This window comes from Phodopus roborovskii, unplaced genomic scaffold (assembly GCF_943737965.1).
Source record: "Phodopus roborovskii unplaced genomic scaffold, PHOROB, whole genome shotgun sequence".
Taxonomy (NCBI): Eukaryota; Metazoa; Chordata; class Mammalia; order Rodentia; family Cricetidae; genus Phodopus; species Phodopus roborovskii.
In genome coordinates, this window is record NW_026125287.1 from 2 (window position 1) to 71,652 (window position 71,651).

The 71,651-nt window shown below is 40.0% G+C and overlaps 1 protein-coding gene and 1 pseudogene across 1 annotated transcript; one reads left to right on the forward strand and one right to left on the reverse strand.

Moving 5' to 3' along the window:
• Positions 1-4,885: 4,885 nt before the first annotated feature.
• On the reverse strand, positions 4,886-34,021 carry LOC127234040 (mammalian ependymin-related protein 1-like; annotated as a pseudogene).
• Positions 34,022-37,514: 3,493 nt separating this feature from the next.
• LOC127234024 (secreted frizzled-related protein 4-like) lies at positions 37,515-49,717 on the forward strand. The gene is given in 7 exon segments (XM_051200729.1): positions 37,515-37,985; positions 39,123-39,203; positions 39,287-39,352; positions 41,141-41,339; positions 45,007-45,070; positions 49,369-49,447; positions 49,450-49,717. Coding segments are annotated over 7 exon segments (1,047 nt in total). The 5' UTR covers positions 37,515-37,540; the 3' UTR covers positions 49,563-49,717.
• Positions 49,718-71,651: the final 21,934 nt, after the last annotated feature.

A 71,651-nucleotide genomic window follows, 5' to 3' on the forward strand; every position in this document is an offset into this window, starting at 1 on the left:
CTGGAAACAACCAACCTAGATGCCCTCAACTGAAGAATGGATAAAGATGTGACTTTGTTTACACAATGGAATACTACATAGAAAACAAAACAAAACAAAACAATAGCAATCTTGGAAATTTCCAGGCAAATGGATGGAACTTGAACAAACCATCCTAAATGAAGTAACCCAGTCACAAAGAAGACATGGTATGTACTCACTCATGGATTTAGACAGAGCAAAGGATGCACCAGACATAATTCCTACACAGAGATACAAGAAGAATCTAAGAGGTTCTACAAGGTCCCTCACAGAGGAAAAGAACAAGATCTCCTGAGCATATTGGGAGTGGAGGGGCAGTGAGTGGAGAGAGACATAGGAGAAGAAAGGGAGAGGAAGATGTTGGACTCGGAGATTAGCTGTCAGAATAGATGAGAGAAGAGAGAGAAAGGAGGGAGGCACAAAAGAGGAGCCAAACAGGTTTGAAAACGACTCTGAGAGAAATGTCCAGAGACATACAAGGCTGACCCTACTAACAATTTATGACAATAGTGGAAGGCTACCGTAAATGCCACTTTCCTAATAATGAGATGATGACTAACTTATCCACCATCATAGAGCCTTCATCTAGTAGCTGAGTGAAACAGAAGCAGACACCCATAGCTAGACACACACAGACTGGAATCCAGATGCGAGAAGGAGGACAAGACCAGGCTATAGAAACCCACAGAGACAGCTGACCTGAACAAGAGGAGCTAATGGGGCCCCAGACTGATAGCTGGGAAACCAGCACAGAACTGACTCAGACCTCTGAACATGGGTCTCACTTGAGAAGGCCTTGGCAGTCTTGGGGACCTCTGACAGTGGAATCAGGATGCATCCCTGGTGCACAAAGACTTTCAGAGCACATTCCCCATGGAGGATATCTCCAATCTAGAGGCGAGGAGGGCTGGTCCCTACTGCAAGTAACCCCGGAGAGATTTTGTTGATCCCTCCTGGAAGGCATCACCCTACCTGTCTGGGTGGTAGTGGGGTGATGGTGGGGGGCATTGGATGCTATGGTGTGGGAGGAGGCGCATGGAAAGGCAGGAGACAGAGAGAGAGAAGAGTGACTGGGATTGATATATAAAAAATGAAAAATATATAAAAATAAAAAAAAAAACTAAAATGATGATTATAACTAGATATGAAAAAGAGAGAGAGAAAGAAAGGAAGAAGAAAAAAGTCATCTTCTTAAAGTAGTTAGAACAGAATCCCAGCAACTTTGACTCTATAGCCTGGTGCAGAGGTATAGTGGCTCTATTGGTTAGCACTTTATCACTAGGCAGATGGAAGCACTGGGGTTAGAACACTCCCTTATTTTAGATTCCCAGCAATTTAGAAGCTGCAAAGTGACTTGTGAGGGTAGATAAACTGTTCCAGTGAATAATAAAGAATCAGAAGGCCAGGGTGTCCACCAAGTTGGCCCCAATTCTATCTGGCTCTCATTGTTGGTATAAATAATGCCACGTTTCAGAAGTGAATGGCCTATGTCTACTCCGAAGCTACACATTTCCACTGGGCCCTGTGACTCTTGGATCATTTGGAGCCATCTCTCCATTGGAGGCAAAAGAGGAAATCTTCTATCTCATCGTAAGCCAGGAAGTTTTTTCTTTATAGCCAGAGTGAGTGTTTTCCTCTAGATCTAAGCGGTGGTTTCTTTTCTTCAGTCTAGGATGGTTTCTGGAAAACAGGTCAGAGAAAAGTTAGCAGATGTGAATATCCTTCCCATGACCTGCTCACTGTCTACTCCTTTTTATTAGGTGTAGTCCTGGTTCTAGTCATATTTAATAAACCTCTTTATTTGTCAGATGGCTGTGGTGATATCTTGCCACAAATAAAACTTGTCTGAAGTTCCAGACTAGACAACCATAGGGTCTGGGAAGTCTGTAAAGACAGACAGGAAGTGGGAATGGTTGGGTGGAAACAGAGTGTGATGGTTGAGCAGAAAGAAGATAGAAGCAGGAAGAAAACAGAAACTCACTTGATGGGAGATGTCATTCTGTATGTTTCTAATACTGGTTAATAAATAAAGCACTGTTGGCCAATAGGAAAGGAAGATAGGAGGGACTAGGAGACAAGGAGGAAGAGGAAGTAGTAGGAGGGCCAGGGCCAAGATGGAGAGTCTGGAGAAAGCAGTATGCCGGCTGGCTCCCCGGTAAGAGAAATACATAGATCAGCAAAAATGGGTTAATAATTAAGGCAGAGCTAGCTGATAAGAAACAAGTAACCGGGCCAACAGAATTATATCTAATACAGAGTCTCTGTGCATTATTTGGGGCTGGCGTGGCGGCGGGACAAGACTCGGCAGCGGGCGGAAAAACTGTATAGTTACAAATGGCGCCAACCCACTTCTGACACCAGATATTGTGGTTAAATAGGATCAGGATAAACAAGTAGGCCGAATAAATGTTTATTCAGGGAGATGAACACCAGGAAATTCAGCTTAATGCTCTCCTGTCCGAGTCAGGCCAGCAAGAGAGCTTTTCCCGGCTCTCTCTCCGACCTCCTTCCACAGGTCACCTCCGCCCATGGCTTCACCCCCCAATGGGCATGGTCAGTGCCACAGAAGGACTACCTCACTACACTCACACTCACTCTCTTTTCCACTGGGAAGCTAATGAGGTAAAGGTGGCTTTGGGTTGCTCCTTCTCCTTGATCTCTCAGCATTTTCCTCTGTATATGATCTGTATAGACCGATTAGAATTCCATTTACAGAGAGCCACTAGCAAATTTCTATGGACTGCTGACTAAAGAAACCCTCCCAACATGTCACCCAGGCTTTATTGCTACAGAGATGATGAAAAGCAATCAGTCCAGTATAAAAGCTCTGTCTGTGGGGGCTCCGCTGCCAGTTTAGGTAATGGGGAAATACAGTACCCAAGCACCCTTCAGGCTTTGTATTAGTTTCTGTGAAAGGGTTTAATTACTAGAATGGGTCAAATGAAAAAGGGACACACATTGACTTTCTATGTCCATGAATAAGATAGTGTTTACTTCCTGCTTTGATTGTGGACATGGTCTGGGATGTGGCCAGAGTCTCAGGGCTGAGCAAAGATCTGTGGTTTGACTGGACAAAGGCTATTCTGTGGGTGGGAGTGGGCAAACACTGCCACAAATTCTTTGTAGACTGGAACTCTTGGAATGCAACTTTGCCATTCTTCTTGGTCCCTGGATGGCCTTCACTGCCCTTTGTGATCCCAAGAATCGGTTCAGCTGCTGCAGAAGGCAAGAACTTGATATTGGTTTATAATTATGAATGAATTGCAGATAACAAGAACAAGGTAGTTCCTCGAAAACAGACCAGAGAAAAATTAGTAAGTGTAACTACTCCTGCCAAAGCCAGAATGTCAAGAACCCAGACCTAGTGATAGCTTTATACAAGTGGTAGCTGTAAGAACTACACTCTGATGTTAGCTGGGGTTCAGACTAGCAGTGAGGACTGAGAGAGAAAAACAGATCAAGACAGGCTATGTAGCTTCCTTCTGACCCAGGCAACTGAAAACTAGACTTATGGGAAGGTGAGACTTAGCAAGCTCTGAAGACAGGATAACCAACCTAGTTTTTATTATGGGAAGAGTTTTATTCATTTATTACAGCAGAGTTTTAACTTTCTTATAATTGAGTTCATCCACAGTTATTACAGAAACAAACACATGAAAAAACAATTTTTGACATGTCATTGAATTTAAGTGTATGAATTACAATATAGATCATTTTCATCATAAAGCAAGCATAACACATTTTTCTTGAGAACTAAAAATGATACATTGCCAAATGAAACACAGACACAGACACAGAAGAATCTAGAATATTAAGTTGTGTTACTGGAAGTCTTCTTAGCAATCAGAAAACCCAACCCTGCTTAATAGATGAGGAAACTGAACACCAACAAATGTTAAGGGCACGGACTTGTGCCAGGCATGCTTGATGCTAAAGATACTAAAGTAAACAGAACATGATACCCGTACTCAGGGGCTCTTAGTCAGGATAGCAGAGGGCAGTTTCCAGTAATCAGAAATCTTCACACAGCAGAGTATTGTGAGCAAGGCATGCCGAGCAGCAAGGTGCAATGAAAGCAGGTATGGAAGCAGCTTGCAAAGGTCACATGTGACCTGAGAAGCATGAGCAGAAGTTATATTGACACAGTTGTAGTGCAATCAAGTTCCAGGGAAATCAAGGCAAGAGCTAGCCTAGTGCATTTAGTACTTAAAGGAGTAAGGGTTAAAGAGAATTCTAGTCCCGACTCAGCAGGGAGCCAAGTTCAGTGCTTATTTTAGAAGCCTTTCTGCTTGCTAAAAAATACATAAAGGTCCATCTCACTAATCAGAGCTCTAGCACAGAAAGCTGCTCACAGAAAGCAGCTCTTCAACTCACATGTCAATACTAAGGTTACCTAAGTCTCTTGCTTAAAACTTGCTTTTTTCGTTCAGAGGAATCATTACTCCCTATTATAACCTCCCACCTCTTTGCAAAATATCAACATTCATTGGGCCATGCCCCAATTTCAAGCCTGGAAGGAATCTTAAAGAGTCATTTTGCAGTAGCCAAAGGTAGGGGTGGGGTCTGTTGCCACTCTGGTGCAGATAAATGAAATCATTCTACATTTTATTATCTCCCTCAGTTCGTATTGACAATAATAAAATATTCATCCCTGCAGAGGCAAACTCCATGTACCCACTGTCACCCCTCCCTTCCTATTCCACTGCACAGACTACACACCCGCACACAGAAAGGACAGCCCTAAACAGGAATTGGAAGTGTGCGAAGTGTCCCTGGCAGCCAATTGAGGCTGCCACGAAACTGAGCAGCCAGAGTCAGATGTACAAGAAAACCCACATCAGGTGTATCCTCCTAAAAGTATCTTTATTTCCAACCAAACCAGTCTCTAATCCATTTCTGGACAGGTCACTAAGAGCCCTGTGTCGTTTCTGTCCCAGCAAGTTCACCAGGAGCAGTCCTCACTCATCTTCTCTGGCTGTGCTGTCTGGCATGTACTTGGTGGGGTGAACACAGAAGGGTCCTTAAATGCCTATCTGCACATCAAAAAAGCGTGTGGACAGGACCACGGTGTAATTCCTGATGAAGGTCTCCTGGACTGGATAACAATCCTTGGCTGTATAAACACCAATCCAAGTTTCATCTAAAGAGGGAAAAAAGTTGGCGTTTTCAGAGAGAAGTTAGGCAAAATTCCTATACTTTTTTGTGGTAAAATACAGCCAACAGAATAAAATCTTTTAACTTTGTAAGGATGCATTTTGGAGGCATTCACATTGTTTTGCAGTTATCACCACTTCCTTTGCAACTCTCCCAAACTGAAAACTCTTACTTGTCCAATGGTTTCCCGTCTTTCTCTCCTCCAAAACCTTGCTAGTGACTGTCTGATAGATTTGGGTACTTCATGCACACAGTATTTATCATTTGTGACAGGCTTATTTCCCCTTAACATAATGGCTTCAAGATGTATTCATGTCATTACATATGCCAGAGTTCATATCCCTTCCTTTCAAAGATGAAAACTATTCTCTTGTGGGGTTGTATCACATATTTATCCATTTATCTGCTGATAGTATCTGAGTTGTTTTCAACAGTTTAATGCTAGGAATGAAGCCACTATAAACAAAGGTGTACAACTAAATGTTTGAGTTCCTGTAATTATTCTTTTGAGTATATGTTCAGAGTTGGATGCTCTGGAACATATGACAATCTTACACTTAATATTTTGGTTAAATCCCACACTGCTTCTCACAGACTGAATGTCTACTCTTCGTGTTTCAAAACAACCTCAGAATTAAAAGGAATAGTTATGTATCAAAGCATATCTGTTTACATTTAGAATAATGGATCAGATCAGGACACTGTGGTTTTAGGAAGCTATAGTGGGGATGGAAATGTTGGCACCTAGTCCAGGAGTATTCTTGGAAAGAATTCCTTTTGGGTCAGAGTCTTCATGGAGATCATGAAAAGTCTACAGGTGGGGTGAGTCCATAACATCCAAAGTGACAGAGACATGCAAGTGACACTAGAAGATGAAGGTATTTCAATGACCCATTAAGAAAGCAGTTACACACAGTTGCAAAATACACACAGAGACTTGCATGAACTTTAAAATTCATCTAAGCATTTAAGTTTTCCTAAAAACTACCTTCCTTAAGGTACTTAGAAGACAGTACTCCCCAACATACACCCTGAGATTCAATGCACTAATCCTTCCCTTCCTTACAGGATCTGGCTGTCCGTCTGTCAGACCACTCCTGGACTGTAATCTGCTCCTGAGGTCCCCCAATGGAGTACTGATCTTCAAAGGTAGAATTCTGGGGAATGTCGAGGAGGGTCCCAGGGTTCTGTCAAGGAGATCTTTGCACACTGTTTGGTAGCCTGTTCAATCTGAAACATCACTCCATCCTTATAGAGCAAAATGTATTCAAATAATCTGAAATGTGGATTAAAAGAAAACAGTTAAGAACTTTTATGTTAAAATCATCATACCTTTCATCAGCATAGAGCCCAAAGGCCTTTGATATAAGTTATCATATAAATTACTTTGTAATGATTGCAAATCATTTGTTCTTTATAAACTTGATTCATACCAAATCACCCAACTGTGAAGAAAATAAAAATAAGAAGTTAAACTTGACTGTTCATGAGGTAAATTCTTATCAGTGAACAACTACAAGCTAGACCCCAAGCTTTGTCTACCAACCTGAGGAGGATGTGTGGTTTTCATAGCGGGCTTATGATGATTTGTTTAGAAGGACAAAGAAAATTTCCCTTTGGTTGGGATCCTATAGCATTAAATCAAAAAATTACAGAAATATCCCAAAAGAAAAACTCATTGGAGAAACGAAGACAAAACGCCTACACCTCACTGCCTGGCTAACCTGCACCAATGATTTGCTCTGTTGACAGAAGACACTCTGTGTTTAGCCTGAGGAGTCTAAGCAGCAAGGACAAAGGACAAAGATCTCCAGAGTAAGTGACTCATAAATCAAGTTTACCTACTTGCTCTCTATCTCCTCTAGTGATTTCAAGCGCTGAAGGTACATAGTGAAAGGGAAAGTATCCTGAGTCTAGCATCTATATCTGAGCCAGAAGTCTCCAGGTTTGCTGTGTTGTACCTCTTAAAGCTAAGCAGTCTTGGCACTTCCTAAAGCCCCTGGGCCATGGTCAGTTCAAAACTCAGGACACTGGTGCTGCTTGGGCAGAATGGGATGTGAAGCCAGTTACAGAATACTTTTCAAAAGTGAAAGGAGACTGCCAGCTATGGGCTGGGAATAGAGCTGAGTGGCAGTGCACCTGCCTGGCATCAGTTCAATCTCAGCACCACAAGGAAAATGGGTGACCAACCAATGATCTCTGCTGAATGAGCCTCAGGCTCTACAAAATATAATAATGTAGGATGCATGCTCTCTATTCAAAGTCTGCATATAAAATTATTTTTTCACAATAAAGCATTATCAATAATGATATCTATTTGGTCAAAACAGTTTTGCTAGTAGCATTATACTTTGAGTTTCTATGAGGTGGTATAGAAATATCATCATGACCTCATTTTTTATGTTCTTTCATTTCCATTTCTAATCATTTTTATTAATTTTTCTTATTTTAAATATTGATCCCAGTTTACTCTCCCTCCCATCCCCCCGATCCCCCCTCCCATCCCATTCCCCCACCCCACTGCACAGGGAGGGTGATGCCTTCCAGGGGGATCATCAAAAGTCATTTGAAGTAGGGTCTAGCCCCCTTCCTGGCCCGTCTCGAAGCTAAGGGAATATCCCTCCATAGGGAATGTGATCCCAAGGTACTTTCATGCACCAGGGATACGTCCTGGTTCCACTGTCAGAGGTCCCTTAGTCTGCCCAAGCCTTTTAATTAGACCCATGTTCAGGGGGTCTGAGTTGGAATAATACTGGTTTTCCAGCTATAATTCTGGGGGTCCATGAGCTCCCCTTTGTTCAGTCATGACCTCATTTTATATATTTATATAGATCCTGTCTATTTCCCCATATATATATCCCAGAAAAGCTGTGGACTAGCTTACAAGATTAAAACAAATAATGACTGAAAAGATAAGCATTTAATGTAGAAGTGAATGTGGAAAGAAAGTAAAATAAGCATTTATAAGATACTGTTTACAAAGGAAGATAATGTTGGGTCAGAGAGGTGGTTTTTGTGTTCCAAGTGTTTGCCATATAAGCATGAGGACCTAGGTTTGGGTCCCCAACATCCAAATAAAAATGGGCAAGACAATGGATTCCTGTAACTCCAGCACTGGGTAATATAGACAAGAGAGACATATCTCTGAAGCTCATTGGCTAGCCAGCACAGCCAAGTCAATGAGTTTCAGATTCAGTGACAGACCTGGTCTCAAAACAATGTGAAGAGTACCCAAATAAAGGTATCCAGGGGTCCACCTCTGGCCTCCACATGTATGACCACACCCACCCACATGCATACATGCATACATTTACACTGATAAATAAACACATATACAAAAACATCATGCATTTACCACACACCACACACATAAACATTGTTTTAAATGGTAATGATCTCTAGGATAGGCATATGGGGTCCACATAGAATGGTTAGCTTTTTGAAGTGTGGGGTTGGAATGCCAGTATTATCACGCAATCAGTTAAGTCTCCAACACAATAGAACCTAAACATTCATTGACTAAATTTAGAAATATCAACAACAAATTTGAGAGCACAGTCCATGACTAAACATAAAATTTATTCCCATAAGCAAATCCTAATCTATGGTGCTTTTAATGACAAGTTGGCCACACAAGAAACATTCAGCTGTGTACCTTCAGAGATATACAGATGGATTGTTTCTCCCTACTGCTAGCATCATTTTATGCTTTCCCCATGTCCACAGTGCTCAAACAGTGATAACTGTCTCCTGAAAGACTCATATTCATGTGTGTGAGGTTGCATTCTTAAAACCAATGCCATCAACCTCCAAACACACCCTAGCATCTATATTTCCCATAGAGACCTTGCTATCTTCACCAGTGCTTACTAGCCTACATGATAACACGTACCTAATATGCCATACATATTTAGACTACCCAGGATGTGTAGAATCCAGGCTGGATTCCTACTGATCAGTTTCTCTGTGTAACTAACCTGTTGTGTGACCTCATAAGCTGTGGAACAAGTAAGACTAAAGAACAACTCAGCAAAAAGAAAGAACTAACAGGAAGGCTGGTGTTCCCTTATTTTCTGGGGTGCTCAGAGACTCCCCTAGAGGATTAAGATAACCTTCCTTTGTTCTTATAAAGCTTCATTTTTGGTCTGACTATGACCAGTGTTCTATCATTCTTATAGACTTGAGGAAAATGGGGGGCCCCACGTAGAATTCATAACAACCACTATCATTAGTTAGCTTTCAGTTGCATGGTTAAGGTCTGAGTCAACCACTTGTAAGAAAGAAAGGTCACTGTAGCTCACAGGCCCAGACATTTCAGTCCAAGCAGTCAGTACACCTGCTGCTCTGGGACAACATGGTGGGAACATGTAGCATGACAACTCAAAGCTGAGAACAACAACCACTTCTACAGACTCGTGATAAGTGGGCTTCCCATGGTACATCCACCCTGAATACCCTTAGAGCATACAGTCACCTTATTACATTTCTTTTCTGGATTTCCTGGACAGCTTCCTTGGGTGTCATCGAACTTGTGCCTCTAGTTTCTGTCACTGCCACAAAGAATACTTTGTCTACAGCTTGATGAGGCTTTGGCTCAAGATGTTTGGAAAGAACACATTAGTGGTGAGGTGTGTGTTTCCAGCATTATTGTGTCAGAAAAGAAGTGATCCAGTATCTCACCATTATGTTGCTGACTTTGATCACCATACGTGATATGTGATAGCACAGATGTCTCCATGAGCAATTAGCCATCAATGGTGGATGATATTTTGTGATGCTAGGAATATATTTATTCTGTGTTGACTTTCAACTTAGTTGCCCATTATGTGTTTTTAAATTCTTTAGATGTATTTATCTTATTTATTGCTTATGTACAGCTCGTGTGTGTGTGTGTGTGTGTGTGTGTGTGTGTGTGTGTGTGTGTGTGTATAAGAGAGGGATAGGGAGAGAGATACTGAGAAAGAGCTATTAAGAGAGGGAGGTAGAGAGAGAGAGAGAGAGAGAGAGAGAGAGAGAGAGAGGGAGAGAGAGAGAGATTGTAAGTAGAGTCCATGCTCCTACAGAGATCAGAGGACAATTTTCTGGAGTTTGTTTTCTCCTCCACCAAAAAGGTTCCTGTGAGAAAAAGCAGGTGATCAGGCTTGGTGGCAAATGCATTTATCTACATCAATATCTTAGGAGACTTCACCCAGAAATTTTGGGTAAAATCATTTCCTGGATCAATTATTTCATTAGAAGTTGGTATAATAATACTAACGGCAGAATAAATGACTAGTGTGTGCAGGACAACAATACTCTCAAGGCTCTATATATTAAATGGATATCAATGTCTCCTGCTTAGTCACTGAGAATTCCTTCCAGCCAGCATCTGCTCACACTGACCCCACTGACCTTTGAATGCCTGATGACTTTCTGAGATAGCAGGTAACCCAGGCTCACCATGGGCTCTCCTGGTCAAACTTGATGGAAAGCAACATAGAAACCAGCATGGGGCAATAGGTGCCATTGCTGGCATGGCCTTTCAGCTATTAGAGCTTCTTATGTGTACAAAATCATAAATTCACATTGCTACTTACAGTTGAAATTTAATATTGTAGATTTTCATGATTGCTTTTATAATCTATCTTCTCTATTAAAATAAAATATCATGTTTCCAAAATTATTGACATAATGATGTATGTGCTCATACTATAATCAAAACTATTATAAAAATAAAAATGTGGAATATAGTGAGGATTTTTATCACAGGAATTTTGTCCTTAGACTGAGTTTTGGTGGGGGAGGCTTTAAATTAGTACTGTGCTAAAATGGCTCGGTGGTTACGCTTTCTAGATTAATAGTCCTTAGCTTCCTTTGTTTCAGTTTGTTATGAATTTAGGAACTAGATACCTTCTCTTTTGGTTTAATTTTACTATTCAAACATGATAAACGGTCATGTGTTGAAACTGAAAATGCCCCTGAGAAGCATACTGAGGGAAATCTTTCTCTTATTCCAATCTCTCCTCTTCTTTTTATCTCTTAGAATAACACTTTTCATCAGCTTCCATCTTATTTTTCTGGTTTGTTCCCACTCTTACATGAACAAAAGCACAATAACAAATAATTTTGTTCTCTGCTGTTTGGAAGATGCAATATCATCTGAAACAGAGCAGCCGGGTCAGAAGGTAAGACCATCAGTTGTTTTAAACGTTACCAGATTTCTCTCCCTTAGACTTTTTTGTACTTTTACCAGCAACACATGAGTGCCTGCTTTCTTTACAGTCCTGCCAACAGAGGACTTGTATTTGTGCCCATCTGATAAGTCAGTTAGGGAATCAGAATCCCAATGCTATTTTTTTAGACCTTAAAAAAAATTTATAATGTTCTTACAAAAGATGACAGTGTAATGCTTGAGAAAACTACAGTGCATAGTCTAGGAACTCATACCTAGATCAAGGCATCACACAACAGGAGTCAAGCTCCTCATCTTCTCAGGCTCTGCCTTTCTGATGAATGAGATGATTTTCATTCATGCAGAGAAGCTGAACAAACTTTGACCTGTCAAAGCAACATCTTGTTTTTTCTTGTGAAAAACAACCATCTGCTATCAAGTTTGGGAACCACTTTATCTCCAGTTTTCTGTTTATTAACTTGCCTTTTAAGTCTCTCTCTCTCTCTCTCTCTCTCTCTCTCTCTCTCTCTCTCTCTCTCTCTCTCTCTCTCTCTCTGTGTGTGTGTGTGTGTGTGTGTGTGTGTTGACTATAGTTTCACAATGAAAAGAACTTTTACAATTTAAGAAAGATTTCTTTTATTGCTTCTGAATTTTTCACCCCTAAAACACTATCCCTGAACTCATGTTTATAAAGGGATGACTCCATGCTCTCTGTTTTTTTATTTTATATTTAGAACTTTAAACCAAATTTCAGATTATTGTTCCACATGGTGTACTATCCAAAAACTAATTTTATTGTGTTAAAGTTGCTCCAGCAGCATTGGTGAGCACTCCATCTTTCCTTGGTGACCACCACGCACTCAGTCTCCAGCGGTGCCTGGATCTACTTCAGGACTCTTCTGTCCCAATGGATTGAATGTCTGTTCACCAGAATCACAGTGGTTTATGAAAAACAAACAGTAGGCATCAGCTATTGTTTTCTTCTTTGTAGGTATTTTACAGGATATTTGGGATCTAACACTTTTCTGAATGAAGCCAAAAATGAACTGTTCAGCTCAAATCAACCAACCCCGAGCTTCTGGCATTTCTATTTTACTGTATTTAAATGTCTAGATTGCTGTTAAAAGAATAATATCCTCACCATATAAAGTCATTCTATCCTTTCCAAATATGAATGTCCCCTTTTCACATCCAATTCCTTTTTTTCTTCTGTTGCTAAAATAAATGGAATCTTCTTTTTTCCTGTTAGTTTACAGCACATCATTACAGGTGTTTTTGTTTGTTTGTTTTTTGAGTCAGGGTTTCTCTGTGTAACAGCTCTGGCTGTATTGAAACTCACTTTGTAGACCAGGCTGGCCTCAAATTAACAGATCCACCTGCCTCTGCCTCTCCAGTGTAGGAATTAAATGTGTGTGCAACCACAGTCCAGCTAACATTATAGATTTTTGTTGTTAAATTTATACTCAGCCATCTTACTTAATTCACTTATTGCTTGAATTCAGTTTTGATTTTTATTTTCAAAGCTAATTATATCAATTTCATTGAAAACTGTATCTCTTCATTTTTCTATCCTAACTGTCATCCTCTAAGCTTTCTCTCTGGCTATACTGGCTATAAAACCAACATCATTATACATAGTAGAAGTGATAGGTGTCCTTCTTTGTCCTTAGAAAGACTACAGCCACAATATCAAAATACATGTTTCTTTTTTGTTGTTGTTGTTTTTACCATGGTAAGAAAATGTCATTATTTACTACAAAAATACTCTCTGTCAATCATGTTTATTGAATTTGATCAACTGCATTTCCATTGCACTAAGAATATTCTCATGTGCATTGTGTCTTAAATGTGTTGAAATTTCCAAAAAGAAACTATTCTTGCATCCTAATATTTTTAAAACACATCCCTTTGATAAATGGCTCTTGATTGTGCTGTAAATTTTATATACAATTGGCTGTATTTGCCAATTAGGACTTTTGATCAACAGTCATACAAGGTTCACAAGGCAAGTCATAACACTTTACTTTTTCTACCTGCCATTTCTTAATTCTCATGCTTCCCTCCAAGCATGGATGACTAAGCTGGGTGGGACTCAGCTGTTGTCTCCTGTACTCAGGGTACGACATGTTAAGATTTAACTCCCACAGTCAGAATATGCTGCAAATATATAGGTGCAGATGCCCAGGAAGCCAGGTTCAGACATAGAAAATCTCTAAAAAGAAACAGTATGTCCAAAAGTGTGTTTAGATGTTAAAAAAAGGGGAAAAAAAAACAGAGACAGATAGTCATAGAAAAGAATAGACAATATCAATATAATATAGTAAAGTTTTAAAGAGTAAAGCAGTATTTATAAAAAGCCACCTAAAGATGGGAAATAAACAGGGTGTCTTGATTCTGTACGGTACTTTGTTGACTTTGAGTTTTTTAAATGTTAATGTACAAAAAACATTAGCTGCTGAGAGACACTGGATTATGGAAACTGCCAAATTAAACAAACCTATATTTTAAAAGTATCATGGCCTCAAAATGGAAGTTGGACAACGTTTCATTTTGGAGAAGATATTATGCCTTTGTGTCCCCAGGAAACAAAAGTGATGGTAATCTTTAAAGGGAATAAAGAACAGATTTCATTGAGGGAGACCGCCTGAAAATGTGGGTTACAGAAATGAAGAAAAATAAACAAGGAAAACTATAGGACAGGTAACATATATGCTGATCTCTCTACTATGGGAATAACTCTGAAACTGGATGATACATAATGAATCTTGTGGCTACAGAGTCCTTATAGCCAGTATGGTTATACAGTCGAAATGGACTTGTAAAGTTGACAGATACCTTTCATCTGCTCCAACATAGAACAAAAAACAATAATCTTTAGCTGACTTGTGCACACTGCACATTCCATATGTGTATGCATGTGTGTGTGTGTGTGTGTGTGTTACCTTTAAATTTTTTTGTGTTTCCAGAAGAAAAAAAAAAAAAAAAAACAGACACCAACAAAGACAAGTATCCCAGATGGTTTAGCCTCAAAATTCCTCTGTTGCAGTTTCCTCAAAATTCTGCATCCAGACAACTTCAAATCTTCTGGCTGAGATGCAGATTATTCAGCAAGGACTTCAGATAAGCTCTACACTTTCCCATCACACAGATAGTAAACAAAAACAATATAGGTAGTTCTCCCAGGATTTGTCCATTATTATAATTTTCTCAGAGTCCCCCAAAGATGCTATCACTCTTAGACAACAAGTAATAGTCTAGAGAACATGACACTTGCATTCCTAAGAGGTGGGATGGGTGGTTTTTGATCATTCAGGGGTATATGGATGTTTATCATTGTTTAAGTGAATGGGTTACAAGTTATTATTGGTCATGGTCAGAAAGAAACAGCTGAACAAAGGAGATTAGACTCAGGGATTTCTTTACAGAAGGGAATAAGGGAAGATTAGTACAGAAATGATGGGTAGATTGTTGAGTCTACTTTTGAACAACTGCTAGTCTCAAATACTTTACGTTGGTATGGATTTTTGTAGCAGCTTTGAAGTTCTGGATGGAGAACAACCTTGAGGAAATGGATATAAATTAACACAAGTTTAAAGTTATTTTTGTCATAACATACTCTCTATATATAGTTTCTACTTTTGTTTAAGATATCTTTGTATATTTATACAAATTTAAGGTTTTTTTATTATATTGCATATATGTTTCTATCTTATTTAGGTATTATACCCATGCAACTCATTTAAAAATGTAATTTTCCTATTTTTGGGAATTATTATTACAAATTATATAGGATAATTAAGAAATACAGGTTAGTAATTAGTCACCTGTAACAATCAAACTTATGGTCATGTTAGGTATGTTTTTAGGGCCAAATAGAGACTTTTTAAAATTTTGCATGTTGATCCCAGTTCCCTCTCCCTCCCTCCTTCCCTCCCTCTCATTTAACCTCTCTGCCTCCTCACATGCACCCTGACCACCCTCCCTCCCATTCCCCCCACCCCAAATAGATGGTCTCCAAACACTTCAAAGACCTAGAAAATATTGCATTAAAAATGTTTAAATAACATAAGGCTTTTCATGACAGTGAGGTATGTCTGTTCCTGACAGCACCTCAAAAGAGGATGATGGAAATCGAAGGACTTTAATAACGAGTTTGCTTTTATTGTGACAAAGTCAGCCACTGGGCAAGAAACCGCCGTTGCCTTGACTGCTGGCAGTATGCTAGATAAGAAGGACACAAAGAAAGGAACTGCCAAACTTTACCAAGAAAAAGTAGGAGAATCCTTCCAAAACTCATGCTTCATAGAAATGTCTGTCAGATAATCTAGGCCCATAGGCCAAACATGAATATCCCAATGTTACAGAGGAAACTTGGATGAATGTATAGTATAGTCAGCCAGCTGTCTCTGTCATTTCTATAGTTTTGGAAGTTGTTTGTTCTGCATTTCCTGTTTACTCAGCTAATATTATATACTTCTCAGTTCTCTGATAGAGTTGAAAACAAAATAGTTATAGTTATAATTTTCCTTGTTATCAAATTAAAAAGAAAAGTTACATAAGAGAGGTAAAATTTATAAGGTTGACTAGAGGCAGGAGGGGGGGCCTGGTCCCTACTCCAAATGACTTGACAGGTTTTATTGATCCCTCCTGGAAGGTACCACCCACTGTAGGAGATAAGCCTGGGCCAGTTTCCATCTTGCTTTCTGGGGACCTGCTCAGAGCCACCTGAGGCCTAGGACCTGTGTGCAGGGGAGCCCTTCCATGTGGACCAGATTGTCCAGAGTCTGCCAGTGTCCTGGTTCTGCCTCCACTCATAGAAGGAGCCTGCCTTCCAGGGCCCTGTTCAGAGCTCCCTGAGGACTTGGGACTGTGCACAAGGTAACCCGTCCGGGCAGATCAGCCTATCCACAGTCTGCCAGTGCCGTAGTCCCAACTCTACCCACTGGATAAGGAGAGTCATAGAAGTATTGAACCTGTTTACACTCACCAGAAAAGAACCTGGGTCCCATACTTACCAGGAGAGGGAAAGAGCCCACTGGTATGCACTAGAAGAAAGGATAGGTAGACAACAGTATAAGAACTCAGTCAACAACAGAATGACTCCCCCAGAATTTAGGCAATCCACAGCAGCAAGACTTGAACATCCCAACAATGTGCAATTGCACCATTCCTGGGTCAAGCAAGAAATAAAGAAAGAAATTAAAGATTTCCTAGAACTCAATGGGAATGAAAACACAGCATATCCAAACTTATGGAACACTTTGAAAGCATTACTAAGAGGAAAGTTCATAGCACTAAGTGCCCATATGAAGAAATTGGAGAACAGTCACATTAGAGAATAGCAGCACAACTGAAAGCTCTAGAACAAAAAGAAGCAAACTCACCCTGGAGGAGTAGACTCCAGGACATAATCAAATTCAGGGATGAAATCAATAAAGTAGAAACTATGAAAACAATATAAAAATATCAATGTAACAGAGTTGGTACTTGAGAAAATCAACACGATAAACTTTCATTGAAACTAACAAAAAGGCAAAGAGATAACATGCAAATTAGCAAAATCAGAAATGAGAAGGGGGGACATAAGAATGGACACTAAAGAAATCCAGAGACTCTTCAGGTCATACTTTGAAAACCAGTATTCCACAAAATTCAAAAATTCAATGGAAATGGACAATGTTTTAGGTAGATATCACTTACCAAAATTACATAGAACAGATAAGCAATTTACATTGACCAATAACACCTAATGAAATAGAAGCAGTTATCAAAAGTCTCAAAAAAAAAAAAAAAAGCCCAGGACCAGATGGCTTCAGTGCAGACTTGTACCAAAAACAGCCACTACCAATATTCCTCAAGGTGTTCCACACAATAGAAGCAGAGCAGTCATTGCCAAACGTTTTTTTACAAGGCTACAATTACCTTAGTACCCAAGCCACACAAAGATAGAACTAAGAAAGAGAACTACAGACCAATATCCCTCATGAACGTCCATGCAAAAATACTCAATAAAATATTGTCAAATCAAATCCAAGAACACATCAAAGAAATCATCTACCATGACCAAGTAGGCTTCATCCCGGGGTTCAGGGATGGTTCAACATATGAAAATCTATCAATGTAATCTACCACAGAAACAAATTGAAAAAGAAAAACCACATGATCATTTCACTAGATGCTGAAAAAGCCTTTGACAAAATCCAACACCCCTTCATTATTAAGGTATTGGAGAGATCAAGGGATAACAGGAACATTATTCAATATAATAAAAGCAATATACAGCAAACCAACAGCCAACATCAAACCAAATGGAGAGAAACTCAGTGTGATTCCTCTATAATTAGGAACAAGACAAAGCTGTCCAATTTCTCCATATCTCTTCAATATAGTACTTGAAGTCCTAGCTAGAGCAACAAGAAAACAAAAGGAGATTAAGGGAATAAAAATTGTAAAGAAAGAAGTCAAACTGTCACTATTTGCAGATGATATGATAGCTTACATAAGTGACCTGAAAAACTCTACTGGGGAACTCCTACAGCTAATAAACACCTTCAGCAAAGTGGCAGGATACAAGATTAACTCAAAAAAAAAAAAAAATCAGTAGCCCTACTATACACAGAAGGTAAAGGGGCTGAGAAAGAAATCAGAGAAACATTACCATTTATAATAGACACAAACAACATAAAATATCTTGGGGGGTAATGCTAACCAAACAAGCAAAAGACCTGTATAGTAAGAACTTTGAGCCTTTAAAGAAAGAAATTAAAGAAGATACCAGAAAATGGAAAGAGCTCCCATGCTCTTGGCTAAACAGGATCAACATAGTAAAAATGGCAATCTTCACAAGAGCAACCTACAGATTCAATGCAATTCCCATCAAAATCCCAGCACAATTCTTCACTGACCTTGAAAAAACAATACTCAACATCATATGGAAAAACAAAAGCCTCTGGATAGCCAAAACAACCATGTACAATAAAAGAACTTCCTGAGGCATCACCGTCCCCGACTTCAAGCTCTATTATATAGATATAGCCCTGAAAACCGTTGGTATGTGAGGAAAAATTGACAAGAGACCAATGGAATAGGATTGAAAACCCTGATATTAACCCACACACCTAGGAACACCAGATTTTTGACAGAGAAGCTAAAACTACACAATGAAAAAAGAAGGCATCTTCAACAAATGGTGCTGGGATAACTGGATGCTGACATGTAGAACCTCTAGATAGATCCATATCTATTGTCATGCACAAAACTTAAGTCCAAGTAGATCAAAGACCTCAACATAAATCCAGCCATACTGAATCTCTTAAAAGAGAAAGTGGGAGGTACTCTTGAAGGAATTGGTACAGAAGACATATTCCTGAACATAAGACCAGTAGCACAGACACTGAGATCAACATTTAATAAATGGGACCTTCTAAAATTGAAAAGCTTCTGTAAGGCAAAGGACACAGTCAACAAGACAAAACCATAGCCCACAGAATGGGAAAAGATATTCACCAACCCCACATCTGACAGAGGGCTGATTTCCAAAATATACAAAGAGCTCAAGAAGCTAGTTACCAAAACACCAAATAATCCAATTAAAAAAATGCTGTCTAGAACTGAAAAGAGAATGATCAATAGAGGAATTCAAAAAGGCTGAAAGACACTTAAGAAAGTGCTCAACATCCTTAGCTATCTCCACAAGGGAAGCAGTGATTCCTCATCTACTCAGATGTATATGATCACCTCAGACAAACTAAGTTAGAGGCAAGGGAGTGCACTGATATATATTTTCATTACAACATGACTTTGGCTTCTATGGAAGATATTGGTCAAATCTTGGATTTGTTTAACATATAATATACGAGATTAGTAATCTTCCGGCTCTCAGGAGGAAAGTCTAGCTACACATTTGTATTCTGGCATACATGAAGTGTGAGTTACACCCTACAGTAATTACAAGAGAAAAACACTTGCAAAATTCACTGTGGACTTTCTGCCAATCACATATAACTAAAAGAAAATTAGATTACTTAAGAATGCAGTCTGAAGTAAAGTTAAAGTATAATTTATGTGTGTGATGTAAGAAGCTATAGGTGACAGACCATGAATACTTGGACACTAGTTCAAAAGAGAAAAGAAATGCTCAAGAAAATGAAATGCTTTTCTTCCAAACTTTTGCTTGATGGACACTGGAAACATGTACAGATATTCTTTCATCTGATGGTAGACGAAGTATTTTTTTCCCTTGGGGCAATAGTTCAAGCTAGTTATAGACACTCAGAGGAATGGCCTCATTAGTACTGAGAAGTCCATGTTGCCATGAGGCATGGTGCTTTCTACAGCTATGGCACGGGGGGGGGGGGGGGGGGGGAGGAAGGAATTTGAGGCTGGGCTTGCAGTCAGCCATGCACTTTTAAGTAGGTAAGTGTCCTTTCCCATCAGACTGAAGTAGAAACTCTCTTTCCTTTCCTTTCTCCTCTCTCCCCCCCTCTCATACACACACACACACACACACACACACACACACACACACACACACTTTCAAAAAACATTTAATGAAACCCTAAGAACTGAAATTTTTTAATTTGAAATTGGAATGTGATTTAAATTTTTTATAGTGGTAGACATGGCCTAAACATCAAACTCAAGAATAAAGTGGGGAGTGGGGGTGAACTTCAAAATGTGGACAGAGGAAAACATTAACTAAACTCATAGCTGGAGAGATGACTCAGTTGATGAAATTTTTGCTGTGCAAGAATGAGGACCTGGGTTCAATTCCTAGCACCTGCCCTAAAAAGCTTATCCCAAGGGTGTGTTTGTAATTCCAATGCTGCGGAAGACAGGCAGGAGGGTCCCTAAAACTTTCTTGGTAGGCAATCTAGGCATATTGGAAAGATCCAGGTACAATGGTAGCAGACATTGTCTCAAAAATATATAGAAAGGAAGGGAGGGAAAGAGAGGGAGGGAAAGGAAGAGAAAGGGAGGGAGGGAAAGGGAGAGAAAGGGAGGAAGAGAAAGAGAGGAAGGGAGGGAAAGAGGAAGGGAAGGAGGAAGAGAGAGATTACGGAAGAACCCCAATGTTGATATCTATGTAGTATCTATGTATGTCTACCCACATGCATACATGTACACACCACAAAACTAAAGTTAGTTTGGTATAAAACTCTGCTTCTAGAGTTGAAGATACCATAAAATATTTAAGCAAAAGGATGGCTGTTATCCTTTGAATTTTGTGTACCTCTAGCTATCAGCGTACAGCAGTACCAAATAAATACTCTCAGACATTGACAATCTGTTACAGAAGTAAACAACCACAACACTCTCTATGGAAAAGTAACAAGAGATTCTTCAGTGAACTGAAACACGAATCAAAGTAGAATTCAGAGCAAGGGGAAACAGGCATGGAAGGCATGTCAGTGAACAACCGAAGTAACACAGCTCATCCTTCTCTTCCTGACAAAAGATTGTATGACCAAGCTCCTTAGATCCAAGAGCAAAAACAAACTACAAAAGCATCTCTGTGTTATGCCGAGTGAAGGAGTTGAACTTTCTTTCAACTATGGATTCAGGATGATGAAAGAGGAAAAATGACAAACTATCAAAGCACTTTAAATTTTTTCAACACATTATGTAGGATTTAAATAAGTATATACCTTGTTCAATAGGAACCATACTGATATTAGAAAAGCTGGAGCCCAAACTTCCTTTTTAAAATCCCTAGGGAGAGTTAAAAACCTCACAATGATGTATTGTCTAGGACTTCAATAGTGTATAGGCCAGACCCAGAGCTGGCAGGAGCACCACCATCCATAATAACACAGTGGACAGATAGAGGACATGGTTCTGAAATGGGAGTGTCCATGACCACAAAATATACTGCATAGCAGAGCCCAGCACACAACAGGGTATCTCCATGGCTGTTAGGGCTGTGGTAAGTCCTTCCTTCAGAATTCTTTGCTTCTGTGTGTAAGATCACTCCACTGTGTTCTTTCTTCTGAAATGGAACTTCCATCTTCTCACACTGGACTCCAGACTCACACTCTGGTAGCTCTGGTGAAGTTCAACTTCTTTCTCAGAAGGCAAATTTGCCTTTCTCCATCTGAAACCCATGATTCATCAGCAGTCTTACTTAGGTACTCCAAGCAGTAAGAGCTGAGATTCTAGGAGATTTGAGAGGTATCTCATCAAGATTGGAAGTGTATGGTTCAGAAGCTGTGAAGTCCATGATGGTTACAACCATTCCTACAAGTATTTACAAGCTCACATACATTATTAAAAAGAATTATGTGTTATTATCTATCCAAACTCACTTCAAGAAGGTGAAGGTGATGTCATGCTAGACAATTTGTTATATGATTCACCAAGTTAGCCGTGTTTTATCTACAGATTGGACTTCTTTTCTTTATAAGATCGATCAGTGAATTATTCACTGAAATGACCAATGTCCTTGTTAAACCAGCAGCCTTCCAGAGTCAATGGTGAGTTATCACCCTACTAACCATAGACAGCTTCACACCACAACAGTATGACGTCACCCTAGGTATGCCATTCTAACCATCTATTTCTTGTTTATAGTATCACAAATCACTACACATAATTAGATTCCTTATAGATATAATGTGAAAAGTTTGGCACTAATAGTCTACTGGTGGGAATATCTATATGAAAGGCAATTCAATAATTTATTGAAAGCTTCAAAAATATCAAGCCCATTCCTATTATTTGTCAAATGCAGGAACTTCTCAGTGTAAAATTTAAAATATTTAACATACATTGCATGAAAATATAAGGTTACATATTTTACTCTCAATTATAATAATTAAAAACAGAGGGTAAGGAAATGTGTTGGTCCCATGATAAGGGATCGCCTAAGTATATTACGTTCTGTCTCTAGCTAGTGGCTGATTATCATTTTATAGTATAAGAAACATAAACAATAACTTTTTAATTTTAAAAATTGCATTGCATACTTCCACTTCACTTTTTTGTTACAGGGCTGAGGATTCAGCACATGTAATATAGGCTTTCCAAACTGAACTAGGCTTTCCTTTGCCTTACATTTTTACATTTAAAATGTAAATATAGGAATAGAAAAAACTGGGAAGCACATGTGTCAGGGTTGTGAATTCTTGTTGAGTGAGTGAACCTCATTTTATTTTCTTTCACTGCTGTCTAGATTTTTCTTTCATGAACATGTATAATGCCAATAATACAAAGGTTATGTATAAAACAATCCATGTAATGTATGTATTTATTATCACATTTGTACTTGACTCATATTTATTGAAACTTACTCTTTGCTGAGAACTTCTTAGTACAGGGGATCTAATCCTATATCAGACTAAACATGTATCCTCTCACTTCCAGAAGAGAGGTATCATGAAGGCCAGGCAACTTAACTGAGAAGACAAAGACAGACCACATAGTAGCCTGAGGAAACAAGTATGTGATGTGATGGAGAGGGCCTGTTGGGGAGTGTTGTGCCGGGTGATTATAGACTTCTGTAAGGGTATAGTTGGCTGAATTCTGAAACAAAGGAGGAGCCAGGACCTCCAAGATGACAGAATGGCCTAGTCAGTCTGGGTGAGCTTGAACATGTGCTACATATGAAAAGTAGTTAATGATAACACATTGTATAATACAGGATGCATCCAGTGTGCAGTGTTAAAAACTCCTGAGATATTCAGGTGGCATGGTAGTAAATGTGCTACATGAGACATTTTGGACAATTTTCACTATTGTCTTTCTGTTTGTCTGTTTTACATAAACTTCTATCATGAGGATATAGTGTCATTATCATTTCCTTACTGGCTTGTTCAAATTATTTTAGTCAGCTTCTACTTAAGATGCTGGAGAAATAGCAAAATGAGGCAGAAACCCCTGATCTTCGGGTGAGACAAGGCTGATGAGAGAACATCAAAAATAATAAATATTTTAGGTAATGGTAAATACCTTGACTGTGTAAGGTGAGGTGAGTATAGGAGGATGCTGAGAGGGGAGAGAAGACATTTGAGATTGGAGTCATTCTGGAGGAAAAAGACTTTCTAAGTAAGTGGTAATGACCATTACATGTTCCAAACAGATGAACATGCTGAGACCATGGGCTGGCACCAAAAGCAAAGATGTAGAGGGATCAGGGAGCAGATTCCACATGGACATCTATGAATAGGGGCATTGAATCTAAGGCAGATGCCATTTCAGGACACAGCATGTATGTGAACATAATCACTTAGCTTGTCATGCTTGAAAACATACTAAAGGAGGCCAGAGCAAAAGTATAGGTATAACAGAAGGATATTACAAAAAATCAGATAAGAGTGAGCAATGGTTGAGACTAGGATAACAGAGAAGATGTGATCACATTCTGGGTATCTTTTCAAATTATAATCAGTTGGATTCATATCATGCCCCTTTGGCAAGCAAGTACTCAAGGAAGAAGAGAAGGATGACTGCATGGGTTTATGCAGACCAACCAGAGCTGTTGACCTAAGATAAAGGAGGACATTTAGTTTATATGTGTTTGTTTCTTTGGTTTGGATTGTTTTTGGTTAGTTTGATTATATGCAGAGTAAACACTTATTTTAGAGATGCTGAGTTCAGAATGAACATAAATTACAAAGGAGGATGTCATCTAGTTAGCTGAATCCATGAGTGGTGATGTCAGGAGAGATCTCTGGACAGGAACTAAAAAACATGGACAACCCTCATGAAAAGGTGACATTTAAAATCATGACTTACATGAAATCACCAAGACAGAGGGTTTAGACAAAAAGTAAAGAGGTGGAATGCCCAACCATGGATCCTTACATCAGTAACAGTGTAGAGAGCAAGAGCAAAGCAGAGTAAGGAGGTGAAATGAGGCTGTTTGGGGGATGGCTGCGATAGGAAAGTGTTCACTCTGCAAGCATGAGGACCTGCAGCACGCACATACAATCTGGCCCTGTTGGCACACTAGGAAAGCAATGTGTTGAAAGCCAAGTAGAAGAGGCACATCTAGATGGTGAGTGGGTTCTGATTAGGAGAATCAAGCCTGATGAAAGAAGATATGAGGGGAGTCTGGAACTCCTGGTCCTTCCAAGAGCATTCTCCATGGATCAGTGTGACAACAGTTTGATTGGAAGACTTTGAGAAGCATAGCAGGACAGAGATTGGACTTAGTGTGAGATATGCTGCTTTAAATAGAAGGGGTTAATATTCTTGAACTCCAAGGTCTCTAGACCCTCTTGAAGCAAACTCCAATTCTTCCAAGAAAGTATCATTTTTTTTTTTTGAGAAAACATCAACATTGAAAATCAACATGGTGTATCCCGTGAGACTCAAAATACCACAAGCAGTCCATTTTCCTGAGCCTATTAACTATCTCTAGCCTTCAGTGATGAAGAGGTGGAGCACAGGTCAAGGGAGGGGTCGTGCTCAAGCTTTAAAGTCATGACTTCTTAAAATGAAAATCCAATCCATGCAGAACAGGGTTCATGCCAGTCTACCTCCCTAAGACTTACAGATACTCTCTGTGGGCCTGTAATAATACCAGGTTTATAAGTTCAAAATAAAAAAAATATACAGGGAAAATGTAACTTGCCTTTCCTCTTCCCCTGCTTGGACAATAGAGACTAATAATGTCTTTAAAAATGAGGTTCAAGAGTAGATTTCTGCAAGGCTACTCTGGGGGACTGAGCCTCACTTTGGGAAGGGAACTCCCTAGCTGTGCAATTTGTCTTTAATGCATCTAAGGATGAGGTCTTCATTCACTATGTGAGAAGGGAGCCACAAACTTGATAGGGTCAAGAGGAGAATGCACTTTGTTGGGTTAAATTAGAAATGGGAAGGACCCATTGACATATTTTCATGGATAAGGATTGGAAATTTACAGACAAAGCTCTATGGATGAATGCATGAGAGTGTGCCTGTATGTGTGTATATGAGGTGTGAATGTATGTGTGAGTATGTGTATTAAGACCCTTGTTTTTTCCACTAAGCAAGGGTGAGAGCAATCAGCACAATTAGACTACAGATTTGAACTTCTAAGTGTTTTTCTCCAGTATCAGTAACCAGGACTACTTGAGAAACAGTTTATTCCAGGAGAAATTCAGATGACTGTGTAATATCTTACTGTGCATCAAAAAAATAAGAAATGTTCTAAAGACTATCAAAGCCAACTGGAAGAGGCTCCTCTGGCACACTGGAGAAGCAAAACAAACAGAATACAATGAGATCCTTGAGTCTTACTGAAACAAATAGTAAGTTTATAGTTTGATGAAGACGTGGAATGAAAATGTTGCAAAAATATCTTCCCATAAAGTGACTTATCAATTATAAAGCAAAAAGGTGTCACTTTATGATGAAGTAATGTGACAGACAACATTACGCAACAAGAGTGATCATACAGGTATAATATGAACAGTGTGAGTTCTAAGACACCTCTTGCTGAGGAACTTGAACATAAGTATTAGGCAACAAAACACCATGACAGTAATCTTCAAATGAACCAGCTTCAGGAAAGACCTAGGGAAATGTTCTAGACAGAAAAGGATCAAAGACTCAACACCTCAATGTCACGCTTAAACTGAATTCTTTTGCTATAAACAGCACATGGAAGTTAACCAACAAAACCTGGAGGCACCTGAGTTTCAGATGGTAAAATTGAGCCAGTGTTGACTTTCTGATTCATGATTGTATTTGAAGGCACAGAGAAGGCCCCTGCTTGTAGGAAACACACAGTAGAGTGTCTGAAGAACATGAGCATATTTGGTTGCCAATGCACTCCCAGTAGTTTATGGATTAAAAGAAAAACCTCTTTTGTACAATAAATATAAATAGGAGATAATTTCAAAGTAAAGTGAGATAATGTGTTTGGGAAAGAATCATTATCTTCATTCTCAAACACACAAGAATTGATCTTGAAGGAGCTTTTCCTGTAAGTGAGCTGTTCAATTCTTATGATAATGGAGTAGCAGGGAAGACAAGTGGCTTCTCCCCTAACAGCAGAACACTGAATGGCCACTTTTTCTTTTGTTCATGAGGACAAGATTAAATGAAAAGGAGGAGGAGAGAGTGAAGCATAAATTTACACAAAAGGACAGGATGAGAAAAGTTTTAGGATCTGTATCAAGTTTGCCACAACCTGGTAGCAGCAATCAGCTCGATGTAACAGAAGCATCAATATGCTTTCATGATATTGGCAATTCTTTATCTCCTAAACAAAAGTACTTAGAAACTAGGCATTATTCAAATTAAATGATCCATACCTCATGCTATCTAACATCATTTCCTCCCAGTTTCCAATACATTCAACCAGTCTCATTTTTTACAACAGAGAAGATAAATGCTATTCTGTTCTCTGGGAACAACTAAGACAGATACGAATTAATCACAACTTGAATGGGAATCCATTTGCTACTCCAACTGTGATACACTTTTCATCACTTATAAATAAAATTTTCCAATGTAATATGTTAGATCAATCCCTGAGCAGTCTATTGTAATATATAATATTACATGCGTTTTTATTCAATGCCTCTCTGCATGTGTATGTAGAGTCATTAATCCCAACACCGAAACTATGATTTGTAAGCAACAGCATGTTATTGATGTCCAGCAGGATTCATTCGTGCCTACTTTGTTTCCCCTACATAAAGATCACCATATTGACTGAATTATAAAAAGAGACTGCTTTTCCTTCAGCCTTCTCAATATAATCCCCATGAGTTTAATCCAATAATCAGAAGAAAAAGTTGGAACTAGAAAACAAAATAGTATCAATTACTAACATTTCCCATTCTTGATTCAGGCTTGTCTTATCTGAAGCTCATAAAGTAGTTTAATCTTTTCCATCATCTCAGGGAACAGAGATCCTGGAAAATTCTAGTCATTCCCCAGTAACTATCACTGGGATTTTCTTTAACTATCTGGATGGGGAAGGCGGCTCTTAAGAAGTTGATCCAATTCTAAACTTATGTCTCAACCTACTAGTAAATACAAAGAAACAATGCCATATTTTCTTCAAATACATCTGGTTGCTTGGCCACACTGCTGTTATTTGAAACCATTTTGAGTTTGTACCAACAAATCTATATTTAATGAATCTAAAATGTATTTATGCACTAAACACTCTTTTCTGCACTTGACTTAGGATAAAGACAGTACTATGGGAGAGAACCTGGCTGAAAAAAACTGGGAAGAAATAGAATGCAACTGCCTTCTACAAGCCACACCATAAAACCATCACATGATGGGAAATGGGAATGCATCATAAGGACAAGCTGTGACTTATACATAAACCATGTGTCTAAAATCCACTCATTAGTTATGAAGTTCTGAAGGAGAGATTTCCTGACTTAGGCTTGAATGGTGGCAACCTGTGTTCTACTCAGAATAGAAGGAGTCCATATCAGTAGAAGGGATAACAGGGAGTACCAAGAAAGCATCACAACTGTGAAAATAAATGCACTGTTTCATTCTTCAACTTCACCTGTATCTCAGTTGGAATTTGTGTTGCTGTGATAAAACACCAAATGCAACATGAAGAGGGAAGGATTTATTTCAGTTTATGGCTTATAGTCCATCATCCAGGGAATTGAGGGTAGGAACCTGGAAGCAAAAAGTGGAACAGAGGCCATGGAATGAGTACCGCTTAGTAGCTTATTCCCTCGGGCTTGCTCAACCCACTTTCTTGTTCTACCCAAGACTACCTGCCTCATGGGTGGCTCAGTCTTTAGTGGGCTAGGCCCTCCTCTATCAATAATTAAATCCAGAGAATGTCCTACAGACTTACCTATGGGCCAATTTGGTGTGTGTTCGGGGAGTCATTATATCAACTGAGGTTCCCTCTTCTCAAATGACTTTAGCTTGTGTCAAGTTGAGAAACCTAGCTAGCATGACTGCCATTTGTCAACTTGACACACAAACATACCACTGTTCAACTATGACCTTACTCATTTGTCCCCAAGATGTCATATTAGTAGTAATATCATAATATAAAACATCCAACTTTAAAAAGTTCCACAGACTTCAAAACTGTTTTAAAACTCAAAGTTCCAAGCATCTCTAAAATTCCAAAGTCTCCGTAAAATTCCAAACTGCCAGCTCAAACAAAACAAAACAAACAAAGAAACAAACAAAACAAAAACACCTTATTTCAGAAAAGGGAAGTCAGGACACATTTATAACAGATTAAAGCAAAACCAAAGTGCAACAACATAAAAAGCTCAGTGTGAACATGATTTTCATGGTTTCCTGGGTTCCAATGGCTCCATGTCCCCTTCTGCCATTGACATCACACACAGCCCATTTAATAGGTTCTGGCAACCTCTACTCAACAAATGCAGCCACCCCATGGCACTGACACCTCCAAAATACTGCTGCAAGTGGGCTGCACCTTCACCAGCAGGACTCAAGGACTCAGTCTCTGTTACATAGCGGCAAGCCTCATCTTTTCTCCATGATCTCTTTAGTCTGGAGGTTCTACTGTAACTGGAGCTGAACCTTCACCAGTGGCCTCTCATAAGATATAACTGCTCTCCATAACCTCTTGATACCTTCCCAACCAGTAAAACCTGAGAAACTCTTATACATTGGTAAGTTGTGCAGCCAGCTTGAGGTACAACCCTCTGGACCACCACTTCTGTGTGCTGAACCTCAAGAGACACTTTCCAGGAAAATTTCCCTTAAAGATGCCAGTCTGTTCTTAATCACAGCTGATTTCCCAGCCTCAGCTGACCAGAATAAATTGTACTAGCAAAGCAAAATTTCCACTTTAGTTGCTATTAATTCAAAATATTGAACAGCCACAGAGTCTTTAAGGGACTCTGAAACTCTCCTCTAAAAATTTCACAAGTCAGGCCTCTATTGTCTATACTGCTCTATACATTTAATGTTTTCAGTTTCCACAATAGTTCATGAAGCTCTCAGCACCCAATAGCTCTTCCATTCCTAAGTTCAAAAGCCACCACAGTCCTCCCAAAAATATATGGTCAGGTCTGCCTCAGCAATACCTTCCTCCTGGTATAAATTTCTATCTTAGTTAAGGTTTCTCTTACTGTCACAAAAGAGCATGACCAAAAGCAACTTGTAGAGGAAAGGATTGTTTGATCTTACATTTCCAAATCACAGTATGTCATCAAAGTCAGAGTCAGAACTCAAGGAAGGAACTTGACAGCAGGGAAATCAAGCAGCAGACATGGAAGAAATGAATTACTGGCTTGCTCCCCATGGTTTTCTCAACCCGACTACTATGCCACCCAAGATCAACTGCTCACATATAGTGCTGCCCCAAGTGACCTGGGCCCTCCCACATCAATTAAAAAAAAAAAAGATGTCCCACAGGTCATTTTACTATGGGAGTGTTCTCAGTTGAGTTTCCCTCTTCCCAAATAATATCAGCTTGTGTCAAGTGCACAAAAAAAAAAAAAAAAAAAAAACTATTCCACACAACCTGATAATTGCTAAATATTATTCTGGGATGAAACATTTATTTGTGGTTTAAAAAAAAAAACTCATTGTTGTGCATGAAAACTGAGCCTAGAACAATCACCAGGCTTTTGTTCATGTATTTGATCCAACTCTTTGCTCATCTCTTCCTAATCATAATTTGGCTCCTCACATAATTTTGAATTCAAGGAGAGAATGATCTAGTCCATCTCTGTGGATTTGAGATGACTGGTCTTTCTGCCAGCTATAAAACTTGCTGAAATATAATTCAGCATTTGAGTCTGTGCACTGAGTCAATTCCCTGAGGGCAGATACTCATTTGTGCTGCTAAATTGAGTGTGTAAGTTCAAAGGGGCTGACAGTGAATCTCTAGAAAATGGAAAACTAAATCCACAAAGATGATGATGGTGGGTGGTTAGTAAACCCTATGACCACTCACTACACACCTTCTCAGCGCTATGAGATGAGACAATGCTTCATATATTTTAGCTTATTGAATCATCACAGCCTTCTAATAAACTAATTGCTAAAAGTATCCCCGTTTTGTAAAAGAATAAGCCATGTCCCATAGGGCTACAGAAATTTACAAAAGCTCACTTTGAGAAATGAGATTCAGGACTCAGTCTATCTGAATATACAGCCAAATTTCTTAAATAGTTAAAAGTACTCTGTGGGTAAGAATGAACTCTATCTTCTTCTGGTCACACTGCTGAGCATGGGCAGTGTGAACTCTGGCTATCCTATGCCACGAAATTTCCACCCGGTTCTGCAGCCACCTCAGAGTCCTCAAACACACAAGACTTATATTAATTATGAAACTCCTGGCCGTTGGCTAGAACTTCTTATTGGCTATCTCTGTCTTAATTACTAACCCATTTCTATCAATCCATGTATTGCCATGTGGTTTATCTGGTACTGCCCAGCATGGTGTAACTCCACCAGCATGGTGTAACTCCACCAGCAGCCTACATAGTGATGGGCTCTGCCTACACTTCCCAGAATCCTCATCTCCTAGACCTGCCTATCATGCTGCCCTATTGGCCACAGAGTTTTATTCATCAACCAATAAGATAAACCACTCCCCATCATCATACCTACTCACCAACAAACAACCATTGCATAGTTTTCATAAATACACTGAGAGAGTAGTGGTCCACCCTCACCCTGAGTGGGAAGAGCAATCCCTGTCCTGAACCACCAGTTGGCTTCAGGTGCCAATAGTGGTAACTTGCTTGACTTCTCTCTCTCCCTTCACATCCTGTTACCTTTGATCTCTTATATATCACTATCTCTCTAATACTTCCCTAACATAACCTCCTGTCCCAGTTTTCCCCATGTCTGAAGCCACTATAAAACTCTTTAGTTCTACACTCATTCCACATTGCTCTGATTTCTGTAAACCTCTTCAGGATGAAATCTCATTCATGAATCCAGTGACAATTATGCCACCTAGTAATGCCATTTCATTGTTCAAATTCCTTCAGCATGACCTCCACCACCCTGTGCCTTCATTTCTCAGAGTGACTGGTTGCTGGCCTCAAAATATACTTGGGCCTGCTTATAAACTCCAAGATGACAGCATATCATGCACAGAGTACATACATACATACGCCCTCTGACAAAATACTTTCTGTATGTAACCCTGGTAGATCCACTTAGGTTTTGTGGAACCATTAAATGGGTATATGACCTTTTCCCAAAGGCCATGGTTATGTGCCATCATAGCTGTATTCATCATACATCTTCTAATCAACCCTCCATCTTACCACACAAGCATAATTAATTTATAAGACTCCACCCTCAGACTATTACCTCCCTTCAAATCAAGACCTATTCCATTGGTAATTGACACAGTGTTTGCCCTGAACAAAAACGTACCAGATGAAGAGTGGATGAAGATGTATGAACCTAGTATATTATGGACGCAAGAATCCATACAGTTTCCTTAAGCCTTGGTTGTGTGATAGAAGGAAAGTCTGCCAAGCTCCCTAGGTCTTAGTGTCTCTATGTGGAATGGAAATCATAAAATCTACCCTATGATGTTGGGACATCTAAACAAAAGTATATGAAATATTCAAAGTTTCAGCACTATATAACACATTCAAATTATAAATATCATTATGTCCCTGAAGACCCAATGAAAAACATTCATTGTTCTTGAAAGTTTTTACACACATGTTCTGAATCATCCATAAAGACACTGCTGTGTCACATCTTTATCCAACAAGAATTGGATCCAGGATTTCAGGATCCAGGATCTCTGTGGATAGCAAAACCATGGATGCTCTTGTCCTTGATCTAAGAATTACAAACAAACAAAAAAACAACAAAAACAAATAAACAAACAAAAAATATCCAGGCAGCCTACAAATACACTTCCATATATTCTTGGTTACTTACAATAATGAATATATAAATAATATAAATGTTATGCAAGGCAGAGTCATTGTTTAAAGAAAAATGACAAGAAAATAGTATATATGTGCTCAGTATGTGGAATGTGATTTCACCTGTTTACTGTCCACGATTGGCTGAAACTCCAAAGTAGAATCCAAAAGTAAGATGGGTCTCCTGCATTTGGTAATTCTTATACTCTAAGAAGATGGTTTAGAAGGCTCAGTCTTTTCCATATTTTAGCCAAGAAGACAATCACTTCAGGGGTAAATGCTTCCGGATAAAATGATTTTACCAAGCTTTGTTCTGTGCTAGAAACTAATGGCTTCCATTTACACCAATCTTACTGCCCACTGCAGCCTTACACTGTGGTCATTCCTCATACCTCCCTGTGGCACAAATGCCACGAGGAGATGGCAGCATGCCCACATGAAGCACACTGGGAGATAGCAGAGGGCGGAGGCAGGGAGACAGGTGGTGATCTTAAATTAGAAACTGGGTCTTAAAGGGGTCAGAAAGAAGGTGACATCCTAGAAAAAGTGTGTCCTCTGTCGCCACAAAATGGAAAGCTAAACTGGTTACCACATGTTTGTGTACATGTGTGTATGTGAGCATGTGTATGAGCACGTGGGTGATAACATGCCCTTCCATTTTGTATTTGGTGCTAGTTAAGAACAAGGAACAACTAAAAAATTGACAAGAGAAGGGGATAGGTAAATGAGGGGTGAAGGTGATAGTAATTGTATCTAATTGGAGTTTTGAGGTGGCAGTACATGCGCTCTAACGGAAGTTTTAAGGTGGCAGTGCATGAACTATATTGGAAGTTTTAAGGTGGTAGTTAGTACATAAATAAGCTCTAATGAAAGTTTTAAGGTGACATTATATGTGCTTTAATGGGAGTTTTAACTAGATTTACAACGGAAAAAATCTTCAGAGTTTGAACAAACCAAAAATAAAAAAAGGTTAATACTGTAATGGGGTAATGAGTTTGTGTGCGACTTTTTAAAAATTATTTCCCCACTCCTTTTACAGTGTTGTCCTATGAGCCAATGGTAGAAGGAAGGAGAGAACCAACTTAGTAAGTTGTCCTCTGTCTTCCACATGGGTGGGCGCGCGCGCGCGCGCGCGCGCACACACACACACACACACACACACACACACACACACAATTCTTAATTGTAAAAATAAAATTGTTAGAGAAGATTTTGTGTCTCCCTTGTAAGTGACTTTTAGAAAAAAACACTCCCTGACTCCCTGGGCAGCAGGGGGCTCCAGGTGCCAGGAGCCTGACACAGCAGTAAAAACTGGGGCTAACTTGGATATAGGGTAGCTGGCTGTTCCATCTTGCCCTCGGTGAGCCCTTTCTTTGCTGCTTCTGCTTCTTTGGGCAGACCACGCCACCCCCAAGAGCCCCTGTAAAGTTCTTGGGGGTAGGGAGGAACAGGGAGTGGCTGGAGGTCTAGCTGGGGAGCCAAGCACCTTTGACCTGGCGTTCTCCTGACGCCATCATGCTCTTATGCGCCTACCTCTTGCAGGGGATCAGCGCCTTCCTCTCGTCCAGCACCCGCACGCGCTGGTTGAGCCCATCGTAGGACAGCAGGGCGCGGCTGTTGTGCCCGCTCCTCTGCTGGTACAGAACCTGGCGTCCCTCCCACTGCTGGGGCGCCTCGCACGGCTGCGGGGTCCCCTGTGAGTGCGCTGTCCCCAGGCCGCACAGGCCGCATAGCGCCCAGACCCAGAGGCCACCCAACAGCCAGGCGCCCTGAGGTCGCTGGACCACCCGGCAGGGAACGTGTGCTCGTATCGCCATCCGCAGCCCCGGAGTCAGCTGAGCCAAAGAGGTCGCCCGAACCTCGGAGTGAGCGTGAGCGTGCTGCGCTTTCTCTCCGTGCTGGGCGGAAGGTGAACTCCGGAATGCAGAACTGGGACGCGCTGGCCTCTCCCGGTTTTCTGTACTGAGGTTTAAGACCCTGGCTTGGGAAAGCCGCGTGAATCGCCTGGGAGCCTTTTTTGCCCTGGCGGTTGCTTACTAAAGCTTATTTTCACTGCTCTCTGCTGCCAACAGGAAACGCAGCGGCAGTGATGCCACCTAGCATCCTGCAGGGCACCGCGATTTCAAGGGTTTGGGGCGGCGAGGAGGGAATGTGCTGAAAAGGGACACATTTCTCCAAGAAATGTAGCATTCAACCTGCAAACCTTCACTGGGGCGATTTTAAGGGATCCAGGAAAAGCAGAAGTGCAGCACTTTCCCTGGCTGTTGTACTTGTTTCTTGGCAAAATTTCGACTTGTGTTTGTTTCCTAAAACAAATTTAACGTGTCATGATGAGTCCTGAAGAAATACGGTTGTGGTCTCTGGGAAATTCTCAGTCTCAGGCCTTTTACAATGCCTCGAAGTCACAATTCAGTGAAACTTCTCTCTCTGTCCATACATGGCAAAGCTTCAAGTCTGGAGGTTTATGTGTCTTAGGGTTTACATCTTTGTGAATAAGTTTGGATTATATTTAAGACATGTTAGGATTAATATTATGCAATCAAGACAAGATGAAGCAGTTTACTCTTAAAGACCCTTGCTTTACAATTTTATTTACATTTGTATTTAATCGCAAACATGAAAAACAATGAGCCAGTAGGAAGTGGTTGAGGGTGTTCCTTAGTGGGGGGCAAGAGAACAATAGGTTCAGAACTGGAGTTCAAGCATTAGAAGGGCATTCTGGAGCCCCATCACTTAGGGCCTTAAAATCTGTTAAGTGTTTCTGTTATTAGTATTGAGGACTGTGGGAGCCACCAGCCCAGAAAAGGACGGGAGGAGCATCCTAGGGGACATGCCTTAGAAAGCTTGCTCAGGTGCCACAGGAAAAATATGCAGGTCCAAACAGAGTGGCAAGGAGCAGGGGAAGAGGCTGCTATATGTAATACATGACACAGAATCTAGCTGACTTAAGGAAATAGGGATGGGTAGTGTGGGAGACAGTTTGGAAATAAAGAGCAAGATTTCAGCCCTAAGTTTCAAAAGTGCCAAGGGTGGATTAGAGTGGAGAGTTAAGAGTGAGAGGGCTGAGGGCACAATGCTGGAGAGCAGCAGGCATTTAGGAGGAGAGAGAAGTGAGCACAGAGAGACCAAAATGGAGTCACTCAGAGAAGCACTTAGCTAGGGGGACAATGGCTTTAGTGCTAAAGCTAGGATCACTGACATTTTAGAGAGCAGAAAGAACATTTAGAAAGCTTTCTGAGTCCTTCCATGTCTGTCTGTATCACACAGTCTGTAAAATACAAGGGACAGACCAGAGTGGGCCTGATAGGGTTACAAACAGCATTGAAGACAGCTTCCCCCAGGCTGAGGGGGTGAACTTGGGGTGAGCACTACCCTTCAGCCCCAAATACCTGTCTTAACATTGCCGTTTGCTTGTTTTCTTTCAGTGTTGGGATGAACCTAGGGCTGCCTCCATCCATGCTAGGTCAGTGTTCTACCTCTGAACTATATTCCTAGCCCTCTCTTTATTAAAGAATAAGAAATCAGAGAGTCCATGAAACTTTGAAGTGAGGTGGTGAGGGGCCTGAGTAGTTAAATATGCAACAAGTTCAAATTGGTTGCCTAAGAGGGAGCCTTCTCCAAGATTGCCCTCCCCTGACAGCTCACAGGAAAGTGGATGGAAGTTTTGCTCTCTCTCTTGTTCCCATTAGGAAGTTAATCTGAAAAAAAAATCTTTGTTGCTCAGTAAGGGGTTTAGACTTGGGTTTCACGACTGGAAAAGGCTTGAGATGTCATTTTGGCCACCCAGTCTGCTTGATGTTTTCTTGGCTTGGTTTGGCATCTTTGGAAGTTGAGACCTTGTCTGCAGGAAAGCAGAATGCCTATTTCAGACAGCCTAGAGGCACTCTGGGCAGCTTCCAAATAGTATCAGAACTCTTGGGTGAATTATTTTCTTGAAAGTGCTTGTCCCCATACTTTACCCAATAAAGAGGACAAGAGCAGTTGTGTTTTGTTTTGTTCCATTTTGCCCAGCCTTATTGTCTCAGCTTTGGAGAGGCAAAGGAGCTTCCCTTAAACCTGGATTTCAAGTTCAACCATAGCTTTAACGATTAATGTTCAGACAACATGTTTTCTTACTGTTAGTGATGACAGCAAATTTACACCAAAAGCCTTGCCACCTGGTTGCCAGATATTTGATATGAACTTGTCAGCAACACCTCTCTTCTGGGAATAGTGAGTACAGTGTTGATTCTGTTGCCTCTTTCTTGTGCAAAAAAAGAGGAAAAGTAAACATGTGCACTTGCTTTCCAAAGCTAGTGGATTCTTAAGGAAAAAAAAAAAAAAACATAGTCTGCAATTTATCAAAGACCACCAGGCTGTTGTTGCATTGGGGAAATCTTTCAAAATGTGTTGTCTCAAGTTGTTTTCTCCTGGTTTCCACTCATGGTGGGCTCAGGAATTAGTATTTTGAGAAAGGAAGCAAGCAGAGAAACTTCTCCAACCAAAGATGCTCCTGCACCCCTGGCAGTTCTAAGTTCCTGGAACAGGCACAGACCAAATGCCTGGTAAAATCTGAGCCAGAACTAAGCCCAGTGGCCACAAAACAACATTAGTAGCAACAACAACAGCAGCAAACCCCATACAACCCAACCAGAGCAGGTTGGGGGAGGCTTATATAAACTGCCCTGCCAGTTTTGTTGCTGGTTCCCACACCTACTTCGCTGGGCTGGACTTTCTAGTGTCTCACTAAACGGCACCTCTCTTGCCCCCTACCGGAAAGAAAAAGCAAATGTCTCCACATTAAAGGGTCACGTAGCTCCAACTCTATACTTAGGGAAACTTTAAAGCCAGCTGAGCAAAGAGTGTTTTTCTCTCTTCAAAGTCTTCCCTGTACCGTCTTGTATCAAGTATCCTAAATGACGGAATGTAAAATGTTCCTTTTCTTGATCTGAAGAAAAAAGGACTAGCCATCCTAAAAAGGGAAGGACTTTGGGGGAATGCAGGATTGAAGACCTTGACTGCTCAGCGGCAGAGATGATGTCACCACTTCTGCACAAGAGGCTGGGGGGGTGGAGCAGCAGATCTGGGAGCCGACTCTGCGCTTGCAGCTGCCAAGGCTGCTGAGCCCACGTCAGGGGACGAGTCTGGATAAATAGGGTCCCGCAATGGCCGTGTCCGGCTACGCTCCGAGCTGCGGGGTCCGAGACTGGAGCTTCCTGAGCAAGTTGGAGCTCTGGAAGCTGAGTGCTGGCGTTGCTGGTGCTCTGTGCGCCCAGGGGCGATCTGCTGCCAGACCCCAGAACTCCCCATCAGTGCGTACTGGCAGAAAAGCTCACCGGCTGCTACTCCTAGGTGAAGAGATAGGAAGAGCAGGGAGACTGGAAGAGAAAGGCGCTTCCTGCCAACAGCAGCTCCGGAGGACAGTGCCATGCTCCTCTCCATCCTTGTAACTTTGTGCCTGTGGCTGCACCTGGCGCTGGGCGTGCGCGGCGCGCCTTGTGAGGCTGTGCGCATACCTATGTGCCGGCACATGCCCTGGAACATCACTAGGATGCCCAATCACCTGCACCACAGCACGCAGGAGAACGCCATCCTGGCCATCGAGCAGTACGAGGAACTGGTGGATGTGAACTGCAGCTCGGTACTGCGCTTCTTTCTCTGCGCCATGTATGCACCCATCTGTACGCTGGAGTTCCTACACGACCCCATCAAGCCCTGCAAGTCTGTGTGCCAGCGAGCACGCGATGACTGCGAGCCCCTCATGAAGATGTACAACCACAGCTGGCCAGAGAGCCTGGCCTGCGACGAGCTGCCCGTTTATGACCGTGGAGTGTGCATCTCGCCTGAAGCCATAGTCACTGATCTTCCAGAAGGTAAGACAAAGAGGAGGTGCCCTGGGAAAACAAGGGAGTTCAGGGGCTGGCCAACATATCATGTGAGAACCAGGTGGCCTCGCGTACAGCTGACCAGCTCCTGTTCTGTCACAGTTCTCTGAGCCTTGAGGGAGGGTGGAATGCAGGAAAGATTACCTCACAGGGATTTCTCAAGGCATGGAAATACATCAGTGCTCCTTAAAGGACTCAGGAATAAATTTGCTTAGGGGTAAACCATTCCAATGTTTTTATTTAAGGTAGATAGCAGAAACAAAAGCCACAGCAAACCGATATTACTGTGGGTGTGGGTCAGTGTTAAGCCCGTGTCCATTGCCTTAGCTAATGCTTCAATCAATGGTGGTTAAAACACTCTCAGTGCTGACTGCAAGTTCTTTCTTAAAGTACAATAGTGATTCTCATTCTCCTGCCAGGAGTAAAGTTAATGAATGTAGTCCTCCTGGAACTCAGATGAACTCCATTCTGTTCCTATGTTGTGGTCACTGAGCCCAGTATGTGGCATGTTGGCTACTCTGACCACTGCGTCACTTCCCGCTTTTCTCTTTCCTAATATTTTACTGCTTTTGTTGGAAGGAGCATTCTGAATTCACTTCTTGAAATGAAACCTGAGAACAGCATTGCATTATTTCACCGAGGTTTCTCCTAAGTTATATCATCAACTACTTAAAGAGACCGGTTCCATGATGTGACTCAAGGGGACTGGTGTGATTTGTGAGCCCTGCTTTAAACTTGTTTCTTACTAAGAATATTGGGGAAAAAATTAAATTAGACAATTGTTTAAATCCCATAACTGCCTGGAAGTTATGCTTAGTTTTGGTAGTGCAGCTTCAGACTTGTTTCTCTGCATGGCAGTAAGAGGTGGCAATGTGGAAATAGTCTGTTTATTCTGATTGGAGAACTGCTACACGTTAATTTGGAGCAAGAGTATCAGGATGGCTAGGATGGGTGTGGGTATGAGATTGATCCAGGTTGGTGTCATGGGTGTTCGTTCACATCAAGTTTTGTTTGAGTAAGCAAATTCTTGGCTCACAGACTTATTTCTGAAGCCTGAATGTCACAAGAATCTGAATGAGGGGATCCAGTCATCAACTACACAGCATGGCCCTGTTTGTGTTTCAGATGTGAAGTGGATAGACATAACACCAGATATGATGATGCAGGAAAGACCCTTTGATGCTGACTGTAAACGCCTGAGCCCTGGTGAGATATCCTCAGATGCCCCTTGCTTTGTGCCCAGAGTGATGTCTTTCCTCCACTTCCCATGTGCTTTATGTCTCTTTTAGATCGGTGCAAGTGCAAAAAGGTGAAGCCAACTTTGGCAACATACCTGAGCAAAAACTACAGCTATGGTAAGTCTTTTGAAATCATTTGCTTTTGGCACTTGGCACACCAAAGCACTGAAATTACATCAGACTGATGTTGTAGTCAAAGAAAGGAGATGATGGATTTTGTTGCTGTTATTGTTGTTAATTATAAGGTTTCTGGAACTCTCAACAATAACCATGAAGCTTCTTACTTTTCTGGGTAAATCAAAGAAAAAACAAAATAAATTTCTCATACAAGTTTCAGTGAAAACTACTGTGTAGAAAGTGGCAGAGGGCCATTGTTCTCTTTCTCAGTTATCTTACTACAGGAAGGATGAGAGGGTTCAGACCAGGGTTTAATTATCTGAAGACCACATGATGAAGACCTGACCAAGGATCTTTTTCCTCATTAACAGTTAGAGATGTTTAACCCTACTCTCTTTTACTTGAAAAAACCATTTAGTACTTCCTCCAAAGGAAAATCAAATCAGTCATGGTATTTTAAAAGTTGTAAATGTTTTTAATTCCACTATTATAAATTGAACTTAAATTAAATTGTGTTCTTTTAACATATGTGCTTGAGATCTGATGCAATTCAATTGCTTGCACCAGCACATATATGCATCCACCCACACATGACACATAAACAGACACACACACACAAGAAAAAATAAAACAAATCAAGTCTCCACTTGGGCTACTTCATGTTATTGCATTTCTTAAATTATTTCTCCTAAAATAACAAAAACAAAATAGTAACAAGAAAAGTATAATTTATCAACTTGGTTTTCATATTTTACCTGAAATTATTTATCAGTAAGAAGCTGTATGTTATCTATCACTTAAGAAAGTGGGAGATATAGAACTCTAGAAAATTAACCTGCAGTTCAGCTGTCATATTTGAGAGGCACAAATAACCAATATGAACAACTCAACAACAGAAATTTTGATTTTCTTCTGAGAAGCTTTCTTTCTTGAAATGTGTTCCTTGTAAGTATTGTCTTATTCTTATCTGTTTTATTCCTTGTCTGCCAACATCCAGCCCGAGACTAACCTGAGGCTATCTAACCCCTGCTACCATTATCTTCCAGACGCTATGCTTTGGAGGCACCTTGGCAATGAATTGCTCAGTTGATACGTGTTTGGCTCCTCCTCAGGCCAGCTTTCTAGGATGTAATCCAAAACATACCTGTTGAGATAATTAGCAACTCCACTACAAGTGCTAAATAGCAAGGGTACAAAGAATCTGAAACTTAATACTTGATCAAAGGTGGTGACCCAAACATCCACCTGTAATAACAACCTCATCTCTCTCACCCCGGGCCATTACTGCCAGTTGGTGAAATGAATGAACTGAAAACAGCAGCTTTCAGAGAGTACTTGCATTTGGAAAATATTAACATTAGGTCTCAGGCTGTCTAAATATTCAGAAATGAGTTCAGCCTGGACTATAGGAGGATGTTTGGTGGTTAGATAAAGCCAGCATTCTGTGGGGACCTGGCTGTTATGGCTGATGGCCATTCTCCAACTCATAAAAGGGAATGTAGAAACAGATAAAAATGAAGTTTGGTTGACCTGTAAGTCCAGGCTAATACTGGCCTTCTAATTCCCTTTTTATTTTGAGATATGATTCATGAATTTTAAAACAATGTTGAAAAAATAGGATGTTTTGCATTTAGCAGTGTGGGCTTTCTGTCTGCACTTGGGGTGCTTGGACATGACCGTAATTATAGGAGTAATGCTGTAAGAGAAACTCTGGATTTGGCCCGAAAACACTGTCTCTAGTTCTCCCAAAGGCTTCAATAATGCACTTACTTGAGTTTTAAATTACAGTTATTCATGCCAAAATCAAAGCGATCCAGAGGAGTGGTTGCAATGAAGTAACAACAGTGGTGGATGTAAAAGAGATCTTCAAGTCTTCCTCACCCATACCTCGAACACAAGTTCCCCTCATCACAAATTCCTCCTGCCAGTGTCCGCATATCCTGCCCCATCAAGATGTCCTCATCATGTGTTATGAGTGGCGTTCAAGGTAGGATCCAAGGAGCAGAAGAATTGCATGTGGAGCATGCATCACTTAGCAATCATGGTTTTTTAATTATTATTACTATTATTATTATTATTTTACTTTATATATCAATCCCAGTTCCCTCTCCCTCCCTCCTTCCCTTCCTCCCTCTTATCCTCTCTCCCCCTTCACATGCACCGTGACCACCCTCCCCTCCCATCCCCCACACCCATTCCACATGTAGGGCTATGCCACCCAGATGGGGAGATGGGGGCTGATCTCCAAAACATACAAAGAACTCAAGGAACTAGCCAACAAAACACCAAATAACTCTATTAAAAAATGGGGTACAGAACTGAAGAAAGAATTCTCAATAGAGGAAATCAAAAAGGCTGAAAGACACTTAAGAAAGTGTTCAACATCCTTAGCTATCAGGGAAATGCAAATCAAAACAACTTTGAGATACCATCTTACTCCTGCCAGAATGGCTAAAATTAGAAACACCAATGACAACTTCTGCTGGAGAGGATGTGGAGAAAGGGGAACACTCCTCCACTGCTGGTGGGAGTGCAAACTCGTACAGCCATTTTGGAGATCAGTATGGTGGTTCCTCAGGAAAATGGGAATTAGTTTACCACAGGACCCGGCAACCCCCCCTCTTAGGCATATACCCAAATGATCCACATTCATGCAACATAGACATGTGCTCAATTATGTTCATAGAGCATTATTTGTAATAGCAAGAACTTGGAAGCAATTGTGGTTTTAAAGAACAAAGCAATGCCAGTTGTCATTGAAAAAATATTTTAGTACTCCCAAAGTCCTTTTGTGCACCAGGGATACATCCTGATTCTACTATCAGAGACCCCTTAGACTGCCAGGCCTTCCAACTGAGACCCATTTAAATGATCCCTCCAGGATGGCATCACCCTACATGTGGAGTGGGGAGGGGGGAATGGGATGGGAGGGTGGCCATGGGGCATGGGAGGGTGGAAGAGAAGGAGGGAGGGACAGAGAGGAAACTGGGATCGATATGTAAAATAAGACAAATAAATAAATAAAAAGTTTTAAAAAGGAAAAAGCAAAAAAATATTTTAGTAGATGCTATATTTCCTAAAGATAAGTTTATTCATTTTCTGAATATTCTATATTTCCAGTTAATAGAATGAGGGAAATATAGAAATATATTTAGAATCTTTAAAAATCTATTTCAGAATTCATCAGGTGAATTAAATTACATCAGTAAGTAAATTATATTGAGTAAGAGCAGTCGTTTTTAAGTCTTATCAGTCTCAGCATTAAGAGGTCTGAGTTTTAAAATACCATCCAATAGCTTAGAGTCTAACTAGTAGCCACCTTACACTAAAGTTCTGCATGTTTCCCTAATGTGTACTTTGAAGTGCCTTTCATAGGACGTTGCAAACATACAAATAGACGCAGAAACTTCAAGATGTCTCTGAATCTGAAAACATAATGTCAAATTAAGTAACTACAAAGCAAAGCATAATTGAACAAATTCACACAAACCTCTTCTCACTTCTTTCCTTAGCTATTTGTTCATACATCAGTACATTTCTCAGAGCGTAGAGTTGAACTTTTGGGCTCACATTTTAGGACAGACCCCATAACTTGCAGTAATTTTATCTTGAAAAATCACACTTTTATACAATAAGCCCCCCCCTTACAATTCTCTGGCATGCATGCTTATTTGTTGCTTCTTGATAAAGCCTAAGACTCCATCCCTCTAAACTTAAAAAGCAAATGCATCTTTGAAAATGTCATCATTTCAATGCCTAGCTGTGTATTCAATCAGTTGTTGATACCTCTCCCGTAGTGCTGCACGTTCTTAGCTTTCAAGCCATCCTTCCACTTACAACTGTCTCTCTCAAGATACGTTCAGTGCTTCTGGACTCATCTCTTCATTATGTTTACATGTGCTGTAACAAAGCAGGGTTCATTTGGGGACATACTAGGCTATTAGTCATTCAATTTTTTTTCTGGGCAGACAAGTGGATTATAGACTTATCCAATGCAACTATTTTTGGATGACAGGGATTCGTGTAAAATTTTTTAAAGTAATTAGATATCTATCTTGAAGAGACACAAAACTGACATAAAGCTACTCATTTTGAGACTATGTAGTTCAAGAACAGATACATAGATAAAGCAAAATAAATACTTTTCCTTTATTTTATTTACTCCAGTGCCAAGGATTGTACCTAGGGCCTTGAGTGCTCAATGAGTCAAGCTGTCTATTGTGTATTTAAGCCTTCAGCCCTCACATTATTTTTATTTTAAGACAATGTCATACAGATGGACCTTGAACTCATCCAGTTGCCCAAGCAGACCTCAGGATTGCAACTTTCCTCATCAGTCTCTGTTCCAAATGTCAGGAGTTATAGGCATGTGAAAAGCAGATCCAATTAAGGGAAATATTCTTGAAAATAATTAAAACAAATAAAAGAATATTTTATTATGGAAATGTGATAAAACAATAGCATATGAGTATATTAATTACAAATACATTTATTTGTAGAAATATTTTTTTCACTGTATTAAGAAACAAATTTAAAATGGATTAATTTGGTCAACATTTTAAAACTATGATCAAAAAGGACAAAATTAGATGATTAGAAATATGATGCATGAAATAGAAGGTGCTTTATAAGTACAAAACCAATGTAAGAATTTGCCAGGGAAAATGTCAGTGTACATTTTAATTGGATGATATTATGTGTACAACAGTCACAAAAACCAATAGAAAAGGGTATGCCTCTGTAATGGATATCATGAAGATGGAGATATTGTTTTCTAAAAAATTGCCATTTAGAGTATTAAGAACACAATAATAAATGTATGCTTAAATCTATGTAGAAAATTTCCCTAAGTACAAATAGTAAGTACATTAAAATTTACCTTTGTAGTTCTGAAGCTCAAATAAACAGAAGATTCTACTTTTAATTAGTGTTTTAGTGTTAGTGAATTAGATGAAAATGGGGCTAGTTTTTAAATGATCGGTACTCTATTAAAAATCTTTTTAAAAGATTTATTTATTTTTGCTTTATGTGTGTGGCTGTTTTGCTGCATGCATGTCTGTGTACCTTATGTGTGCCATTCCCACAGAGTGCATTATTACGCCCTTTGGTACTGGACTTAACTGTTGGTTGTTGGCCTCTGTGTTGTACTGGGAACCAGACTCAAATCCTCTGCAAGAGCACCCAGTTCTCTTAACCATTGCACCACCTAGCAAAACATAAAAACAAAAGGCCCTTTTGGCCCAGTATTCTAATTTCATAATCCATCTAAAGGAAAACAGTATCCCAGTGCACACTAGCTGTGCAAGGATATGCAACACACTAGGAGTAATGTTACATAAACAAATACAGAATGCAGATCAACTAAGTGGATATCCATGTTGTGCTATAAATAGTTTATAGCTTATTTTGTGGTATCTAATCATCCCAGATACCAAATATAACATTGAAAAGAAATGTAAAGTATGATTTATATATGGAGTGTAATCAGAAAAACATATAGGAGCAAGAAAAATCCATAAATTATCAATAATAGATACATAGTTATGGGGATAAGAGTTATCTAAAAACAAGTATGATTTTCTATATTGGAAAATATTTTACTTTTGTAATCAAAATGTAATTGCCAAGAAATTTATGTTTTTTTTTCCCCCTAGGATGATGCTTCTTGAAAACTGTTTAGTTGAAAAATGGAGAGATCAACTTAGTCGAAGGTCCATAGTAAGTATAATTAACAAAATGGAGGGCATGGGTAGAAATGACTGTAAGAAAATTCTACAAATTGGGTATTGTCCCACAATGTCTTCTCAAGTTCTCACAAGGGCCAGTAATGGTGAGAGCACCTATCTTTAGAATGTACAGTTGAGAATAACACCTAGTTTACTTGGAATTGTTATGAGAAACTGTAAGGAGTAAGGTTTTTCTGCTCGCTGCTGGTCTGGTCCCGCCGCCACGCCAGCCCCAAATAATGCACAGAGACTCTGTATTTGATATAATTCTGTTGGCCCGTTACTTGTTTCTTATTGGCTAGCTCTGTCTTAAGTATTAACCCATTTCTGTTAATCTAATATTTCCACGTGGTTTTCTTACCAGAGAGCAAGGGGCCAGCGGTTCTGTTCTCTCCAGACTCTCCATCTTGACTCCTCTTTACTACTTCCTCTTTCCTCCTTGTCTCCTAGTCCCGCCTATCTTCCTTTCCTATTGGCCAATAGTGCTTTATTCATTAACCTAATGACTATAACAAAGAGTGGTTGTCTTAGAAGAACAGGCACATCATTTTGTTAAGGGATCATTATTCCTCCCATCTCTTTAGTATGTCACCAGGTGAATCAGATTTCCAACGGAGTGGAAATCCTACAGAGTGGACTGCTACTAACCAGGTGATTGTCTGATACATATAAAAAAGAAGCAATAACTTGCAATGTTTGAATCTTTGAAGCAGATTGAGATTGGAATTTCATGTCTTTACTCAGATACAGGAGGCCTAAGGAGTGGCAAAGTTGATGCTAATCTTTCTAGTGTTCGCAGGGAAATGTAAGGTAGCCCCAAAGATATCTATAAGGGAGGGATTCTTCCTTGAACATTCATTGAACTGGAACATTCCTGTCTCAAAAGCTGAGACCCTAAAAGATTTTGAGATAGCCTGAAATTGGTGACTAGATACCACTTATTTTCACCACCAAAATCCACAGATCCAATTCCAAAACTGAAACTGTTTCCCAGAAGTGCTTTAATGTCTGAAGTTTCAGTTACACCCACATGGACAGCATCCAGGCAAGAATGCTCATTTAGGAGAAGACATAAGCTTGAAGAGCTTCCTCCTGGCACTTCTGGCCTCTGACCAGGACAGTACCAATGACCTTTTTAGCTGGGAACAATGACTGAAATGGAAGTGCTCCTTATGGCTCTCCTGCCCTAAAAACTACCTAACCCAGATTATTCTTCTGTTCTCCCCATCCCCTCTCTAAAGAAGTATCTCTAATAGTCTTTAGGGAATCCTGTCCAGATCTGGGGAAGTAGAAGTTTCCTTTCCTCTCTGTTTATCTTCTCTCTTGATAATAAACTTCTATCAAGTCTTTCACCAGGAGAAGCTTAGGGACTATTTTTTTGTTATCATCCTACCTAGCTTGCTTTTGAAATACAAAGAAAAAAAGGAAATTTTATATTTGAACGTGGGAATCTGAAATTGAAAACTCATGCCTTTTAATTTAACAGGGATTTTCACTCAAGTCTAAGTCCTGTATCTGGAATGCTCATTCATTAACTCATGCAAATGTGAAGGAAAATAGAAGCTCATGCCTCAGACTTACATATGGCATGCATTTGCATATGCATGAGTGTGTGCAAGTACACACACACACACACACACTCATACACCTTATTTTACATTAAATCTGTCTCTATACTATTTATATTTATACCCATTTGCTGAGTCCAAATATATCTGACCATTTTTTTTTAATTCAGCCAAGTATTTTTTAGAAAGTATTCTTAAGTTATACTCCTTAAGACTTTGCAGCAAAGCTGAACTATGGTGGAAATCCTATACAAATACTCAGTCTTCCCAACAGCAATAAATTACAATGGCAGAAATATAAGTTGCTGACCTCCCAGTGTGAACAAAAGTTGGGTGTGAATGATGGGAGGGAGCTTTGATTAGAAATGCTTCTCTTTAAGAATGCAGAGAAACAGCTATGTGTAAAGTTTCTCCTGATGTTTATCCACATAAAACACAAGAGGATTTTCTTCAATGAACAAAAAAGAAACCCCTATGTTTCATATTTATACTGAAAGTTATAAATGCTTAATGCATCTCATTACTACAAGTTTACTGGGTCCTTTTTACTTAAATAAATGAAGGCATTTTTTTTTTTAAAATAAAGAATGAGCAATCTTTAATGTGAAGAAGAATTTAGTAATTTTAGAATATCAAAGTGACAAATGCACTGTGTGCAGCTCTCTTTAAAAAAAAATACCAGCATACTGTCTGAGTTGGATTGCATGTGTAAGAGTCAGGATCAAGGACTGGTGTCCTTGATGTTTCTCAATAGGGAGTAATCCCAAACTGTGAACCAGGACAGAAGCAGCATCCTTGCATCCTTCATTATCTTCCTGGAACATTTCCTCTAGAAACATCTCCAAAAGTAGAATAGGCCCCGGACTAAGGAAAGACTTTGATGGGACAGTCCTCACTAGCTCTTAACCTCTGACCCTAATTATTTTTAAGAAAATACTAGTTGGCATCTCCCATCAAGAAACCATTACTCAACTTCATAGTTAATGCGGTTATATGCAAATATAAGGTGCCAGTTATTTCCAGTTAAATTAGGCATTTTCTTTCTTTATTGTACTATAACTTAGTTAATACAGTAAACAGTATAAAAATTCAGTGTTCATTGGGGTTAAAATAAACATATAACTGCAGGCATGCAAATACTTGTAAAACTAACCATATTATGCTGCATTTAAAATAATGTAAGCTATGTCTCTAAATAAGCAAAAACAAAAGAAATTCATTTGTGGTCAAATGCATAATTTTAATGGTGATATCATTATCACATTGACAATTATGTTAGAGCTAAAATATTCTCCCCACCCTGGATGAAAATCATCTGCAATTAAAAATGTTAATTTGTTTAGAATTTTTAAAGCACCCTTGATCCTCAAAATAAATTTAGACATATTGAGGAGAATTTATATTTTAGTTTCAAAAAAATAAATCACTCCTGTCTAGTTTTTCAGTTTGGATGAATAAAAATTTTTAGGCAAGACAAAGGAATATACAAAGAATTAGCTTAAGGAGAAAACAGCTGAATACTGAGCACGCCTATAAAATAGAACCAAATACCATTGTGTCAGGCATGTGTTAAAACTCCCATCAGCGACTTGGGAGCTACTTGGCAAGTGTATTCACTGTAAAGACACACAATATTTTGGCAGAATTGCATTTCTGGTTCCCAAGACAAAATTATAATTGAAAAGTCAATGAAGAAAGGAATTCAACCGCTAATCTCCATACTCCACACATAAGTGTACATACACACTAAAATAATAATTAAATAAAAATATAAATAAATAAGCAAATACATATGTAAATACAAACATGCATACATCATACCACAACTTTTGCTCTCAGGGAAAGCAAAAGAAAGATGACATTCCACAGTGGTCTGGGCACTTGGGTCACAGCAGATCCCCTTGGTCTGCTTCTCTGTGTCTCATGATTTGTTTTTTGTTAGTTAGTTAGTTAGTTAATTTTTTTTACCTGCAGACAATTTAAAAAAAAACATAACAATACAATAAGACAAATGTTTATTATAGTAAATAAATGCAATAATTTTATTCTTGATATCATCACATTTTACTGTGCCTATCATACTGTTAAACTTTACCATAGGTATATATATATATATATATAACAAAAGCCACAACATCTATATTGTGCATGGTCAGCATTGTGCACATGGGGTCTTGGAAGAGACTGTAAAGAAGGGGGAACTACTAGTTTTATTTTCCTTTGGGTATAGGTAATTATTTCAATGTAGTAAATTGCTGGCTTTGCAGGGAGATTACACAGATTCTTGCTTTTAGTGATAGCAACACTACTTTAGAATGCTTTGTTGTGTAGAGATGCTGTATTCTGAGGCAGAACATCCGAAGCAACACTGTGACAGGCCTGATCTCTACAAATAGTCGGAGGAATGAATTCTGACAAGAACTTTTAGCTGCTCTATGGACTCTGCAAAAAACCTCTGTGTGCTTGTTTACTGGTTGTGACAAGGGTGCCCAGATGATCCTGTGAGCTTCAAAGAAATGAGTTGAGTATTTAGACTTTGCATATGGAGCTCTTTCCAGTCACTGGATATTCATAAGTGCCCAACATTGGGAGCCTAAGGTAATCGCCGCGATATTTCAGGGGAACTGCACTAATGTGAAACCTCCAGGGCTAGTTCTTGCATCAGTTGAACAGCATAAAAGGGTGGCATGTATTTGATAGTTACATTTGCATTGCCTCCCAGCAGTGGGAAGAGAGGCTCCGTGAACAGCAGAAGACAGTTCGAGACAAGAAGCAAACAGCCAGCCGCACCAGTCGCAGTAACCCCCCCCCAAGCCAAAGGGAAAGCCACCCGTTCCCAAAACTGCCAGCCCTAAGAAGAATGTCAAAGCAAGAAGTGCCCCCAAAAAACCAAACCCAAAGAGAAGTACAAGCTAATTTCTTCCTGAAATGGAGCCACACATACAGGGTAATAAGGTACTGCCCAGGACAGCCTACAGGAGGCCGCACACCACTTGCCTTGAGGACTCACTGCAGTTCTCTTCATAGACACACCTTGCAGCACTTTTTAAAATGATAGCTTCAGCTTTCCTCTTTAAGCATACAGCCCTGTTGGTGATTGGTCCTCTGGTGTGGAAGGTGTAAAAGGGAAAGCTGGCATACAGGTTTTTGCATTCAGAGTGACATGTACACATGCTCTGTGTGACCTTCATGGGGCAGGAAATGTGCTTCTATTTTGAGAGTTTGACCTAATATGTACATTGTAAAGCTCACATACTATGTCAAACAAAATACCTTTTTGACAAAAAAAAAAAAAAAATATTTTATTTCCTTTGACTTCTGTTAGGAAGTTGGTGATCTATTAATTATGTGACTGAAATATGCATTTGACAAAGGCAGGAGAATGATACTTAAAAGATCTTCATGTGTTTGATGTCTGCAGAAAGATTTTTCTGATGAGTGGAGTCTTGAAAAATTTAGAGATATGGGAAATAGTAATGTTTGTTTGTCAGACTTTCAGCTCTGTCTTTAGCTAGAAACTGAAAACTAGGCTAACAATGACAAATAAAAACGGAGAGGCAGACTGACAATGGCTGTGTTCTTATCATCCAGTTGCCACACCATGCTGAAGATGCTCTGATAAAAATGCTTTGCACCATTGACCTATGAACCACACCACAAAGAGTATGCTTCTTTTACCCTTTATGACTCTAGTACAAAGTAGCAGGTTAACCCAACAGGAGAGCTGGGCACTCATCTCATGCCAGGGACATCTTAGCACAAATAGCGCAGGATATTCTCTGTGAACTTACAGGTCCTCACAGCCATGTTTGTGGCCCTGTCGTGGCTGTGATTCCCAACCTGGTTCATATTGTGCTATGCCATAGACACTATACTCACTGTTTAGTTGATACAGGGAACAGAGGCCACCTAGCTACCCACTAAACAATATTTTATCATTGTCCCTGCTTGTCAGAGGAAAGGTCAGTGACATATCACACTCATACTCATTGAGACATAGACCCTGAGATAAACATGGCTGAGGCAAGTGGAGAAATGGTTCTATTAAGAAGTATTAAGTATACACTAATTGCCTCCCAGAGGCTTAGCTCTGCTTTCATTGAGACCCTAAGCTGAAGAAGAAACATAAAAGCATCAATAAAATACAAAGTATGTGGTCCTGTTGTATACAATCTGACCCACTGACTCTTAAGCAAATCCTGACAGATATTTCCTATAGCTTCTAAACTCTAAGATCTCTAGACAGGTCACTAAGCACTGTCGATAGCCTATAGAGCCTGTTATCACAAAGAGGATTGACTGACAGAGGACACTTACAAATAAAAGTCATCACCATCTGCAGAAAAGGAGGAAAAGTAAGAAGATTTCAAGTACAAAGCCCCTCCCCTGGACCCACACCTCTGTTTCTGTCTCTAGGGACTCCAGGTAAGACCTCACCCACTGCCCACTAACACTTCTTAAAGCCCATCCAACAATCCCAGACTGTACCACCTCTCCTGGGCTCCATAGTCTGGCAAACACCTTCAGCAGAAGACTTGTGCTTTACCTGAGACCACGCAGATACTAGAGACCCAAGAAAAACACTACCCACAGCCAGCTAATACTCTCTAAAACTGGCCCAAAAGCTCCCAATGGCACCTCTTCTTCTGAGCTCCATATCCCAGTCCTCTACATTGCCAGAAAATTTCTGCTGTATGGAGGGGAGCAACCTGTATTAGGAATCCAGGAGACAAAACAGGTACCCAGAACCTCAGAGGCCACACAGATACTTGGAACAGCAGAGGCAATGTTGGTACCCAAAACCCAGATGTGCTGCAGGCCACAAAAACCCAATCGGAGACACCCTACTGGATGTAAAGAGTTGTTAGTCACCAGAACTTCTGGCCACTTAGTCTAGAAGACCTGAAACTAAGGAATAAAACAACCATCCAAAACAAAGACAAAGTCAGGAACTAACACCTAGACCTAACCCGGATACCTAAATGTCAATATAAGAACAATATCAACAACAGGAAGGGCAAAATGGCACCATCAGAGCCCAGCTATCTCACAACAGCAAGCCCTGATAAGTTCAATGAAGATGAAGCACAAGAAAACAACCTTAAAACCAACTTTACAAAGATGATAGAGGTCCTAAAACAGGAAATGAAAAAAAATCCTTTAAAGAATGCCAGGAAAACAAAGAAAAATATATATGAACCGGCAAAGGAAACTGTTCAAGAACTAAAAATGCAAATAGGAGCAAAACAAAAACAAAACCCATAAAAAGAGGTAATTCTGGAAATGGAAAATCTGAATAAGCAAACAGGGGCAATAGACATTGAAGACATGATAGGGAAAAGAGATTGTCAGCCAAATATAAAAAATTCCTGACATAAAACATTCAGGATATCTAGAATACCATGAAAAGACCAAATCTAAGATTAATAGGAATATAAAAAGGAGAAAATTCTACTCTAAGGCACAGTAAATATATTCAACAAAATCATTTAAGAAAATTTTACTCACCCAAAGAAGGACATGCCTATAATGATAGAAGAAGCTTGTATTGGACCAGGAAGAAAGTTCTCACACACTTAATAATCAAAAAACCAAACTCACAGAACAAAGAAAGAATATTAAAAGCTATGAAGGAAAAAGGCCAAGTAACATAAAGGCAGACCTATTAGAATTACACCTGACTTCTCAATATCTTTAAACTATATCTATCCAAAAATACAGCCCTACAAAAGGTACTAGAAGGTACTAGAAGGAAACCTCCAACACCCATGAAAACACAGGCAATAAATAACCTCATACCAGCAAAACTCAAAGGAAGGAAAACACACACACACACACACACACACACACACACACAGACACACACACACACCCCACCACCACCACGACCACCACCACCATTACCAACAAAATAACAAGAATTTACAGTCATTGTTCATTAACATCTTTCAACATCAATGGACTCAATTGCCCAATACAAAGATACAGGCTAACAGAATAGATAAGAAAACAGGATTCCTCCTTCTGCTACATACAAGAAACACATATCAACATCCAAGAGAGACATTACCACAGAGTAAAGTGTTGGAAAAAGATTTTCCAGTTAAATGAACCTAAAAAGAAAGCTGGTGTAGCTATCCTAATATCCACATGAGATATACAACTAAAATTAATCCAAAGAGATGAAGAAGGCTATTTCATGCACATCAAAGGAAAAATTTACCAAGAGGACATTGCAATATTTAACATCTACGCTCCAAATGCAAGGGTACACTCATTTGTAAAAGAAACATTACTGGAACTTAAGCATATATTGAATCTCACACTGAAACTTAATCATATATTGAATCTCACACATGTATTGTGTGAGAGTTCAATATCTCACTCTCACCAATGGACAGGACATTCAGACAAAAACTAAATAGAGAAAGAAAGGAACTAACTGATGGTATGACTCAAATGGATCTAATAGCTATCTACAAAACATTTCACCAAAAAACAAAAGAATATACCTTCTTCTCAGCATCTCATGGAACATTCTCAAAAACTGACCAAATATTCACTCACAAAGCAAGTTTCAACAGATACAAGGAAATTGAAATAACTTCCTACACATTTTCAGAACACCATGGAATAAAGCTAAATTTCAACAACAATAGAAACAAAAGAAAAACCTACAAACTCATGAAAACTTAACAAATTACTACTGTATCAACACTGAGTCAAGGAAGAAATAAAGAAAATTAAAAATTCCTAGAATTCAATGGAAATGAATGCACAACACACCCAGGTGACACAATGAAAGCAGTTCTAAGAAGAAAGTTCATAGTGCTAGGCGCCCTCATAAAGAAATTAGCGAGATCTCATAGTAGTGACTTAACTGCAGGCATGATTGAAAACTCTAGAACAAAAGGAAGCAAACACACCCAATAGGAGTAGAAGGTAGGAAATAATCAAACTGGGGGCTGAAATCAATAAAATAAAAACAGAAAGAAAAATGAATTGCTTCTTTGAGAACATCAACAAGATAAGCAAATTTGAAAGACCAGAAGAGAAACAGTGTTTAAGACAACAGACACCAAGGAAATAAAGAGACTCATTAGGACATTCTTCAAAAACTTATGCTTCACAAAATTTGAAAATTTTACAGAAATGAACAATTTTCTCAGATATCACTTACCAAAGTTAAATAAATATCAAATAACTCAAATAGATCTGTGACTTCTAAGGAAATAGAAGCTGTCATTAAAATTCTCCCAGCAAAAAACAGACAAACAACAAATAAACAGCAAAAACAAAACAAAACAAAAAACAACCCAAGGCCAGATGGCCTCAGTAGAATTCTACCAGAGATAATACCAATATTCTTCAAATTTTTCCACAAAATAGAAACAGAAAGAACATTGACAAATTCTTTTTATGAGGCTATAGTAACCCTTATATGCAAACCACACAAAGAAGAAAAAGAATTACAGACCAATTTCCCTCATATACACTGGCATAAAAATATTCAATAAAATATTCACAAGCTGAATCCAAGAACACATCAAGAGGTCATCCATCACAATCCACTAGGGTTGATCCCAGAGATTCAGGGATATTTCAACATATGAAAAACTGTTAATGTAATTAACCACATAAACAAACTGAAAGCAAACAAACAAACAAAAAAACATGATCATCTCATTAGGTGCTGAGAAAGCCTTTGAAAAAGTTCAACAACCTTCATGATAAAAATCTTGGAGAGATCAGGGATACAAAAGACATACCTTAACATAATAAAGGCAATATAAAGCCAGCTTGCAGCCAACATCAAATTAAATGGAGATAAACTTGGAGCAATTCCACTAAAATCAGGGACAAGACAAGGCTGTCCATTCTCTCCATATCCAATATAATACTTGAAGTTTTAGCTAGATCCTTAAGACAACTAAAGGAGATCAAACGTATACAACTTGGAAGGGAAGAAGTCAAAGCATCAATATTTGTGTGTGTGTGTGTGTAAACCAAAAAATTCAGCCAAGTGACTAGATACAAAATAAACTCCAAAGAATCAGTAGCTTTCCTATACACAAACAATAAATGTGCTGAGAAAGAAACAAAACACTTCAAAGTAGTCACAAATATTATAAAAATATCTTGATTTAATTCTAATCAAGCAAGTGAAAGACCTATATGGCAAGAACTTCAAGCCTTTGAAGAAAAATTTAAGATGGCATCAGAAAATGGAAATATCTCCCATGTTACATGGACTGGTAGTATTAACATAGTAAAAATGCCATCTTACCAAAAGCAATCTACAGGTTCAATGCAATTCCCATCAAAATTCCAAAACAATTCTTTACAGAACTTGAAAGAATAGTCAACGTCATATGGAAAAAAAATCCTAGAATATCTAAAACAATCCTATACAATAAAAGAACTTCTGAAAGTATCAACATCCCAATTTCAAGTTGTCCTACTGAGCTGTAGTAATAAAAATAAAAAAAAATAACCTACATGATATTGGCATAAAAACAGACAGGTTGACAATGAAACTGAATCTAAGACCCAGGCAGAAATTTACATACCTATGGACATATCTGTTTTTTTTTTTTTTTTTTTTTTTTTTTTTTTTATAGAGAAGCCAGAATTATACAATGGAAAAAGGAATCTTCAACAAATGGTGCTGCCCTCACTGGATGTCATCATGTAGAAGAATAAAAATAGATCCATATCTATCACTCTGCACAAAACTCAAGTCCAAGTAGATCAAAGACGTCAACATAAAACTAGGTACACAGAATCTGATAGAAGAGAAAGTAGGAAATATGCTTGAAAGCATTGGCATAGGAGACAACTTCCTGAACAGAATACTAATCACGCAGGCATTAAGATCAACAATTAATAAATGGGATCTCATAAAATTGAAAAGCTTTGGTAGCACAATACATAAAAGACCCAGAGACAGATATTGGGGTTTAAGCTTCAAGCTGATGATCAAAAAAGCAAATCATCCAGCCACTATCTTTTACCTCTATCTCAGCTCAGACCAAAGGTGCTATCCTAAAACTACTCCCAACATCACTGCTCCTCAGATTCACTCAGACTGCTATGCTTTCCTCAGCATGCCTAGAGACTAATTCACAGGCTGAATGCCAGATCTGAGATTCTACTTCTGTCTTATATATCTCCCTAATGCTGGGATTAAAGGCATGTGATCCCAGATGCTGAGATCACCTTTGTGTGAGCTGTTTCATTTATGACTGGATTTCATATAGTCAGTGTGGCCTTGAATTAACAGAGATACATCTACCTCTTAATCATGAGTTCTGGGATTAAAGGTGTGTATCACCACTGCCTGATCTTTATAGCTTGAGGTTGCCTTTGTTTTCTGAATCTTCAGGCAAGCTTTTAAAACTCATAAATAATATATCACAAAAGGATACTATCCTACAGAATAGGAAGCGATTTCCAGTAACCTCATGTCTGACAGGGAGCTGATCTCCAAAATGTATAAAGAATCCAAGAAACTAGACATCAACAAACCAAATAATCTAATTAAAATATGGGGTACTGATCTAAACAGGTAATTCTCAATAGAGTAATCTCAAGTGACCAAGAAACATCTAAAGAATTGTTCAACATCCTTAGTCATCAAGGAAATGCAAATTAAAGCAACTCTGAAATCCCTTCTTATACCTGTCAGAATGGCTAAAAACAAAACACAAGTAACAACTCATGCTGGAGAGGATGTAGAGCAAGGGGAACATGCCTTCATTGCTGATGGGATTGCAAACTTGTACAGCCACTTTAGAAATCAATACAGTGGCTTCTCAGAAAATTGGGAAGCAATCTACTTCAAGACCTAGCTATACCACTTCTGGGCATATAGCCAAAAGCTGCTCTACAACATCAGACACTTGCTCATCTATGATCATAGCAGCTTTGCTCATAATAGCCAAAAACTGGAAACAGGATGTCCATCAATCAAAGAATAAGTAAAGAAAATGTACATTTACACAATGGATTATAACTCATATGTTAAAAATGGCATCATGAACTTTGCTGGCAACTGAATGGATCTAGAAAAAAAAATCATTCTGAGTGAAGTAACCTAGGTCCAGAAAGACAAACATGGGGTATGTGCTCACTTATAGGTAGATATTAGCCATAAAGTAAAGGATAACCTACTATTATCCACAGATCCAAAGAAGCTAAGTAACAAGGAAGGTTCAAGGGGGAACACATAAATATCACCATGAAGGTGAAACAGATACCACAGGTGGACTGGGGGGGGGATGGGTCTGGTTGAGGGTGGGCGAGCATGGGAACAGGAGGGATCAGGTGTGGTGTGGATGATGGGAGAGAGAACAAGTTGGGCACAAGGGAACAAGGAATACAGAAGTGTTTGCTCTCTTATTTCAAGTAAAATCCCTTTCCAATCCTAGCTATAGCCTGGCAACTTTAACCCATCAAAGGAAGGAAAAATGAAGACAAAACCTCTAGGCATAAGGCCACTGTGTAGCCTCCGAGATGAGGGAAGTGTCTAATGTTCAAGGACCAAGAGTAGCAGGTGTGGAGGCCAGGCAACCTCTCTACCATTAACACCAGTGTCACCACCATCAGCACGAGTTTCAGATGCTAAGGAGGAGGAAGCACAGCCTGCCACAGCTGCTCTGAAGAATGAGTACCCAGCTCCCGAGAAGAGCCCTTCCCACTCTACTGTCAAGGAGCTAATGATAGGGCAGCATTTGAAGGCCACTTTCCTAGTGTTCACCCAAGGATCCTCATAAACAAACAGAAAACTGAAGAAAATGGTCAAGAAGTCTGTGTTCAGCACTCTGGGCTGGAGGCTAGTTCTGCAACAGAGATACATTGCTTTAAGGCAGATCTCTTAAGATCCAATCTGGGCCTCCTTACTAGGCCCTGTCCACAACCTATTCTCAGTGGCTACATTCCTCCCATACCAGCTAAGCCTGGCCCTCACAGCCCTAAGGGTAAGTCAACTTGTTTCCTTGGAACTATACCCCAGTGTATTCAATGTAGGATAAAAAGCCAGCCAAACAGACACATCCTGGCCCTGAAGCCAGAGCCAAAGTAAACCACTCTGCCCTTGACAATCAACCAATCCCTGAGCATGAAATCCATTCAATCTCTGAGCTTGTCCAAGCTCAGGCATTGAGATCTGACCAATTCCCACCCTGAAAATCGTCACCCTGGAAAAACTATAGTTGATCAAGCTCAAATATTTTAGGCTACTATGCAAAATTAAGAGAACACAGTGAAAAATGTCAATCATTAAATATTTGCTCTAATCTACCCTGTTAAAATCTCCCCGGAATGTATAATGTAGACTACTGAAGAAATGCAGAGCCTGCTCACATTTTTGGAGATAGGGCAGAATCTCAGGAGACTTCTCTTGACCTGTCCTAGTCCCTCCAAGGAAACTAGGAAGGAGAAATGTTGGCCACTAGGTGTAGTTAGCACCTAGAAAATGATTCATTTCTCCCTATTGTTCATCTTCTTTTCCTAATTATTGCAGACTACGGCTTCTTAGAAAACTGTATTACCTCTTCCCAGTTGGTGTCTTAAACACTAAGAGACCCACCACTTCCATTCAGGATACAGAGATATGTACAGAAAAATTTCAAGCACAGGAATATGTTTGGAATTGTGTTATGTCTGCAAGCTATCAGACCCAAAGCAGGACTTTTGAAGAACATGGTATTCCTTAGCAAGAAAGGTGAAAGTCTTAGGTTAGTTGCTGGTCAAAGTTCAAAGGTAAAGTATAAATGTCATTGGTCCCTACAAGTGGATATACCCCCAACATACACACTTTTCTAACCAGAATGTCAAACATATGCCCACACCCAGCAGTTAAGCACTTTGATCATGCTACTGACTTTGTGGGTTGTATCCCACCAACTTCCTTTGCAGTCACTGAAGGAAGGGTTGAAGTAGTTCTCAGCAGTGAGGAAATGCTGTTGGCCTCCAAGAAAAGCCACAAGGGGGAAGACCTCTCAGGAGAACAGTCTAAGGATACTTTGCAATAAATAGACATTGTGTCCTTTCTGAGCCCTGGAGACATTGCAGCACAGCTGCCACCCAGCGGTCATACAAAAGCTGTTTCCAGTATCTGGTTAAACAGTATTAGCACCAGGGAATTCTGATTACCCAAATTCCTTACAAAGTCCACCAGCCCTGGCATTCCACTTTTACATTACATTCCAATACCGGGTGCAGGAGTCACCTGCTGTGAGAGGACTAGTGAAGACCCTACACTAGGTTGCCTCCAAATACTACCCCAGTATTTCAGGCACATTTGCCCCCAATATCTCCAAGAGATGCTTAAGCAAGCAGCCCACTGTGGCATGTGGTAGAGAAGTGGCCCACTTCTGCAAAAGACTATGAGTCTCCAAACTCTATGCTTCTTTTATCAGAGTTGTAGTCCAAAGGTCAAATGTGTTCCAACACCTCAGAGAAACATATCAGTTGGAGGGGCCAAGGCACACAGCCTAATCCTATAGCAGAAGTAACTCTGCCCTTAGCCCCTCTTTAAGCCAGGTCCAGGAGGAGGCTGAGTTAGTGTGGCTTTCATGGTGAAGAGTCAAGTGTGGATCCGCCCCTGGATCACCAGGAGAAAGGAAGCTCCAAACATGGCCACAGAAATACAGAAAGTCCCCCAATGTGGTAGCTCTGATAAGACAGCTCCCTAACACCAAGAAGAATGAGGCAGAAGAATTATGTGTTTGAGGCTAGGTGTCAGCTATATAACAAGACATTGCTTCTAAAAATAACAACAAAAAAGAGCAAACACAATATGCACTAGACAGAAAAACAACTAGTGTGATAGGGAGCTTAACATTTAACCTTATTCAAGATAGAGTTTATAGAAACTATGTGGGATGAGGGTGAGCACATGAGTGAAACAGAGGGCTGTAAAAGTCTCTATAGATGGTTCTAACTTTTGTCTTAGCACTCAAACTGTGCAAATAAGGGGACTAAAAGCTCAAGGCCAAACAGGGCCTAATAGCGAGTTTCATATCCAGATCTTGTCTCAAAACAACAGAATTGTTTTCTTTCCCTCTGCCTCAGTATTCTTATTTAAGTGCTCAGAGAAAACAAGCTGTACCCAAAGGCTAAGTAGTTACTGGGTGATCTCTGGGTCCCTAGGGCTCAGGGCTTCATCTCTATGGGATACTATAGGAGAATGGGGCAAGGGGCAGCTGCAAGCACTGTACCAGACCAGCCATAATGGGAAGGGACTGAAGCTTCCAATTTTCCAGTAAGAGCCCAATTCTGGGTTCATTGCATAGGCTTAGCTGGCAGATCTTCCCAAATGGACTGGGTATGAGCCAGGAAGGCAAAAAAATACTCTGAAAAAAGCTGCCTGAAATGCTGGGCCTGACACAGTTCTATTTACATAGCTGGAGAGAAATGAAGAGGACAATTAAAAAAAGTCTTTAGAATTAAAAAATTTCAAGTTAAAATTCAATGGGTGAACTTGCAACATGAGACTTGTGCCCAGAGAAGACACAGGGGCTACAGGCAGAGAAACCTGAGAGCTAATAACACAAAGCAGGCACAGGGGAGGGCACACATAGCCTGTGAGTCCTATTTTACAACAATAACTAGATGGATTTTATTTATTAAAATGTGCAGTCATGTATTACATAACACTATTTTAACGAAGGAAATGTATATCTAATGGCAAGCACATAGCATTGCATTGCATAGTGACTATTTCAATTAGTCCAAACACACTGAGCAATTCTCATAGGACCCAAACCATCTAATCCATGGGGTTTTTAGCCTTTTGCCAACTAAACTCCATCCCCTAGCAGGAATCCTCCCACAGCCCTTCCACAAGAGCAGGATACAAGGCCAGCATAGATATTACAGGACTCCCCAAACCAATGTGGCTCCAAAGACAAGGTAACATTTTAATCCCGCAAAAACCATTATAGGGTTACAGAATGCAAAAAGCATGGGGGGAGTGGGTGCCTGTCCCCATTAGGAAGTGAGCAAGCCAGAAGCCACCTGACCCTGTGGACCCAGACGGATGTAAAGAGCGACTTCTGTCATTAAGATCCCAGGAAGAAAAAAAAATCCCCAAAACAGCAAGGGACAAGTAGCCCTGGAAAGAGATCTGAGTCATGGTGGAGGTGTTTACAGGGTGGACACTATGTCTAAGGCTGATAAGAAAGCAGGCCAGGCAGGGTATGAGAGGGTTCTGGATTCTGGAATGGACTCAAACAGGTCCCGAGGTAGAGATGCAGAGTGGGTCATAAACATTGTGGTTCCATGGGGATCATGTAGGGTCATGGAACTGCCATGGATATCTCAGATATTGTCAGCAGGATACCAATTGTCTGAGCAAGAGCAACTGCAGAGTTTTCAGGAAAGAATGGGTTTGGCCTTACAGTAAGAAGATGAAGCAATAGAGTAGTTCAATGTGAGGTACTCAGATGCCATTAGAACACAGGGGTAGCAGCTGCCTCCTGGGGAGGAGAAGGATGTGGTTTGGATCCCCTGTTACAGAAGCAATGGTCCCAAAGAAGACCCACCCACCTGCCAACCCCACCTCATCCCATCCTCATCCTTTATCTATTGAGCTGAGGAGAGGTTTGTCTCCACAACAGTATCAGATAGCTGAGATAACAGAAATGGAGAGAATGGGTAAAGAAGGAGCAGAGAGAGCCAGAGAACCAGATCCAATACAATGGAACAGAGCCTGTGCAGGCCATACAAGGCTCAGACAGGTCATGAGGACAGTATTTCCTGTGGATAGAGGCAGCCTAGTTAACCATCCTCTCGACTTCTCACACTGCCTTCCTACAAGAGCACCTGCCTTGACACCAAGATGGACTTGCAGTTCCAGGTACTAGAACCCTGGAAGGGAGAGGGCATGGATCCTTCCTCTCTATATCCACCCCCACCCCCAACCAGGCCAGCCTCCTCTGAAATTCTGTTCCCCTCCGCAGGCTACTATATCAAGAAGAGAGTTCTGAGCTAAAGATCAGGGGTGGGGAATGGAGAGAAATAAATGAGAGAGGTTGAGGGGATGGGAAGGAGGCAGAGTGGGCACCACAGAGTCACAGGAGGATCTTTGGAGAAAACTGGGGTCAGCCCCGAGGTGTTGCAGAAGGAAAAGATGACCAAATGACTTGAAAAGTAACAAAGGACAGGAGGAACACTAGCTGCTAGATCTCAGAAGCTCTCCTCTCAGTCTGTCTGTAACTTCCTTTGAGGCACACAGGTGGGTGGTATATGGCTCCACACACAGAGGTCTGAGCTTGCTCTCAGCCTTCAGGGGCAACCTTCTTGGAGAGGCTAAGGATGGCCTAAGAAGGGGCAGGAATTTGAGCATATTCCTGCTAAAGGAGGCCAAGTTCTGTATAGTTACTGCAGTGCTCTTTAGAAGAAATAAAGATCCTTGTCTCACTCACCTGTCTATCTCAACACCTTATATTCATCTTGAAGGCAGGGATGGGGTAACAAGGACAAGTGAGAGTGGTTGCTGGTGCTGATGATGGGGAGAGTCAGGGAATCCAAAAGACTGCCAAGGGAACAGTAGCCCATGGCTTTGAGGACGGAGCCTTCATCTCTGCTGGTTTAACATTCTTCTGAAGGCTGATCTCTGTTAGCCTGCTTCCTCCTGCATAGTTGCCATCTTCTAGTTCAGGTGATACCTTCCACATCCAGCCCAGAGTAAGAGAGACACCTGCAAGGTGAAGCGACCCTTCCTCCGGCCCTTCCTCTCTAGTGTTGCACAAGCACATCCAGTCTACTGACTTTTCTACATCAGGCTAGCAGGATATATCCAATGTCAGGACTTTCGGTCTCCTAAGAGTCTGGAACTGGTATCACAGCATGCTACAAAGCTCGGTAAGTTTTCAGTAGCACAAAACAGCAGGCCTTTGCTTCCTCTAGCAAAGTCATCCTCCTGACTGAGAAAACGATGTGAGCACACCATGAGGGCATGCAAAGCGGGGACATAGGTCCAAATGAGCTCCACTACAGTGACCTTTCCTGTTCAACAGATGACCTGCGCAGCCATCAAGAGGATCCTCCAAATCTACCCACTACTCCTCCATCTTCAGTTCAATGGCAGCTGACCTAAGACAGGTGTTTCTACCCTGCTACATTGCTCACACTTGACATTCCATGTCCTCAGGTGTGTAATTCTCCCACACAAGTCTTCTAATGTCATTGGACTGTAATCTATAGCAACAGCCTGCAGCCTGTGTTGCCTCAATGACAGGGCAACCCATGAATCAAAAGAAAGTCATTAGTCTTCATTTCCTATCCTCCCAACTCACTCTCTCACAATGTTCTGATTGCTGGGGGTGGGAAAGCAGCTCAGGGCACTCAAGTATCAAAGACTACTAAGTGGGTTTGGCTGAGTAGCAACTCATTCACTTGGATCACACAGCCACAGAGTAGAGTCCTGAGGCAGCCAAGAGGAGCCACACATGGCAGCAGGCCAAGTTGCCCAGAAAGGTCTTTTTCTACTCATTGCCCAATGTCCACATGTGGAAAGAAAGGGTGAAACTGGCAGAGAAACTAACCCTGATCCCTCAGACACCTAGAAAAATGTACCCAGTATCAACCAGTTCAAGATCTGGGTGTGAACCATCCTTAAAATGAGAACGAGCCATTCTGAAGGGCAGATGCTCAAAGTTAAAGTCTAGTTATCCTTGTACACAACTGAAGCTTGAATCAATGAATTGGCTGGTGCCCACAGAAGATGCCTGTTCCCATCAGTTCATGCTATTGGCTAGCCAGGTCATGGACTCCTTTGGAGCCATCCCTATTCCTCCCTCAGGAATTCTATTCCTCAGAAAAATGCTGGATCTTCAGCTTTCACTCTAATTAGTTCAACTTGAACCTATTGAGATACCCTGAGCCATCTCCCTCTCCTCTATTTACACTGCACAATCAGGTATGTTAAGGCTGAAGAGGACCACCTCAGGCTATTGGTAATGACACAAGAGTCCTGGCAATCATCCTCTGGCTTCACCCTGAAGATGACCAATGTCCTGTCAATCAAGGTCTGCACACTAAGTTCAAGTCACTGCATAATGAACAAACAGGTGAAGTGGAATCATGCCTGCCACTCAATTCCTTCAAATCCTTGACCGCTACTAAAACTGAAGCTGAACTTTCATTCACCATGCCCTTTCTGCAGGGATTCCAATCCTGGCATGCAGTGCTAAGCATAATTTCTCTCCCTGATCACTTTAATTCTGGGGTTCCACTGTTCCTGAGACTGCATCTTCACTAATGGTCTCTCTTGGCCTCCCGCAGTGCTGCTCTGCACAACCTGTTCAATCCTGCAGCTCCTGTGTCACCAAAACTCTTACACATCACCAAACTTGGCTGCCAGCTTGAGATGCAGTGTTGGCCCCCTCTAGATGACAGTTCTGTGCTGACCCTCAGGAAATTCTTTCAGAAAATTTTAGCTCAGTGACGCTGGCCTCTTGTTAATCCCCAAGTAACCAGCAACAATAATTCCTGTAAAGCAGAGGTGTCACTCCAATGGTGCCGGGCCCTTGATAATCATAACGGATACATCAGCCCCAGAAGGTCAGAAACCCACACGTGAAACAGAAGAATGCTCCCCAGAGATGGTCAGGTCGAGTACTTCATAGGGCAGCAGTAGAGAGCATACTATCCAGGAGAAAGGCAGAGTGTTAGAAAACCACAGCTGTGGTACAGCAGAGGCAGGCAAGGGGGACTGGAGTTTCAAAAGTTTCCATTAACAAAGATCCTAAAAATCTCTACTAACCTAAAACAATGGATCTCTCAAAACTGCTGGTAAGCTGCATGAGAATGCTCTGCTCAGTGAGACGTGGTTAGCAGGGCTGGGGGGCTGGGGCAGGGGGGAAGGGAACTGATAGAGACACCAGGATAGAACACTGCTTGCTATATTTCTCCTCAATGGATTACTCAGCTTGAATTTTTATTCAACCTACGACTACCTGCCCAATGGTGACACTGCCTACAATGGCCCGGGCCACCTCACATCAATCATTAATCATGCCAGAGATCCACAGACTTACCTACAGGCCTGTATGATAGAGGCCTTTTCTCCATTGCAGAACCCTCAATTCAGATGACTCTAGCTTTTCTAAAGTTGGCAAAAACAAAGTAAACAACAACAACAATAAAACAAAAGGAAAAAAAAGCAGAACAAAACCCCCACACTAACAGCACAAGAAAGAATGATCTTGCTATATGCTACATATGAAATCTTTATACAGTCATATATATATATATATATATATATATATATATATATATATATATATGCAACTGAGTATAGCTTGCCATCTGCTGGCGAAATGTAATAGTAACTTTAGGGGAGCTCTCATATTTTTAAAATTCTGGACTACCTTCCAGGCAATTACAATGTGCCACATAGTGGGATCATGTAGTAGTACCTGAACACATCCAGGCTCTCTGAAACAGAGGACAGCGGTACCCAACTTGATGGAGTGTGTAAGGGGAAATGGTGAAGGGGAGAATTTTCACTATACATGTTTCACAGCACAGTCCAAAGAAAGCAAATGGTTAGTTTCCATTTCTTAAATGAACTCAGTGATCTGGAGGAGTGGTTCAGCAGTTAAGATTGTTTGCTGCTTACTGCAGAAAATTTGAGTTCTGTTCCTGACACTTGTGTTAAGAGACTCACAGTGACCTGTCACACTAGTTTTATGGAATCTGACACTCTCTGGGAACTCATCTAGGCTTTCCTGGAACCAATACACACACATTTTTTTTTAAAAAAAAAATCTTTTATTTATTTATATTTATCATTTTCAAGACAAGGTTTCTCTGTGCAGCTCTGATCATCCTGGAACTTGTTCTATAGGTCAGGTTGACCTTGGACTCAGAGACCTGCCTTCCTCTGCCTCCTGAGTGTGGGATTAAAGGCATGTGGCTAAAACACATCATTAAAGTACACATACGGCCTTTTATCCATTTGAAGTTGATTTTTGTGTAGGACAATAGATGTGGTTTTAATTGCATCCTTCTACATGTACATCCAGTTTTCCACCACCATTTGTTGAAGATGTACTCTTTTGTCCAGTCTGTATTTTTGTCACTTTTGTCAAATGTCATAAAATTGTAGTGATGTAAACTCACTCGGGTAATATTGATCTACATGTTGAAGTCAATTTCATTTCATCATTTTGCTTAACCAGAAATTCTGAATCCTTGAAAAGATTCCTGAAAATTCTGTGCTTGCAAGTTTATATTTATCACCATGTCACAAAAATGTATTCATTAACTTGTCCCATTAGAAATGCTTGTCAATTGCTTGTCTGTAGAATTAAGCAGTTTATGAATGTGAGACACCCTTTGTCAGCTATTTTTCTGATAGAGGATTAATATCTAGAATATACAAAGAATTCAACAAAGACTCAAGAAAACCAACAGCTCAATTTAAAAAACAAGGTATATTCAGCCAGGCATCATAGCAAATGCTTTGCATCCAAGCATTTGGGAGGCAGAGGCAGGTAGATATACTGAGTTCAAGTCTGGTCTACAACATGAGTTCCAGAATAGCCAGGGCTACACAGAGAAACCTTGTCTTGAAAAACAACAAAAAAAGCTATAGAGTGTACTAAAAAGGAAAAAAATGCCTAGGAAATATCTTTAAAATGTGCTCAGAATCCTTAGCTGTTAGGGAAGTGCAAATTAAAAAACTGTTTTGAGATCTCATCTTATCCCAGTCAGAGCCTCTTAGATAGATAGATAGACAGACAGACAGACAGACAGACCACAAAACGCTAGCAAGGATGTGGCAAAAGGAGTACTGTCATTGACTGTCAGTGGGATTGCAAACTGGTACAGTCATTCTAGAGATCAGTATAGAGAATTATCACAAAGTCAAAATAGATCTACCATATGGCCCAGATATACCAATTCTTGACATATGCTGGAAGTATTCAGCATCCTACTTCACAGATAGTTGCTCAGCCATGTTTACTTCTACTCTATCCACAATAGCTAAAAATTAGAAACAACCTAAACATCTTTCCACCAATGGATTGATAATGAAGATGTAATGCATATACACAATGAAATACTATTCAGCTATTAAAAATATGAATCATGAAACTTTCAAGTAAATTGATGGAACTAGAAAATATTATGCTGAGTGACATAACCCAAACCCAGAAGACAAACACCGTATGTTCTGTCTTATTTGAGTACCTTAGCTACGCTGGGTAGTTTTATGTCAACTTGACATAAGCTGGAATCATCTCAGAGGAGGGAGCTTCAATTGAGAAATTGCTTATTTAAAATTGTTAGATAGGCAGGCCTGTAAGGCATTTTCTTATTTGTACATGAGGAGCATAGACATTCTTATCAAGCCATGATGAGTAAGCCAATAAGCAGTGCTCTTCTATGGTATCTGCATTAGCTCCTGGCTCCAAGTTCAAGCCTAGTTTCAGTTCCTGCCTTGGCTTCCCTCCATAGGCTGTTATTTATGATATAAAAAGCCAAATAAAACCCTTTCAACTACAAGTTGCTTTTGGTAATGATGTTTCAGCATGGTAGTAGTAACCCTAAGATACTGGCTCTGAATCTTTAGATATCATATATAAATTGGAGTAATTACAGAGATCAGGAAAATAAAAAGGACCAGCAGATATTAGGACACAGGCGGCACTATGACAGGGAAAAGGAGGATGGGACATTTTAACTGGATGAGGAGAGGGTAGGGAGAGAGTGGAAATAAATAATACTAATAATGTCTGGGAAGCCATAAGGGAAAATTATTTTATGTTCACTTGAAAATACATATCTATAAATTAGTATATATGTGTGTATATATGTAAATACATATATTTGAATAAAGCTTTAACTTTATTCAAATAAAGAGTGATAATGCTTCCCCCAAAAGCCATTGACCATCTAACAAAAACCTCTTGCCAGAAAGAGAAAACATGCTTTCTAGTTGTGACTAAGGAAATCCAAGAGATTCACAAACAATATAGGTTATTGGCATTGTCCTTGGCTACCTCCCAACACTTGAAGATAAAACCTTAATGCTGAAGAAACCATAAACCTCAGACCTAGGGCTTGGAGGGATTGAGTTGGAACTGACCTGAAAGCCTCTTCCCTGGGGACTCTCATAGTGTCTAAAGGTGCTGTATAAGCTGCTAAGGTTGAAAACTAATCAACAGATCCATCTGCAAAGCCTACGAATCACAAGAACGACCAAGATAGCAAGATGTGCCTAAGCACATGACAGTGGCACTAATATCTTATGGGCAACCAATAGTGTACTAGTTGAACTTAAATCCCACTCGATAGGTGGAAATTTATGTCTGTTAAACTAAGTCAAAAACTTGTAGTTGGCTAGGTCAGAGCCAGTAGAGGAGACCCTACTGTTGCCACTGTCCTATACTTCCTAAATGCATTCTAAATACTTATACTTGTGCACATAGATAAGTGGACAAGTTACTCCTCACCACTGAATCTTCTTTTTACTGAGGATGGAGATCATTACAGAAAGCCACAACTGGTCAAAATTAAGAGAACAAATAATGCTGGGTGCCCAACATCAATTGATACATCTGAAACACAATCCCTACACCTATGATTCCAGAAACATCTCATAAGATGGGATGCATGTTAAGGGCTAAAGAACCATCAAGACTTCTGAGAAATTGTGTCTTTTATCTACAGAAATAAATCTGCATCTGTGAAATCATAACAATATGGTCACCTAAACTAGACCTGAAGAATTATACCAACTAACATGCCAACACATGTAGGGGTGTGAGTGGAGAGAATTTCGCAAGCCTAGATGAAGAGCTACATGCATTTAATGGTTTTGGGGAGAAAGATATTCAGTATTCTCCAGGGTCAAGCACCCTGATATATTATCCAATCTCAAGTGGCCAGTCTGAAACACATATACCATATGAAACCAGCAGGATATATTTTTAAAGGCAAGGTCATGAACTTGAGATGGTGTTGGGCTAACATGAGAATAGTTGGGAGCAGAAGGAGTAGTAAGAATGATGTAATATAATACTTATGTGATAGTCTACAAAAAAAGCTAAAAATTCACTTGAAATTCTAAAGATGAGAAATGTTTGCCTTAACAATTCTCATGTGACTAGATTTTACATAATTAAGCACCACTCACAAGTATCACTCAGTAGTGTCAAGCAGTGTTGGAGCACTACGGTTTCCCAGTGAATAATCTATTACTAACATCAGATGGAACAGGTCATAGAACTTCCTAACTCACTTGCCTGACATAGCAATCTCTTGAGTGGACTGAGAAGCCAGTGACATCTAGTGGCTAGGAATTGCACATAAACCTAATTGTGAGCTCAGGAGTCCTTCACTGCAAGAAACATCATGCAGTTTCTCCCAAGAGAGGAAAAGAGAAAACTCAATGAAAAATTTTACTTACTTTTGTTCTTTTTTTTCTGGAGATAGTGTCAGTATCATACCTTCAGGGAGCTAGGAGTGTGGTCTACACAGTCCCATAGTGAGATTGCAAATTAAACAAGTCTGGGGCTGGAGAGGCTTCAAGGTCTAAGTGCCCTTGTTGCTGTTGCAGATAACCTGGGTTTGGATCCTAAAACTCACATACAACCATTTTTACCTCCAGTTCTAGGGGACCTGATACCCTTTTCTTTCCTCTGCAGGTGCCGGCTATGTACACAATGCACATGCAAGCATCCAGGCAAAATGTTCACACACACATTAAAAAAAAAAAAAAAAATGAAAACGTTTCTACCCATATTCCACCTCCTTAGACTTTCTGGCAGGTAAGTTTATTGTCAAATCTATGAGCACCTTGTAAGTGTTAAAAACTTGCAGCATTCTTTCTCAAGTTACTCCTCTGTAGGCTGCATCCACACTAGACTTCTCTCTAGCTTGTGTTTCTCCTCACCTTGTGTCATGTTTTGTTGGATACCAATATATAATCCATTTTATGTCCTTGCTGAAAAAAATCAACATATGAACCTTTGGGGGGGTACAGTTTTTATTGTTGCCAGGCATAGCCATGCAAGTTTTAACCTTGACATGTCTTTTCCGTGGAGGAATTTTGGTTATCAGAGAAAGCTGTACCTCATGATTTTATGTTGATGAAAACTTCATCATCACCTTCTCAAACTTCTGTGAAAAGAAAAAAGTACAGTTAATAAGTTCAGTGTTATAGACTAATTTTAGAGTGGTTTGTTTGTTTTGTTGTAAGATTGTAGGTCTTCCAGACCCCTTCATTTTGGCTGACTCTCCTTTCCCACTCCCTCTCCACTATCTTCCCATCCTCTCTCAATTTATATTTTTCTGACCCCAGTATTACCTCCTCTGCTTGCATATTACCTGTGACCTGAGTTACTATCCCGTTTCTCTTAAGATATGCCTTCCCAGTGGCCTTTTCCCAACTCTGTCATCTACAGAAGCTCTAAACTGACACATAAAATAATGATAGAAAGCACATATGGGAGAGAACACACACTTGTTTTTCTCTGCATGGGTTACCTCACTCAGTTTAATTTTTCCCCAGTATCATACATTTGTCTGCATTTTTCATATTTGTTTACATCTGGATAAAAATTCTACTGTGTACACATACCACATTTTTATTATACATTCACCAGTTTGTAGAAATTTACACCAATTCCATAAATCAAAAGTAAGTATGAATGAGCAAGTATCTTGGCAGTAGTACATACAGTGCTTTGGTATATGCTTAGAAGTGGAATGATTGCATTTTATGGTAGTTCCTTTTTGAGAAATCTCCATACTGTTTTCCATAGTGGCTTGACCAGTTTTCATTCCTATCAAGAGTGAATTAGGGTTCCTCTTTTTCCACATCATTGCCAGCATTTGTTAAGATTTAATTTACTAATATTAACCTTTCAGACTGGGGTGAAATTAAATTTCAAAGTAGATTTAATTTAAAATTGTTACATCTATTGAACATTTTAAAAAGTGTTAATTAGTCACTCATTTCTTCCTTTGAGAATTTTTTTGAACAAATCTGTAGCTTGATTTATTTATTGGGTAGTTCATTTACTTGATTTTTTGAGTGTGTGTGTGTGTGTGTGTGTGTGTGTGTGTGTGTGTGTGTGTGTATGCTCTAGATATTAATTTTGTGTTGTACTATCTTTAGGTCACCACCTCTGACTTTGAAATTCCAGCCAACATTTCCAGGTATATTTCAATATTGTCCGGTCTGGCTCCTACCCATGGGGGAAAAATACATATATATATAATACACGGTTCTGCACTGAATTATACACTTAATGGAAATCTCCAAATCAATAATGTCCTGGCACAAAAGGAAGGCAATACAGATGTTAGAAGAAAGACCCACTCTCAACAGAAGCTATAATCAGAGTATAGGTCTTCTTCTGAGAAACCTCCTGCTATTTACTCATTCACACAAGCTAAAGGCATTTGAGGGGAGGGAACCTCAACTAAGAAAATGCCATTAGATTGGGTTGTAGGCAAGTCTTTAGGGCATTTTTTTAAATTAGTGACTGATAGAGGAGGACCCAACCACTGTGGATGGTGCCATTATTGGACTGGTGGTCCAGGTTCTGTAAGAAAACAGGCTGAGAAAGCCACGAGGAGCAAGCTGGTAAGTAATACCCCTCCATAGCCTCTGCATCAGCTCCTACCTTCAGATTCCTGCCCTGTTTGAGTTCCTGTCTTTGACTTCCTTTAGTGATGGACTATGATGTGAAATGTAAGCCAAATAAATCCTTTCCTCTCCAAGTTGCTTTGGTCATGATGTTTCATCGCAGCAACAGAAACCCCAACTGGGCCAAACCGTGTGTTCCTCTATCCCTGAGGTACCTTCCTGGAAGTTTTTGTTATTGTTGTTGTTGTTTACCACACAGTTTTCTCACTTTCATGTGGTCACTGAACCTCATATTGGCCCAGGAATGTGAGGACAACTTTCCACACATAGATTGGTTTATTGTTGGAAAATCCACAGCCAGAGACACACAGTAGATATTCATAGTCTGC